The 69,705-nt window shown below is 52.6% G+C and overlaps 8 protein-coding genes and 1 pseudogene across 8 annotated transcripts; 7 read left to right on the top strand and 2 right to left on the bottom strand.

Annotated features, from left to right (window-relative positions):
• The first annotated feature begins 9,285 nt into the window (after positions 1–9,285).
• Positions 9,286–11,096, top strand: LOC112883169 (protein DETOXIFICATION 49-like). The gene has a single exon (XM_025948423.1). It carries the CDS (start codon positions 9,286–9,288, stop codon positions 10,894–10,896), a length of 1,611 nt encoding a protein of 536 aa, XP_025804208.1. The 3' UTR covers positions 10,897–11,096.
• A 13,411-nt stretch (positions 11,097–24,507) lies between these two features.
• Positions 24,508–25,176, bottom strand: LOC112881172 (ethylene-responsive transcription factor ERF055-like). The gene has a single exon (XM_025945863.1). The coding sequence runs from the start codon at positions 25,174–25,176 to the stop codon at positions 24,508–24,510; it is 669 nt and encodes a 222-aa protein (XP_025801648.1).
• A 2,170-nt stretch (positions 25,177–27,346) lies between these two features.
• Positions 27,347–29,194, bottom strand: LOC112881171 (annotated as a pseudogene).
• Positions 29,195–33,595: 4,401 nt separating this feature from the next.
• On the top strand, positions 33,596–34,547 carry LOC112881601 (dehydration-responsive element-binding protein 1A-like). Its single transcript, XM_025946381.1, has one exon. It carries the CDS (start codon positions 33,734–33,736, stop codon positions 34,412–34,414), a length of 681 nt encoding a protein of 226 aa, XP_025802166.1. The 5' UTR covers positions 33,596–33,733; the 3' UTR covers positions 34,415–34,547.
• Positions 34,548–40,459: 5,912 nt separating this feature from the next.
• LOC112879282 (dehydration-responsive element-binding protein 1A-like) lies at positions 40,460–41,583 on the top strand. The gene has a single exon (XM_025943489.1). The coding sequence runs from the start codon at positions 40,581–40,583 to the stop codon at positions 41,280–41,282; it is 702 nt and encodes a 233-aa protein (XP_025799274.1). The 5' UTR covers positions 40,460–40,580; the 3' UTR covers positions 41,283–41,583.
• Positions 41,584–51,890: 10,307 nt separating this feature from the next.
• LOC112881479 (dehydration-responsive element-binding protein 1A-like) lies at positions 51,891–52,849 on the top strand. Its single transcript, XM_025946183.1, has one exon. It carries the CDS (start codon positions 52,000–52,002, stop codon positions 52,684–52,686), a length of 687 nt encoding a protein of 228 aa, XP_025801968.1. The 5' UTR covers positions 51,891–51,999; the 3' UTR covers positions 52,687–52,849.
• A 3,002-nt stretch (positions 52,850–55,851) lies between these two features.
• LOC112882741 (dehydration-responsive element-binding protein 1A-like) lies at positions 55,852–56,999 on the top strand. Its single transcript, XM_025947868.1, has one exon. The coding sequence runs from the start codon at positions 56,122–56,124 to the stop codon at positions 56,827–56,829; it is 708 nt and encodes a 235-aa protein (XP_025803653.1). The 5' UTR covers positions 55,852–56,121; the 3' UTR covers positions 56,830–56,999.
• Positions 57,000–60,703: 3,704 nt separating this feature from the next.
• On the top strand, positions 60,704–61,716 carry LOC112882740 (dehydration-responsive element-binding protein 1H-like). Its single transcript, XM_025947867.1, has one exon. It carries the CDS (start codon positions 60,840–60,842, stop codon positions 61,599–61,601), a length of 762 nt encoding a protein of 253 aa, XP_025803652.1. The 5' UTR covers positions 60,704–60,839; the 3' UTR covers positions 61,602–61,716.
• Positions 61,717–65,190: 3,474 nt separating this feature from the next.
• Positions 65,191–66,188, top strand: LOC112882135 (dehydration-responsive element-binding protein 1B-like). The gene has a single exon (XM_025947123.1). The coding sequence runs from the start codon at positions 65,264–65,266 to the stop codon at positions 65,933–65,935; it is 672 nt and encodes a 223-aa protein (XP_025802908.1). The 5' UTR covers positions 65,191–65,263; the 3' UTR covers positions 65,936–66,188.
• Positions 66,189–69,705: the final 3,517 nt, after the last annotated feature.

The raw sequence follows: 69,705 nt of genomic DNA, 5'->3' as shown, positions 1-69,705 counted from the left end.
AAACATGCAGCAGAACAGCAGATCGATGTTCAGATCAAGACATGCCTCGCGCTTCCTGAAGAATCTTTGCCAGCCAGGAAACCCTTGGTGCCTTGCATGCATGGACCGAGAGACGAGAGCGATGGATGGATGGAAAATCGCCTGTCATATGCACGAAATGGATCGATCTCTTGATGCAAAGTTGCAAACCTCCTTGACACGCACGCTTCGAACAATCCAACGCCGGTACTGTTCGTCTTCGGCCCCCGCCCCCCTCATGTGTGAACAGTGCCAGTGGAGCCCTCGGGTCTGGGCCGTACGAATCGTGTCGCGACGTGTCGCCTTCGCATTGCTCGGCCTGCAAGCCGGCCCGGCCTAGTAGCCAGCACCGTCTAGTGTGTGCTGGAGAAGTTTTGTTTCTTCTTGTTCAGACTCGGAAGCGTTCTAGGCCAGCGTCAGGTCGACGTTTGTTGAGTGCAAGCCAGTGCTACTAGCTGAAGATAGATAGGCTCGTCGTGTGATGATTATGGGACATGGACAGTAAAATCGACCACTCAGTTCTTGCGTCCCGGATTGGGTTGCCATGCGATGTGCTAACCTTGACTTTCTCAATTCAGAAAGTCTACTGAGTTTAGGCCGGAAAGGCATACCTGATCTGACAGCACGGGCTAGCGCAGCACAGTGGAGTTAAAGGTTAGGGAGTAGTAGCTAGCACATTCATCGCACGAAGTGGGAGAAGTCTCTGACAAGTCCATAACAAGTGTGCAAGAGGATGCCAGATTTACCCGACTAACTGCAGAACGATAGGTGCTTATCTATATCGTTCAGAGTAGTACCTGCAGATATACAGTGTCTGGTTCAGATTTGTCCACGGTGCATGCACAGATGTGTAACATCAGATGGATCCATGGAAGGTGCAGAGCAGTAGGCAGCTAGCTAGCTAGCTACTAGCTAGGTCGTAGGCATGCACAAGTATGGCCGATCGTGCTGCTAGGTGACGTACGGAAGATCCATGGCTCCATGCTATTCCCAGCTGTGCGTGGGCGCGTTTGGATATGCGCGCGTGGTGTATCGCTCTGCTCCTCACAGATGCATGGCCAGGAAACCACAACGCCTCACCTATCCTATTCGTAGCTATCGCCGGCAAGCGAAGCATGCATGCATGCAATGCACGCGCCCCGGCCGTGCTGGATGGCACGGCGGCAAGCGTGTGGTACGACAGGCCCCGGGATCGCAGCAGCATGGCAGCATAGGGGCGGCGCCGAAATGCTGATCCGGACCGGATGTTTATCACGTTGCGGCTAGCTAAGCCTTGGCCGGCGAGACCACGCCGAAACGTGGGATTCAATTCGCGGCGGCGGCGGCATGCGCGCCGCCGCAGTTATGGCCCGGGACAAAGATCGTGTCGTGGCGCAGCGGCCTCCAAGTCTCCCGTCAGCGCAGCAACAACCAGAGCCGCCCCGGCGGCCGGCCTTCTGGCATCTGCTGTTGTGCTTGTGCCCTCGCTCGCAGCTGGCGCTCGGCGCTGCCATCCGGCCGCGCGCGGCGCGCCAGTGCGTCCAGGCACGCCCGGCCAAGATCCGAGTGGCACGGTCCATGCACGCAGAGGCCAGAGGGATCGGAATGAATGTAGGAGAGAATAGATGCGCGCGTCACATCCTATCCAATGCTTTAATTCCAAATGGTTTTTTTGTCAGCTTTGGATAATGCGCCGGCGGCGTCGCAGAAAATTCTATCCTGTTTGCAGTGCCCGCGGCGCCCCCAGCATCCAACGTGCCACTGTGGTTGGACTGTGGAGCAGAGCGCCCGAGGAAATGTTATCCCCGGGGACTAGATTTATGCGCCACTTGCCCGACGGCAGCTTCCTTCGTTCCGGCCTTCCCGGGTGCAGCGGCCGGAGGGACACGGGCACGAGCGCGACGTCAGATCAGATAGATCGGACACGCGCACGCACGCCCTCCTACGGCAGCGCGGGTGGGCGCCCCGGCCAACCCTGTGCCGGACCGACCGACCGCCCGGCGACCGGCCGGCGCGCGCGGCCGAGCCGACGGACGCCGGACGCTCGGCGGGAGGGCGACAGCGCCGTGGCGCGCGCGGTGCGCCCATGCGTGACGTTACGTGCTAGGGCGAGCAGGAAGTCTCACGCGACGACGACCGAGCGAGGCCGAGGTGACGCGCGCCCACATGCCTGCACCTGGGCTGGCCTGGCAGCGCGGCCGGGAGCCTATCTCTCCGTGCCAAATCAACACGCTGGCCGGCCGGCCGGCTGGCGTTCTGACCCGATCCGATCTGATCCCGACGTGCACCACCATATGATTGGCTCCATCGCTGCCGCGCGCTAGCTGCTGGTAGTTGCGGGAGAAGCCGGAGCCAGCGGGCGGGTGAGCTAGTTACTGCGGCGGCCGCGCGCGGCAGGCAGGCAGGCGATCGCCGGGCAGGCATGCAACGCGGTGGCCTGGCCTCAGATGTTGGCGTCACGGTGGTTGCGGGCGGTGGACCACCGCTCGCGCGCGCCCAGCGGGCTAGGCGTCGGCTACCGAGCTAGAGCTGCTAGGCTTTCGCTCTCCGCGCTGCCCTGTCCCTTTTGCTCCCCCACGGCGGCCGGGCCGGGTCGACCTCCATGCACGCTTGAGACCAGCTAGCTAGCGTGCGTGCGTGCATGCATGCATGATGGCCGCATCTTGTACTGTCTCACTTCAAGTGGGCTGCTGCGCCCGGGCACGACAGCCGGATCCCTGGTCCTTCCTTCCTGGGATGCGCGCGCACATTTGACATTTCCTCCGATTCCCCCCGGTCTATTCCTGCAGCTCGGTAGTAGCATCGTGGGGAAAGGGGTGATGGCCGGACGCGCAATAACTAGGGGAGCCGCGCCGGTGGATTATTGACGCACGGGCTGTATATCCATCGACCCACCCCACTCTAGTTCATTTGGTCTGTAATCTCTATTATTACTAAAGCAAGAATTCGTCAACCGGAGTTCTAATCGAAATCCGGGTGACCGTATATTTAGTTAAGGGTCCGAAACCGTTTAGAATCAGTGCTTAGCGAGTAAAATAGAAAAGATTGAAATTCTCGACAACATGCACTATGTTATTATAAAATACATATGGTGTATAATATGTATTTTATATACTGATTAATATATTTATATGTATTTCTGTAGCAAGGTATGGGTATATTTGCTAGTAATACATTATACGGATAAAAATATACTGCCAGAAAAAATTGAACAAGGATGCATATTCTTAGCTAAGGTTCTGTTTGGATCCACACGGATTGTGGAATTGAAATTCTACGATCTACTTTGTGGTCCAACCACCTCGAATTATGATCCAATTTCTACAATCTGCCAATCACAGATTGTATAATTTCACTAGCTTGTGAGACGATCACCACTCCTAGCTAGGTGGGTCCAAACAGACTCTTGTTTTTGCAATTCTGCTTTTAAAAGGCTATAATGTGGAAGTTAACTTTTACGGTCCGGGGTGGATCCAAACAGAGCTTAAAATCGGTACTCGCTATTTCTACAATCTACGTGGGGTCTAAATTTCGCTCGACTCAATATGCCCAGAACCCACATGCCAGCCAACTTAAACAAATACTTAGTAACTTTATAGTACAAACTGTTACTAATGCTACCATATTCCTGTTAGCGTAAACAAAAACGCTTGTGGTGCCGTCTTACACTATCACCCGAAGAGATTAGCGCTACAGTGTTGCCATGTTGCGCGGTAGGTTGTCCGGGCCGTCGGGCCAGCAGGAGGCGGTGGGGGGAGCCTACCTTTCTAGGCTAGGCTAGGCTACGCATGAATGTCCTGTACCGCGTCGCCGGTAGGCTGCACGAGCGCCATGATTGCCGGCCGGGTCATCCCCCAGCTTTGCAGAGCGGAGGCCCGAGCCGATGATCGGCGTTAGGTCCAGGTGGATGATGATCGGCCGTCAGTGTAGGGCTGTGCTGAAGTGACAAGACCAAGGAGCGGAAACGATTCCACTACTAGCAATCTCGCGGCATGTAAATCATTGGGGTTAGAGGAGGCGTCGCCGGCTAGATCGGGTCCGGCCCCTGGCTACACGGTAGCCAGGCCTCATCCTACGACGCTTCCAATCCCGGCAGGTGGACACGACCACGGCGAAATTGCGTGCGGCGGCATACAGCCACACAGGAACACGGCACGACGGGGTAGATCTGGGCGTCGCTGTTGAGAGCAACAGTACTGGCTGTGCGCTCCGTCAATGACGTGCCACCCAACCGTTGCCAGCGTTTCCTGCAGATAAGAAAGGGTCGCACGACTGGTGCCACCGTTTCAGAAAAGTTGCCGATCGTTTCGAAGTTCAGAAAACGGGGATAGATAGAGTTTACTGAATAATGCGCAGCGCTAGCTGCATACCGCAGCGTCACGCAGAGATTGCGATGGGATTGCAGGAAGGAGGAGATCGAGAAAGTAACGCGGTGCTTGACGTACACGTACTGCGTCCTGCGAAGTTTACAGGTGTGAAACGCCCGTGTTCCGGCCTTCCAAGCTCCCGGGAGGCCGAGCTGTCTCCTCATCCTGCCATCCATCCTGTGGCGCACCGCGCATGCGCACTTATCCAACTCCCCTGGTCACCAGCCTGATGGAGGCCTGTGCACACACAATCCCTATCCTCTCCGCTTGCGCCAGTAGTGCAGTGCTCGCACTTGCACCTTCCCACACGACAAGCTTCTTCATTCCCCCCCGATAGAGGCCATCCAGAAAGAATTCGGTCCGAATCTCAATCAGAAGCTGGGAAGCAATTCGACGCACGCGACAGCTTGAGACGAGAAACCTCTCTCGATCTGCAGCTATCCTCTTCCTGTACGCACCCACCCGCCCGCTGGCCACTGTAACGCAGCAGGTGCTTTGTCGCCGCGCGCATGGTCACTGGCACTGGCACTGGCACACGCGTGTACTTGGGGGCCTGTAATTCGCAAGCTAGCGGCCGGGGGGATCGGAGGAGAAAAAGGCCAGTGCGAGCGAGCGAGATGATGATGATGATTGCGAGGATCAGAAAGGATCCCCATGTGTGCGGCACGGCACTGCTCGTCTCGCCCGGCCCCCCGGCGGGGGCCTGCCTCCGCCTGGACCTGGGGGAATTCATTGGGTGCCTGCTTGGAAGCATTTGGGGCATTCAATCCGCCCCCATGTTCTGTGGGTGCCAGGCCTCCTGGCCATGACAAGCCCGCTGCTGCTCCACCACCTGCATCTGCATGGCACTGGCACGGCATATATATCCTTATCAACAGCCGCTGCGCCGCTGTCCGGTTAAAAGTGGCAGCCCCGTCCGGCCGGCCGGCCGGTGAACACGGCGGAGGCGATCGAGAGGAAGAACCACCTGCCAAATCTGCATCCGGCCGGGGGGCAGCGGCAGCCACATCTCTTTCACTCGCGATGATGAAGGCCAAGGCCATTCATGCCTCTCTCCTCCCCTTCGCTCCTGGGTGGATGGATCATCATGGCCCTGCACTTTCCGGGGCCGTCTCCGCCTGACTGGCCGCGCTTCTGCAGTTTTTTTTTTCCGACACGAGGCTCATGGAGTTGATCGGCAGATGCAGTCTCGGAACCTGCAATCGCCATGGAACATGTGATGAGCTTACTGTCGGTGGTGGTTGCATCAGGAAGCAAGGGGGGCCATCACCCATCAGCCATGGAGGACGACGCTGACGTGGCGGCCCGCGATTGGCCGCGGCGCATGTACACACAGCGGACGCGAACAGTTCTGCGAAATGTCTGTCCGATGTCAATCGGTCTGATAACCGAATGAGGTCGAACACCACTGCCCCACGCAAACAGTACGTTCGTCTCAAGTTGATCGAGTCCTAGATCGCCGCGCCCTGCATACTCTAAACTTCGCCGCGCCCGGGCGGCCTCCGCATAATTCAGCTCGCGACCTAATCAGCAGGAATAGGAAATGCCAAGGGATCGGTCTTTGCGGACGGGGATAACATATACAAACATGTCAGCTCACAAGTGATGTTCAGTCGACAAGGTGGTCCAGCCAGGTCATCTGGCATGCAGAACAAGCGCTAGTAATCAACCAAATCCTAGTTACTGCGCGGCGGCTAGCTAGCCGGATAGAAGTTGATAGGTTACATTATCAATCCAGCCAAGGTCGTACTGTAAAAAACAAGGCTAAGCTAGACGACTAGGAAGAAGAAGACAAGCATGGCCTAACACTGTCACTCGAGCTAGCCGCTTCACCCACTGAGATCGATCAGAAAACTCGCGACTTTCTCCCGGAGGCACGAGGCTATTGCAAGCAGGCTTTGACCTTCCGGCATCAGATCGCTTTCGGTATCCAAAATTGTCTGTCAACCCTTTTTTTAAGAGAAAAAACGAAATATGTCTGTCAACTGCATCTTTACTACTTGATTTTTCTAAAAAAAGGAGGAAAAAGAAAATGGCGTCGCGGAAACCAAGCAAGCATCGGTGCTAGCAGTACGAGGTCACGGCGGCGTGACTCAAGACCACCTGATCGTCGTATCGCGCTCGCAATCTTCGTTCAGGTAGCATCACATGGCGACCTGGCCACCACCTTGCCGGTTCCATTCTGTTCTTAGATAGCATCGTCGCCGGGGAAACCATTTGACCGGAGAAGTATGATCTTTCGGTGATCCGGGTCGGCGTTGACCCCCGCCGCTGCGTCTAAAACGTGCGCAGAAATGTGGGCGAAGTCAACCGCCCAAACAAAAGAGACGGTGATGTGAAGCTGTACAGGCATGCGGGTTGACTAGGACACTGCTGCCAACGGCCGGTAGGTGCGTACTTGGCACCTCGGAATCACAGCTCGCCGAAGCTCAATGGAGATCCCGTGCGATCTTGCCAGTGTAACAGATCTTCAGATCATCTAGACTAAGAAACGAGGCATAAACAATGGAGGTCAACAACAACCTTAACATGCTATAACGAGTAAACACCTGGAGGTGCACGCTCTTGCATCGAGTGAGCTAGTCCTCGCTGGAGGCCAGTCGATGCCCGCAGGAGGGCACTGGAAGCTGCTGCAGCAGCAGGCAGCCCTTCGCCCGGACGAAAAGATTTCAGAGTTCTGACGCAATCTTGAGGTCCAGAAAGGAGCATTCAGGCGACGATCCTATCTGAATATTCTACCAAGTCTGACTTTCGAGGCTGACTGGTAACAGAATTCCTTGGCAGAATCTCGAGCTATACCATGCTTTCAGGGCATTTTTTTATCGCATTACACCTTGTATTAAATTCGGCGACCTCTCTGTCTCGCGGAAGGCCAAGATGCACCGCGAATTTCATATTCTTCGTTTTTTTACAATAAAAGGGGACACATGGGTTTAATTATTGGCGGGGGAAAAAGATCTGGAATATCTGGCCGTCCAAAAACGCAGCCAGCTTAGCTTCTCCTTCCACTGGGATGGCAGGCAGCAGAGGAGGTTGGGGCAGGCACCCGGGGGAAATTCGCATGTGCGGAAACCGCCCGAGCCGAGAGGCAGCAGGCCACGCAGCGCGGGAAAGCTGTCCGAGGAGCGGCCTCTTCGCGGGGGGGGGGGGGGGGGGGGGGGGGGGTTGAGAAGAAAGCTGTTCGGCATCGGTCCATCGCAATGCCGCGGATGAAGGGGGCTCGTCGGCCGGCCGATCGCCGTCAGTCAGTCACGGCCGCACCCCGGTGACGAGATCGCTCGCGTCGTCACCGTGCTTTCGCTTCCCTTTCGCGCGCTGTCGCCGCGCCATCGATCGCGTCTCTCCGGCCGGCCTCAGCAGCGCGCTCGAAAGAGTTCCCGCCGAACTGCCAATTATACGTGTGTCCGGCAAAAGTTGGAGCCGGATCGCCGTCTTTGGGCTACCCCCGTAGCCACTGGACTCGAGAGGCTATCGACGTCGCTGTGCTTTTTCGCTAGGATCTCGTACGAGGGCGGAGACGGAGATGTGTCGCGCACGCCGCGGGCTAGGCTAGAGGCTACCTAGATTGTCCTGCCGTCCTGGGGTGATGGGCACTCCACCTGTTCGATGTTTTGCACGTGAATTGAATTCAAATGTTACCCGAGCAACGCTAGATCATACTCCTGGAGTGGATGTTTAACCATTTGTACACAACTCGAGTACGACGTAGGATCAGAGGTTCAAACCAGTTGAATGGAAGGAAAGGAACCCATGCGCCATGTACACAACTCTCTTTTAATTTTCCGCTTCCTCTCTGACTCCGGCAACATTTCCCGCAAACGTTAGCCTCCTAGGTTGGGGGCTCAAACACAATGTGACTGGACGGAAGACCACAACGGTGTAGGCTAGCTTAGCAGGGATGTCAGGACGTGGGACTACACCCATTCCTAGAGGACTCATATGAGAAGGAAGCTTCGGTATTGGGATCATTGTAAATCGAATTGGGATGCCAAGAGGCGTGGCGATCGTTGCATCATGGCAATGGTGAGGTATGACCAGGATGAGATCGATGATGGCTATAGCGACGATGGGAAGGATACCAAGAAGGATGCCATCAAGACCTACCGTGCTCATGGTAGGCCTGTGGGGCGGCGGCGCCTACCATGGAGCGGAGAAGGAGAAGACGCAATCAGCTAGAGGAAGGAGAGAGAGGTGACTAAATGTTCAGATGTGGAGAGAAGAAGAAAAATACCTAGGGGTGCCTTAGCCGGATCATAATCCAAGATCAGAAACAGAGAAGTTAAATATGCTTATGGTTGCCACATTAAAAGCTTCAGTATGTACAGGAGAATACTCGGTGCTACTTGAGCGCGTGGCTGCGAGGGTGGGAGCGTGGAGCTTCCCCTTCGCTCGGCTAACTAGTTCACGGGAGCTAAATGTACCAAAATTCTTGAGTTGCGGCTCGTCCCAATGGGCTCAAGGGACTTCGAGAAGTAGGCGCACTGTCAACGAATTTTGTTGCTACCGTCGTCACAAGCCTCTGATTTCCACGTGGTGCATCAAGTCAGCCTGAATCAGTTGAGACTGCGCTTTGGTCGTATTGGAACGCTACGAATAAACCGCTCATTTTCACACGTTACTAGTGGCTACTGGTTTCGGGGTTTGTCGTGCCCTTTGTGCATCCTAGCTGGATCTCTCTGCCTTGTGGGCCAAGTGAGCAATTCCCTTCGTTTTACAATGGAACCATTTTTCCGTTGGGCCCATGGAAAATCCAAAAGATAGAATGTCAGGCCGGCCAAGCATCTATATATACACTGCCAGTGCCAGCTCCCTTCCCTGCCACCACAACAGCACACAGAGCTGGCCCCTCCGCAGCAAACAAACCAGAGGCCGCCGCGGCAGCCACAGGCACTTCACGCAGGCCGCGCACCGCTTCCATTCCATGGCGACGTGCCACTGCCCGGAGCCGGCGCAATGCCACCACAGGCCGCTGCTCCTCCCGACGGCCGCCGGCTACCCTAAGCTGCACGACCGCCCGAGGCCGGCGCCCGGCAGCGTCCTCGCCGAGGTGGCCGCCATCCTCTGCCTCACGGGGCCAATGGTCGGCGCGGGGATCCTGTTCTACATGCGCTCCCTCGTGTCCATGGTGTTCCTCGGCCGCCTCGGCCAGCTGCCCCTCGCCGGCGGCTCCCTCGCGCTCGGCTTCGCCAACATCACCGGGTACTCCGTCCTCTCCGGCCTCGCCGGCGGGATGGACCCCGTCTGCGGCCAGGCCTTCGGGGCCGGGCGCACGGACCTCCTCCGCGCCGCGCTCCGCCGCACCGTCCTGCTGCTCCTCGCCGCGTCCGTGCCCATCGGCATGCTCTGGGTGGCCATGCACCGGGTCCTCGTCTCCACGGGGCAGGACCCCGACATCGCCGCCACGGCGTACGCCTACATCCTCTGCTGCCTCCCGGACCTCGCGGTGCAGTGCTTCCTCCACCCGATCCGCATCTACCTGCGCGCGCAGTCCGTCACGCTGCCGCTCACCTACGGCGCCGCCGCCGCGCTGCTCCTCCACGTGCCCATCAACTTCCTCCTCGTCAACGTCCTCGGCCTCGGCATCCGCGGCGTCGCGCTCGGCGGGGTCTGGACCAACCTCAACTTCCTGCTGTTCCTCGTGGCGTACGTCTACTTCCGCGGAATGTACGGCGCCCATGACGACGGCGGCGGCGGCGCCAAGAAGGGCGCGCCCGAGGCGCCGCCAGCAGAGGAGGAGGGCGCCAAGGAGTGGTGGAGCCTGGTCAGGCTGTGCGTGCACAGCTGCATGTCCGTCTGCTTGGAGTGGTGGTGGTACGAGATCATGGTGCTCCTTTGCGGCGTGCTCATCGACCCCAAGGCGGCGGTGGCGGCAATGGGCGTGCTCATCCAGACCACGTCGCTGATATACATCTTCCCGCATTCGCTCGGCTGCGCCGTGTCCACGCGCGTCGGGCACGAACTGGGCGCCGGGAGGCCGGAGCGCGCGCGCCTCGTCGCGCGCGTCGGGCTCGGCCTGGGCGCCGCGCTCGGCCTCGTCGCCTGCGCATTCGCGGTGTCCGTGCGCGGCGTCTGGGCGCGGATGTTCACGACGGACGAGGCCATCCTCAGGCTGGCGGCCGCGGCGCTGCCACTTCTCGGCTTGGCCGAGCTGGGCAACTGCCCGCAGACCGCCGGGTGCGGCGTGCTGCGCGGCAGCGCGCGGCCCGAGAAGGCGGCGCGGATCAACGTCTCGGCGTTCTACGGCGTGGGAATGCCCGTGGCGCTGGCGCTGGCGTTCTGGCCGGTTGGGCTGGACTTCCGCGGGATGTGGGGCGGCATGCTGGCCGCGCAGCTCGTCTGCGCCGCGCTGATGCTGCGCGCCGTGGTCGGCACCGACTGGACGGAGCAAACGGAGCGCGCCCGCCAGCTCACCGGCGGGCGCGGCGACGGCTTTGACGTCGTCGGCATTGTCGACGAGGACAAAAGAAGCCATGCAAAAGCGGCCAAAGCAGAGGTCGGGAACACATTGTTCATGGTGGCGGATTGCGTCTAGCGAACGACGGAAGCAGGACCCGATTCATGGATGATTGCATCCTCGATTCATTAGCTATAGGTTTTCTCTTTCTTTAGCTTCTTCTTTTTTGGTATTTTTACCCGACCTTTTTTTGGGGGATTTGTAGCAATCCAAAGCTTCAAACTCCCTCCATTGTTAGCTTCTCTTTTCCTCTTTGAAACGAGGGAGTGAAGACTGAAGAGAGATTTTACAGCGATGAAGAGGGAGTGCCCCGCTGTACAAATTAAAGCTAGCCAGCATTTCCCATGAGATTCCAGAACAATGCCAAACGAAATTTTACTGTATTTCCTTGGCTTCAAAGTGATCAATGGGCCTGAATGTTCTAATAATCCCTAATAGTGGAAATCGCGTTTCTTTAATCCTAGGATTTCATTATTAATGCTGCATGATTTAACTGTCATTATCCCTGCCATGTGCAAACAAGAATCTTTTGGCCGTAAGTGGGTGCCCTGCCTTGTCTCAGCTTATTTGTTTCCCTGACGCTCAATGTGTCCCAAACAGATGAAACAAAGCTACGTTACTTCTTTATTAGCACTCTCTTTTCTAAGAACTTCTCTGTTTGTTTTTGGACGATGCCTATTCCTTTTATTTGTTTTTGGGAAAGGTCCCTTTTACGCACACTCTGCTCACAGTGCTCCCTTCTGGAAAACAAAATTCGAGATGTGAATTCTGTCCACGCGCCCACGGATTACAATGAGGGATACAGTAACAGGCAGTGCTTGTTTTCAGTGTGTGGTTTTCAGGAATTCTGGGAATCAGTAGCAGGAATTAATATAATATAATATAATATAATAGTACAGCCAATGGCCCTGCACTGATCTGTAGTGCACTAGCAGGATCCTTGGAACTCAAATGAATCGTTAGATCCCAGGTAATTTCCAGCCGTGCTTAAATTTATATCAAAATCGATTCTAGTTGTGTTTAAAATTTTGACATGTTTCTAAGAATTGTTTAAATTTCGGTTGGAATTTATTATATCTTCAGCCAGCTGGTGGTCAAAATTCTCGAGAATATATAGACTCGTTGGTTACTTAAGATGGCATACCCTTAGGGACCTTTTACTAATGAACATGATTCCTGTTGGCTTTTGCCTATCTCTGTATTACTTAGTCCTCGCTTTCATATATGCTCCTAAAGTATCAGATCCATGCCGTCATTGTTTTTTCTTCATTCTTTAAAAATAACTTAGTATAATGTTGAGCAACTGTGCAACCGCAGGACTAGCTTTACGAAATGAAAACAATAGTTGCATCGGCCTTTAATTATAGATGACAATTATTACAACATCTAAACAAAGAGCACGTATACGAGTAGCTATTTACAAGAAATGACATGCATTCTACTAGTTGAGTTTAACTGTAGTACTAGTAACGGACGTTGTACGTCTTAAAACATAGTGCTAGTAACGGACTTTGTATAATCAGTATACTCATCTCATTAAATACATGAAAGCGGGGATACTAGTAACGGATGATGGTGCTCCTAAGAATCTTAGATCCCCTTTTGGCATAGCTTCTTGAATGGCTTCACAAGGAGGTTCACTCAAAGCTATATCAACTGGTATTTTTGGACCGGCCTCGGGCGTGAAGCCGTCCATGAAACTCATTTCAGCTTCCACTGGCGGGGTAGAGCCATAAAATGTGGCTTTGACCGAGTTTTCATAGGAAGAAGCTATTTCACCGAATACTTTTTAAGATAGTTTCAGCTTCATCAGAGAAGCTGCTTCACCAGACAAACTGTTTCAGGAGCTGTTTTAGAAGAAGGTGAAGCTATGCTAAACGGGGCTGCACCGGCAAAATTGCCCTGAGTTTGTAGGTGCAGATTCTTACTTTAATGTTGCAATATATCATTTTCATAATATTTGGATAAGGTCAATACAATTCACTTGGACTAAGAATAAGGGCCAATATCAACTATAGAAACGATATTTCTATTTTTTGTAAAGGATTTTAGGCTAGTTTTATTTTCAAGCAGGCCATCAGTTCAGTTTTCTCTTGAGCCACATCTTTCCCTTTTAACACATAACAAGATTGGAAGTTTGATAATTTGCACGAATTTACCAAATGAGTTTGGAAGCTATCTAAAATTTCCATTTCTCCAAAATAATTTAAAAATCGCAACATATTGCAGAGGTTAATAGCATTTCAGTTCTGAAAGTTTGTGTCATTAGTTGTTGGTTCTTAATACTATCGACAATTCACAGAGTTAGTGGGATCCCTCCTTATCAATGACATGACACGAGTAAGCATGTACACCCTTCCGATTGCAAAATGCAAAGCTTTGCACGTTCAGCGCTCCGTTGTTCATCCACCTATGGTTTCTCGCTCCACCTTCTGTCCTCCTGGACGAGTCAAAAAGTCAGTGCTTGAAATGGGAAGGTATTTAACCTCTTTTCAATGAGAAATCGAACTGTTTTGTATTGAGTTTCTCGCTGGAACCACACTCCTACAGAAAATTCACCGCTGGGAATTAAATGCCATAAAAAAACGTTTGTCACAAGATGTCTCCAAATTTTCGAACTCTTTCGTTTTTGAGAAAACGACGCGGGTTTACATGGGCGGTGCAGCAGCAGCAGGCGAGTTTACACGAGGCCGGCGGCATCGTACGTTCAAGTGATTTCGTACTGGCTCGGCATCTGCTTCGGCCATGGCCAGCCAGGAGTACTCTGTTTCCATGTACGAGACTGCCGCGTGGGCCAGGCGGCTGACACCGCAGCTCGGCACTCATTGTACCCGTCCGTCTCCTAGCTTTGTCGGTGTCGAGCTCGATCGGTCGATCTCTTCCCTCGCCGAGCCGACGGGCGCCGGCCCACATGCCCCGCACCCGCCGCTGGCCCTGGCCGCTCCGGTGGTGCCGTGGTGGTGGCCTCGCGCGCGCGCGTGTGTCAGCGTCAGCTCAGCCCCGCCCCGCTGCATCGTCATCGCCCGCGCCGGCAAGTACAGACGTGCGGGCAGCGCTGGGGGTGCGCCATTCTCGAGGTGAAAAGTGACATGTCCCCGTGCCGTGCGCGCACTGAAAAGAATTGCCGCGTCGACCAGGGCAGGGCAGGGCAGCACCAGCACGGTGCACGGCTGCATGCTGTACTAGCTCGGTAGCTGGAGTAGTGCAGTGTGTGTGGCTGCCATGCCACTGCCAGGCTTGGCCCAGGATCCACGTGCGCTCCCCTCCCCATCATTGCCGATCCCGCACGTGTTGCCCCCACGTGCGCGCCAGGTCAGCCACCGCGCCGCGCCGCGCTTTCCCCCCGCTCCGGCGACAGCTCGATCGGCGGGGCGCCAGTGCCAGCCACCGCGTCGTGACGCCGTTCTCCCCTCGTCCCCTACGCCGCCTGCCGCCTCCCGCTCGCCGAGAGCGAGCGAGCGTGACGTGATGCGCCAACCGAGCTGTTCCCGGCCCGTTGTTTTCGTGGAACCCCCTTTGGAGCTGGCGGCCGAGAGGTGAGGCATCCTATTCCGTGCCCCGGAGGCATGTCACGTTTCGGCGAGGCACCGAAAGGAACGCGACCCGGCGCCGCAGCTGCCCATGTGGCCTGACGCACGGTACGCCGCGCATGCGACAAGTACAGGTCGCAGCGGCCGGCCAGCAGGTGCCGCGGCGCACGTACTTGGTTTGGTTGGGGGCGCAACGGCTCGGCCCGGGCGGGCGGGCGGGCGAGCGAGCGAATCATCATGCGTGCGTTGAGGGGTTTTCGGAAGGCAATGCGAAGTTGGTTATCGTCAACAGTAGTACGTGCCCCCTGTCAAGTCGGTCATGGGATCGACTGATGGAAGGGCACTACTCACTCCTGTTTCTGAATCACGAAGCAACCGTGAACCCCAAAGATGCTAGTCGATGGCTGACTTGCCACCAAAGATCAAGCATAGGCTGATGAAGCAGCAGCACACTTACTAGATGTTTAAGTTTGAGGACAGCCATCCTAAATATGATAAGATATGATGATGGCCAATCAGGTGTTCTCCAATCAATTTTGGTGGGAGAACACGATTTCTCGTACTCATATATATTGCGCATATGAGTAATAAGACAGTGGCACTTCTTTCATTTCATTCCAAATTATAGGTAATTTTGGTATTTCTAGATGCATAATTTTTGCTATGTATCTGAACAGTCTATAGTTTGGAACGGTGGAGTAGAAAATACTGGACTGGAGCGGATCATCGCTACGAATCAAGTAGAATCCTTTTACGGCTGATCCCAAGAGTGCAATGGCTACAGTGGTGTTTCGATCTGAACAGCTTCACCTTCACTACTGGCCAATGCAAAAGGTCGGTTGTTTGCAACATGAGGCATCTGAGGTCTGAGCACGTAGTACGTCCTAATCAGGTTTTTCTACTGTTAACTACTCCCCACTTGCGTGTACTCCATTCGTGAGGCAACAGTTTTTAAACCCTGGAGCACGTACGGTCCGGTATCTATCTGATGAAGCAGCAGCCTTCCCAGTCCGCGATTAAAGAAAAAACATAGGAGCATCTGATTAACCAGCCGGCGTCCCTAGCTAAGTAGCTAGCCTTTGCAGCAAGCACCACATGAGGCTAGCAGTTGCCATGGACTGCCTGGCCTGGCCTGGCCTTTCGAGTTTTTGACGATCCCAAGGGCCGTTCCACGCAGAAATTCCCTTAGCACTTGTAAAAAAAACCCTGGATTGTACGACGATCCTTGGTCGACGGAGAGGGTCCAGGCGCCCTGGCGCCGCAACCATTGGCTGTAAAGACCAACGGAATAAAGACCGGAGCGGATTGATCTTTTAATATATATATATATATATATAATCGGCCCTAAAGCTCAGGCATGACGGCATGAGCGACCCAGATTGCAGCAGGTTTATTCTAATGCCCTGCCATGTCGGCATCCAACTGGCAGTCAGAAAAAGAATATAAAGGCATTGAAATGCAGGGAGTATATACCCTTCTCCACCACCTTAACCAACCTGTTAATTAATCCTATCTGGAATCAGATCTTAGAGCGAGCGTTTCCGACAATAGGGTTGCGTACATGTTACTCTCTCCGTTTCAAATTATCTATCGTTTTACTTTTTTTAGATACATACATTTTGCTATACATCTAGATACGTAACCTAGATACCATATAGACAACTCCGGCCTGCAGTTGACTAGTTCACTAGCTAATGCATACACTCGAAATTTAATAAAGCCATATTTGCAATAGGATGTATTAAAGTGTGCATGCATCTTGGGAAAACATTAGACTAGCTATCCTCGAGTACGTAGCTTCTATCCCATCACGGAAGTGAAAAATCTGATGTGACGACCCTTATAGCTAGTTGACGTGCATGGATCGTTGTGTTGGTGGAAGCACTTACAATAAGGTCATGTTTGCTTGGACTAGATACAGTCCCACTCCACTTATATGTGGCTACTGTAGAGAAACCATTTCCATAAAAATCTGGATAGTAAAAGTCTACCAGGTAGCAACAATCTAGGAGTTTTTTTGGCACGTTCGATGTTGCGAAACTCACATTAAATACTGTCGACATTGTTGTCTGGTGTGGCAACACGTGGCCTGAAAAAAATTCGTTAAATCAATACTAGCAATTACGGCGTTGTCTAAATTCTTAAATCAATTGCCGTTTCGCGTTAAGGGCCGGCGCTCGCTGATCAGCCACGCACAGCACAGGTCGGTGCTCCGGCTGGCCAGCCTAGCTCGTGGTCGCGTGGAAATGATTGGTCGGGATCGGAGAGCATGCAGGTGCTGGCCGCTCCCGCGCCGCACTGCTGCTCTGCTCCTAGGTTGGCTGGTTAGTTAGTCGGTTAGTTAGTTGTGGCCGCTGCTGCTCCGTGCTGGATCCGCCATGATTAAGCAGCCCACGTCCAGCGCACCTGATTTATATTTCGTTGGCGCGCGCTCAGCTGGAACCCAACCCGATACCCAACTCGCGCGGCCGGTTCGCTGCACCGTCCCTGTCGTACGTGATCCCCCCCGCCGTTCCGTCCCCGACCGCGGGCGGTGCACGAGCACGATGCCTTGCCGCCGAACACCCGAACGATCGAGTCATCGCCCATTTCCCGCAGCATGCACGGTGGACCAGCCGCGCGCCCGTGCGCGGGAGCGGCCGGCGCCGAAAGCATCCGCAGGCGCGCGCGCGGGGAGCCCGTGCCCTCCCGCCGCGCGACCGCACACCGCACGCGTGCGGCCGAGGGCCGCGGCCGGGAGCGGACGTGCGGCTCGCCGCGCTCGCTGCCTGGCTTGGTTTGGTCCGGCCTTGGACCTTGGTGTGGTGGGGGTGGTGCCCGTGGGGGCGAGGCGCGACCAGCTCAGCGGGACCATCCATTCCCCATGGCGTCGTGCACCCATCCATGCACGAGCTGATGAGCAAGAGAGAGCGCGCGTGCGGGCGCGGGTGTTCTGGGCCAATGGCGCGTCGACAGCCGTGGGCGTACTGACCGCCCTGGCCTGTCGAGATTCGGCGAGCCAGGCAGGGGGCCAGGGCGCGGGGCGATCCGCACATGCGACCCGAGTGATTTCGTTCGTGCTGCCAGTGTAGGAGGGGGCTCACTGCCCGCTCGCTCCGCCCCAGGGCACGATCGACGCAGGCCGGGGGGCTTCCCCAGCCTAGCTAGCTACTCATCACTCCGTCCGACGCGCGCGAGAGCGACGCGGCATCCAACACATGCGCGCGCGGCCCCCTTGCGTTGCGCTATGGTGTGGTCTGCCGCCTGCGGTCTCTCGACACCCTGGAATGGTGGTACGTGCGCTCGAGTCCAGTTCGCGTTGGACTTGGACCGACCGACTCCACACCCTCCAGGCTCCAGCATTATTGGCTTCGGTACTGCCCAAACATCGGCCACCGATCGCCAGTTCGCGGCACAATGCAAAGAGGGGGGTAGAGCAGTAAGCGAGCGCGCGAGTATCAGCTAGCCCAAGATCGATCAGGCCGCGCGACGACGCCGGCAGATTGACCGCACGGGCGGCCGGGGTTCCCCTTCCCCACCGTTTTCGTCGCACCCGCCACCGGAACAACCAGCAGCGGTAGGGCGGGGACGAGGGCGAGCGAGCGGCCTTAAACTTCCGCTCGGGCTCGGCTCCTCCAGCAGCGCAGGCATGTACTCGGTACTCATAGGGACCGGACTGTGGCGGTGGTTGATTAAGGGGGCCGATTTGGAGTTAGTTAATGGCGGGTTAAGTGGGATGGCAACTGCTCGCTAGAGGCAGGCTAGCCGTGTCTCACCGGCGAGGAGCAGGGGCTGGTTTTGACCGAGAGCTAAGCCGTGTCACCTGCCGCCCCGGCGGCATCAATGATGCCGGCCCGGCCCGTGCTAAATTTGCAAAGGCAACCGTCACATTTATAACAGTACTGCTAGCTACTCTATCTCCACTCGCCAGTAGATGTACTGCTACTAGTATTGTGGTGTTTTGCCTCTTCCTTCTAGTATGTGAAGTTGTGAACTGAACAAGCTAGGTCAGGTAATAATCCTGAAACTCCTGCCGGTCGTCAACTTTAGGGGGACGCTACACCCTCGTTGCAACGTAAACGGAAATTGAACAGTGGGAATGCGCCGTGTTTTAAACCTTCTTCTATTACATGGTTTCTACCTTTAGCCCCCCACCCCAAAAAAAATTGGATATGCATATATAGTTCACCACTGTGATCCTAAACAGTTGAGCTATGCTCAGTTCTCTGACTTGAAGAAAGAACTACTCCATACTACTTCATTAGCCCATCTAAAAATAACTTAAGTCCTACTACGTAGTAGTACTAGTTTATTAACCCATGTGCCTCCACGGGCAAGTAATATGCTAAGAAAAATACATAGATTATTTTGACTTCGTGAACTGCCTATGTATGATATAGGATTCAGATGTGACTAATGTAGTAATGTACATATTTTGACTATATTCTCATGGTTTTTCTCATGTTCTGGATATTCATCATGTATATAATATGTGTATATGTCAATGATGGGGACGTGAGGGTGCCCGATCTTCCGTCAGTAAGATAACTATTGATTTGTCGACAACCTGACATAGGCTATCCGGCTTCCGATCAACAAGATCCGAGCCCACAATCAAAGCACCACGTCGTCTTTTGGTTATCAACCATACACTGCCCGGTTGATCTTGCCACGAAGCCTAATCCTTGCCTACGAATCGAAGAACACAAGCAAGAACGAGAAAAAACGCAATCAAATTGCAGATGAATGATTAATCTCACGAAGTTGGGGTCTCACAAACAAATGACAGCGAAATTGTTCTGGATTGAATAATCTAAACAAAACTCAAACCCTAACTTGGACGACTCTATTGACTATAAAGTGTTTAGGGACGTGCAAAACCCCTAGACGCACCTCTAATGGGCTCCAATATGATACACGGGGCAACGGCCCAAAAGATGGTGGCGCAGCACCCTGACAGATTCTGGACGTGCACTTGTTTCGACGATTTCCGTTGACTCGGACCTGATAATGATGTGGAACCGGTGGCATTGGAAAGCTTATCTCCTTAGCTTTCTATATTTGAACTCCATATGCGATTTGGGTGTGGGTTTTAGTGCACACTGCTTCTGAACTCTGAGGCAGATTCAAACTCAGGGTGTTGTGGGCCTTCGGCTTGACTTGGACGCCCCGTTTGATCTTCTCCTCCTTCAGGTCTTTCTCCAAATACTTCCTGGTCCTCTCCTTTATTTCTAAGTATAATAACATCATTAGGTAGCATACTATTGTCATAATTACTAAATGTGCATAGGAGCAAGCTCACCTCTTGATTTATGCGATGTGCACGAGCTCTGGTGATTGGTCCTTGCATATCCACGTGAGATGTGCTGTTTGTATCTAAAGGAGTGATGTCCTTCTCATTCTTCCCTTCTTGAAGCGAAGTCGTCCTCGATGCTAGTTTATTTTTTTCTTCCAAATATGGTTTCAAATCTACAATGTTAAAGATGGGACTAACTTCAAATTCGGGAGGCAACTCAAGTTTATATGCATTGTCATTTATTTTCTCAATTATCTTGAAAGGACCGGCAGCTCTTGGTATTAACTTAGATTTTCTTAGCTCTGGAAATCTATCTTTTCTCAAGTGCAACCACACCAAATCATCTACATCAAGATTAACTTTCTTTCTACCTTTACTACCAGCAATTTATACTTTTCATTCATCTTCTCAATGTTATCTTTTGTTTCATTAAGTTTCAGAATAAAATCAGCACGTTCCTTAGCATTTACATGTATCCGTTCAGCAGTAGATAGAGGTAAAAGATTAATAGAAGCTCGTGGGTTAAAACCATACACTACCTGAAAGGACTTACCTTGTTGTGAGTGCTCTGCCCTATTGTAAGCAAATTCCACATGAGGCAAATACTCTTTCCACATCTTCAAATTTTTCTCCAAAACCGCTCTCAACATAGTAGATAATGTTCTATTAACTACCTCGGTTTGTCCATCCGTTTGGGGGTGACATGTCGTTGAAAACAGCAGTTTTGCCCCCAACTTGTTCCCCAATGTGCACCAAAAGTTACTCAAGAATTTAGCATCGCGTCTGAAACAATAGTAGAAGATATACCATGCAAACGAATAATCTCTTTGAACAAGAGGTCAGCAATATGAACATCATCATCACTTTTATGACATGGTATAAAGTGTGCTATCTTAGAAAAATAATCCACCACAACAAAGATGCTATCCCTCCCCCTCTTAATCAAAGGCAATGACAAAACAAAATCCATAGAAATATCTGCTCAAGGAATAGAAGGAAAAAAAGAGGCATGTATAAATTATGTGGATTCAAACGAGATTTAGCTTTTTGACATGTTGTGCACCATCCCAAAATAAAATCCATAGAAATATCTGAGCAAGGAATAGAAGGAACAAGAAGAGGCATGTATAAACCATGTGGATTCAAACAAGACTTAGCTTTTTGACATGTTATGCAGCGAGTCATGAATCGCTCTACGTCTCACCTCACCTTTGGCCAAAAGAAGTGTGTGGCCAAAACTTCCTCCGTCTTATTGACACCAAAGTATCCCATCAAACCGCCTCTATGTACCTCCTATAACAACAAAAGACGAACGAAATCTACTGAAATGCACACGCGGTTAGCTCTAAAAAATACCCATCATTTATCATAAATTTATAAGACCAATATCTTTGCTAGTGCTTCATGTGAGGTTTAACGTGGAGGCTCAATTAGCAATTGCAAGCTTCCGATCCTCTGGAGCTAGATTATGGCCGCCTACTTTCCAAATGCTTAACATTTTGGAACTAAATGTGCGGTGTCACAAAACATAAGCATCGTCAACATCGTGTCAAGCTCAACAAACGCCTACAATACATAATTTTTTTTTACCATCATTACTAGGGCACCGAGATTTGGCCCTTCGAGTGCTCTAAATCCACACTTACCCTAATCGTAATATAGTCCTTTGAGAGCACTCGAGTAACACTCATGTCAACATCTTGACTCCTAGGAATATACTATGCTACTCACGTCGTAGACCAGCTTGCCCTTTCTAGTCCTTGATAAGTTGCACGCATTTGAAGCAACGCATCATTTATGGGGCGCTAGTTGACCTAGGCACGAACACACTTTACCCCGCTGCACATATCTCGCGCGAATCGAAGTCGCTGATCTCCTGCAATTTAGCATCTCAACTTGACCTCTCCCTCCGGATTTGAGTTCCGATGATGATCTCATGGCATGCATCCCAGATACTCTCCAGCTCCTGCCAATGAGCGCCTCGCCTCGCGGCCATGATTGATCCCACGATCTCGTACCACGATCTTGCTGTAAACAAGTGCCCTCGCGAGGGAAAACTGGGCCGGTCGCGCGGAACCGGACGCTCTGAATTCAGGGCGATGCTGGGTGGCGATGACGACCCCACGGCGCCGGCGCCGGCAACGACCGTGACGCCGAATCGGGTGGCGACGCTTGCTGACGAGACAAAGGCTTGGGCGACTTGCGTAGCAGTTTTGTAATACGACAATCTGTAGGCTGCTGCAGGGCCGGTCTCCTGTCATTGTTAATCGGCAGGGTCAGAGGCAGAGCCCATTCTTAACGACGAGCGAGGAGGCAGCCAGGCAGGGCTCCCCAGCGAAGTGGATTTTGTCCTTGGCACGGTCCGCATCTCGATCGGTTGAGTGTGCTCTTGGCTCCTTGCAGAAGAGGCTAACTCTTTTCTCTTTCCAATGGTCGCCTACGGTTCTTCTTCGACCCTCGTGGTGGATGTTTTTGCGTAAAGCTGGTAGCTGTCTTGGCACCGCAGGCTGGCATCTCGCCCTGCCGGATACGCTCGGATCTCTCGCAGGTCCGGCGTGATCCTGTAGGCCGGTCTAGGGACACGGTGGTCACAGGCGACGGCGACCGCGCGCCGTGGTATCGGTGTGGTTGCCGTGTCCTTGGAGCCGTGCCCTGAAACTGAAACGACGAGTCGGGTGCGCTAGTACCCTGTTGCGGTTTCGTGAAACTTTTGGTCCAATAATGCCGATGTTTTCGTGGCGCTCATGGTTTGAAACGTAGGTGCTGTGTGTGTTCAATTTCAGGGAGTTCACCGCATGATCCATTTGTCTCTCTGGCAGATGCCAATTCAGTAGTGGGATGAGACGCTGTTTCCGTTCATGGAGAAAAATAGAAGACGAGAAAACTAGCGGGGGTCTAACTTCTATGGGCTGATACTCTAAGGCCCTTTTAGGGCCAGCAGGGCCCTAAAGCAAATAGAACTAGTAGGCCCAGATAAGCAAATTCAATCAATCTCAAATTCAGGAACGAGGGAGAAGCCTGCTGCCTGCACCTCGCCCGTCAGCGGGTGGCCCAGATAAGCAGCCATTCAATCTCCAAAAGGAAACTGTGAAGCAGGCCGTCCCTGCAAATGTTAGCAGTCGCGCGCGTGACTGAGTTTCAACCAATCACAGAAGATCCGTTAACGGCCTACCGCCTCCGCTGCTGCTCGCCGCGCCACCAAGGTAGGAGAGGGAGGAGGGGTGGAGCAGCAGGGCCATCCCGGCAAAATCCGAAACCCTATGCCAAACTCTAAAAGGAGGCTTAGCAAAACGGAACTATAATAACTATAATAACATATGGATTTTAAGGTAGTATTATATAGAATGGTTATAAATGCCAATAATTATATCTATATTCAACTTATAGTTGCATATATAATCTTTATTTGAATAGTATTGTGTCTAGACTCCTATATAATACACCTACTCATGGATCCTTTATGAGATTGATATAGATCCTTTATTTTTTTTCTTTTGGCTAATTATATTTTCTCTTGGATCTTGGAACGTCTAATCCAATTCATGCATATGGACATTAAAGATAAAAGTAACATTAACTAAGGGATACACATCAAACAAAACAAATATATGCTTGTTCACTATTTCATTAATCGCTAGTAGTTCATCTGGATCCTAAAGAATTTGGAATCGGAAATAATTAAAGGAAACTAGCTCACGTTGGGAATTGGGATTGAGCAGTTGGTGGTGGAGGATGGACTTGGTACCTCGCTGCCTCGAGAACTTGGTCTGCCGTAACCAGGGAGTCGTGGCTGCGGGCAAGGGTAAAAGACCGGGGAACCGGAGGCACACGCGCATACTGGCCCCGCGTCCGGCCATCGAGGTCGAGGATAAAGGTGCCGCATGGAGGCGGCTTTGCCGAGCGAGGCCTGAAATGCCGGCAGCCGGCAGGGGGAGACGGGAACACGCGAGGAAATGAAACATCGATGGAAGGAACTGCTTTCCCACTTGCGTGCTGGTTGGGCTAGAGAATTTGGATCCTGGAATAGTGGTATAATAGGTTGAAATGCTAGAAAGTGGGCCCCCTACAGATTGGTCCCTGTGCGATCGCACCGGCCGCACCCCTAGGGACGGGCCTGTGGAGGAGCAGCTAGGGGTGGGAGGTGGGGGAGCGGCAGGCCGGGGTGGTGGTCGAGGTGGTGGGGTTAGAGTTTCGAGTTGCCGGGTTTCCAGTGGCCAACGGCCATAGAGGAGAGGTCGGCCGCGGCGGCGGCCCGGTGGTGGTGGCAGTTCAGCTGGCGGCGGAGGCGAGGCGGTGCGGAAGCGGCGGCGGCTGGATGGGGCTGGACCCTCGGTAGGCGATGGCTGGCGGGGGCGAGAAGAAGGCCGGATCGAAGGCCGGCGGCACAGCGGTGGGTGGGCGGCCGGCGCGGGGGTGGCAGCCGCTGTTCGGGGCTGTAGATGAGGGAGCGGAGGAGACGGGAGGAAGAATAGGCGGAGGGAAGACGGGAGGAAGAAGAGGCGGTGGAGGCAGGGGAGCAGCGCTTCTGCGATGAATCCCGTCTCTGTAACGCGCGTGGCTCCTAATCGGACCCGGCCGTCCCTGTTTTGGAATGAAAGTTCTGATTGATCCAAGCGTCAGTGAGACTTCGGGGGAAAAAACGTCAGTGAGACGACGATGTGATCTGATCCAGGAAACAATCGCGCTTCGTTCGACCGAGTCCGAAACGGTTGACACCGCGACACCCCAGCACGTTCCCAACCACAAAAGCAAAGCTTTGGCGGCGCCTCTTCCTTGGGAAGGACAGACAGCAGGGGCGGCACGTCGCTTGCGCAATATCTACACTGTTCGAGCAAGCTAGCGCGCCGCCGCAAACATGGACGAGGACGGAGAGGAGTCGCGCCATCAACTAGTAGCTAGAAAATCCTCGAGGCCAAAGGACTCCGACTCCGACTCCGACGACGTCGACGCGCTGAACGAGGGCGGCACGATCACAGACGAGGACACCTTGAACGACCTCTCCTCCGCGCACATCAGCTCGGCGGCGTCGCCCCATGGATCTCCGGCTCCGAGCGCTGGTGACAGCGGCGCCTCGGTCCGCCTCGGCACGACGAAGCTCGGCTGCACCGCGTGTTTGGCGGCACCCGCGGCCTCGGCCTGCTGCGGCGCGGCGGGCTGCTGCCAGTCCCGGAACACCGCGGCGAGCGCGAACTGCTCACCCACCCCGCGGGCGCACGCGGTGGCCCTGCCCGCTGCGGCCCCGCGCGCCATCACGTGCTGCAGGTTCCTGCTCAGCCTGGCCCTGGCCGCGCCGCCGCACCGCCGGGCGCGGTCCGCGAAGTTGGTGCGCGTGCCCTCGCCGCGCAGCGCGCGGGCCGCCTCGTCGTAGGCGCGCGCCGCCTCCTCGGCCGTGTCGAACGTGCCGAGCCACAGGCGCACGCGCTGCGCCGAGTCCTTGATCTCCGCGACCCACCGCCCCGACGGCCGCTGCCGGACGCCGACGAAGCGGCGCCCGCGGCACGCCGCCGCGGGGGTGGCAGCAGCAGCCGTACTGACGCCCTCCTGCGCCGCCATGACCTCGCGTACGTCCTCGTCGAATATATACCGAGCTGGATTGGATCGGAGCTAGCCCGAGTGGATAACCTGATCGAGTTCACACTCGCCGCTAGCCTTTTCCCGTCTCGCCCCCGTATATATACACCTGCGGAAGAACACGCGCCGGAGTCCACTGAACTGAAGAGTGGGAAGGCATCTGCGGCGGAGCTAAATCTCCCTGGAACCCTTCGTCGTTTCCGCTGCTCCTAGCGGACGACGCCTTGCGGTTAGCAACTAGCTCCTGGTCGGACTGGGGTGACATGGACATCGATTAACTAGTTAGCAGAACGCAATTATTGGCCATTTGGATGCGAACAGGATGTTGCCTAGCGCTCGCAAATCCCATTGTTTATCGCCCGAATGATTGCCCGCTCGTGCTCTGCGGTTTGTTTAAGCTAGCACCGAACTTGCTGTTCGAGCTTGACGAAGGCGAAGCCTTGTCGTCTCGCAGGGTTAGATGCTCCGGCGGGAACTGAAAATCTTTTGGCCGTGTTGTGCCAGCTCGTCCTTATTAAGAGTGATCCATCCATCCGCTGGGGAGCTCGATCGATCGCTCGTCATCCTCAGAATTCCTACGTGGTTGTCGCCATCCGATGCTTGCTGCCCAGCTGCCAAGTGTGCGGCGAGGCCGCTGGCATGGCACCGGTCGACATGGCAGGCACCGTCGACATCGTTATCGGAGCGCCGATCGAAGAATATCATACCGGTTGTGGTGAGATCACGGAGAGTGTAGTTGTGATTGGTGCTGATCACTCGATGGATTGTCTACTGCGTATTGCCGGAGCTGAAACGATATAGTACGATCCCATTTGCCCTGTTTTCGCCATTAAACATTCCCCCGGCGAGAAAGATGCCGTTTGGCGTCTTCCTTGAGGTCTCGATCATGGCTGCTAACTTAGGAAGATCTGGCACGTTCTTCGACGGATTACAAGCGAGGACAAGCGGGTTTGGGAGGTCATGGCCGCATACGAGATGCTGGAACTTGCGAGGTACTTTGTTTAGCTTTGATTTCTGGATGTGCAGAATTTTGGTAGGTTGACAGCACATATGCATACGAGTCCTCTCGCAGCTGAGTTCTGGCCCAAACTGTTGATCCATCGCTCGGTGTAATGCGCAGTGGCGGAGCTTGGGTCATGGTACTATGTACATACGTACTCTGCAGTGTTTTTCAGGTGTTTGATTTCATTGATGAATTCATCCTGCACTTTGTCAATGTATATTGTAAGCAGTAAATGGTCAATAAGCAATGTACTATATTCTGTGCAAATGGAAAAGCATTGTTCTTGCGGGCAAAACCTTTAACCCATGGCACAATCCATCGGCCTGCAGTACCAATGGGCAGCACTGCATATTACTAACAGACAAGCATAGGTAGCAACATTGGACTGGTTTGTTTGTTTTTTTTCACTGGGCGACGACGACCTTTTGAGATCCATGCAACTGCTGTAAAAGCAAATAAGATAGAATATACTTTGAATTGATAATCATGGCAGCAATAGGAATTCAGTATGGTACAATTAAAATTCAGAGTTCCTAAAGTTTTCAAGCTGAACTGAAAATATGGCAAAAAAAAAACAGGAAACCTGAACTGGGAGTGGATAAAGATTGCGAGTTAAGCAGTTGGCGAGGGGAGAATGAACTCGTCTGCTAGATACAGACAAACGGTTCAATTCTCCCGTGTGCGGAGGATGGTTGATTTAACCACAAACCCCTACAATTCCACAAACGCACAAGCAACGCATAATGGAGAGGCAAGCCAGAATGATAGAAACATAATCCATGTTTACAATTCTAGTAAAACAACCATTATATAAATATTCAGTGAGCAAAAGGAAAAATATGGGCACATCTACTTGCATGCACACCGCTCTGCTAACTCGTACCCTTTTGTGCATGATGTCCATGTTGGCCATATCTTCTTCTACCGCCTATTCCTTCCATTGCACACCCTCCCATGGAACATCTGCCTTGTCCTGGAATTCCATCTCTACTTACTTGTTTCAGCAACATTCTCTCCAGACCTGTCTCGGTGGAAAAACAACCTTGATTAATTAGTTATTATTCAATGCAGGTGCAATATTCACCATCCAAAAACAAATAGTTATGTGGAAAACAAAAATCAGATACAGAGTACTCTATCTAAATAATACTAGTCGCACAACTTTGAACAAATACCATTTGATGAAAACCTGAATCACAATAAACATTGTAACACATTAGATCGTGGTATTGATATATACTTAGGATAACATAATCAAAACATAGGTGACTCGGTCAGGTAAAAAATCTACATCGGCTTCAGCAAAAGCACCTAAACTAGTTTTAGTTTGTTTAGTAACTTAACCGCCTCAACACATCCGACCAATTTAAAGGAGGCTAGGAAAACTCAATCAAAATTACCTAGACGTGGACCAAATGCCGAGATGTTTGGAGATCCCACTTTGAATGTAGGTGAAACCGTAGCCCAGAGGCCTTCCAGAGCCGAAATCAGCGACGCCTTTTAGTCTTGCCCCTCATATCAACAGCAATCACTGACGCCTTGTCCACACCATGATCAGGCATGTGCATGATGTGAACAACATCACCGTCGTGCAAGCTCAGAGCAGGATAACCTGCGTGGACTCTCTTCAGTGTTAGCTCTGCATCCTGACCTTGTTGCAGATCAGGCAGCATTTCGGCATACGCTGGGCCGTCCACTGGGACCTCATGAAATTTGACACTGCAGTCCCCCTCCCAGCTGCTCCCAGTACCAACGTTTGAAGCTTCCATTTTCCTTGTTGCAGCTACCCAACCTTCTGCGACCGTGCCGGTGCATTCAGCGTCCGAGCACGGCCTGAAGTGCTCGTGCATCTCGAAGTACCTGATGTAACCTTGGAGGACGATGATGTTCCGAAAGTACATGGGGACTGGGGTAACCCCTGAGCGGCTCGGGCACCAGCGGCGACGCCAGAGGGATGAAGCGGAGGCTGTGGTGGTTGTCCAGGAGAAGGTCGCAGATGAGGATGCCCCGCCGGAGGTCGACCCAGCCCACCGAGTCGTGCTCCCCGCCGATGGCGATCACCTTGTTCGGAGATTGAAGTACTTGTTCATCAACCTGGTGCTCCACCCCCCCTGTCCTGGAGCTGTACAGGTGGAGATTGAACTGCTTCTTGGCGTACTTCCCATAGATGAACGCGCTACGGAGCGCGGCGAGGAAGGACGTGTCGCGGTCGCGGCAGCGCAGCAGGACAGCCTCGTTGCCGTAGAGCTCGAGGCCGGGGGGCGTGCGGACCCGCTTAAGCGACGGCGGCCTGTTCTCGGCGCCGGCCTGGTAGACGAAATAGCGGTTGTTCTGAGCGTACAGGTGCTCGCCCTCGGGGCAGATGGCGACGCGGAGCAGGGCGAGATCGTCCTCGGCGCAGAGGACCTTGGGGAGTCGCCGAACGCGGAGGGCTCCAGGCCCGGGCAGCGGACGGTGAAGCAGGAGACGCGCGGAGGGGTGGCCGCCCAGAAGGTGACCAGGATGCGCCTGCCGCTCCTCCTGCTCCTGCGGCCGTCGGCGGTGGTGGCGTTGGTGCGGTCGCTGAGGTAGCCGTACGGGTCGAGGAGGATCGACTCCGGGGGAGGAGGCTCCGGATCCTCGACGTGGACAGGCGGAGGAATCAGGAGCAGCCGAAGCGACGGGTCTTCTCCCATCTGCAGTTTGATTTCGGGGCCGGTGGACGGCGGATCGTGCAGACTCCCGCCGTCTTCCATGGATGCGCGCAGGAGATCAACGGGAGGGCCCCGCCCAGAAGGTCACCCTGATGCGCCTTGACCGCCCGCCCTCGTGAAACCCTCGCTTGCCGAGGGCCTAGATCGGCGGCGGCGTGGATCGGGGAAACTGCGGCCTGTGCAGCCCTGCTACAGATTGACGATGCGCTCAAATCAGACGCTCCCGATGAGAAGGTGTTGTGGCCTGCGGCTCCGTGGCGTTTGACTGGTTCGGCTCCATGGGCCAGGCATCCCGGCTCCGATGCGCTGGCTCTCGCAGAGGAAGGAGTGCCGCGATCCCTGGCGGTCCAAGCTCCCGGATGAGGCATGCAAAGCCTTCGCCGGAAGCCGTCACTGAAAAAGCCCACCGCCGTCACACGGTGTTGCTGAGTTGATCACTACAATAATTTCCAGCTGCAATGGCATTCACTTGTGAAGTTCGTTGCTTGATGATTTCTTTCGTGCTTTTAGCCTGTCGATCTGTTGCTGGTTCAACCAGCCTGCATGCGTTCGTGTGTAGGAGTAGTATGGATTGAACACTTGCCGATCAGTGGAAATTCGTCGCGCTGATTACCTCCGCGCTTTCAGGGATTCCCGTCCATCGGCGCGGCCGCGGGCACCGACAGCGGCGGCACGCACGGCGCAGTGAAGACGATGACGGCGCGCGAGTGCAGCCGATGGAGACGAGAGCGGCCCGGCCCAGCTAATTTATTGCTTCAGTAGGTAGTAGGCTTGGAGGCCGGTCGATCGATCCAGCGGGTTCCAGCCCGGCCCAGCATGCACTCCTCTCTTGCGTGCTTTCTCCATCGCAAGAATTCGAGCAGACAGCAGCTCCATTGAGCAAACAAGCAAGAAAATCAGCTCACGCCATCTCTCTCCACGTAACTGCGGGCTGTTTATTTTTATGGGAAAATGGAAATTGAGACCTGCAGTGAGTGGCACTTTGGTTAGTTACTGGTGGGCAATTGGGCGAAAACTGGCCACTTGGCCCTAGAACCGGACGGATTGTGCTGTCTTAAATTGTAGATTTCATAAGGAATGTTCTCAGCCATCTGACTTCCACTCAAATTGAGAACTACCGAAAACACCGGCTCATCCGCTAATATCAGTCTCGGTGCATATTTTCATGGCACAGTTACCAAGACTGGGAACTAGGTAACTGTGGCAAATGAGTTTCATATTGATGAAACTTCTCTCACATCCTATGAAACTTCATTTTTCTCTCTTCTCACCATAGGTTGTGACATGGCATAGAATTTAATACCATAAAATCTCCATTGAGACTGGTCTAACCGAGTAATTTCAGCGCACATTGGATCAACCTTGAAACCGGGCGGGGAATCAAACAAAGGACGGGGACGAGGGGCGGAGGGTGGGAGGGATCTACTAGTCAGCATCTGCGAGGGAAATAGAAGATCACTTGGCGTAAGACCTGATGCATATGCTCTCTGCCTGTCCGAAGCCATCGCCGTTGACATCTAAAAAAGTCACCGCCGCTGACAAGCAAGTCTGACCGAGAAAATTTTGACTTTTGGAGATATTGATAATTTAGGCGTTGAATCGCAACTTGCGAGTCTGAGGTCAGCAAGAGGCGTGCGTTTAGAGCAAGGCCACAAGTGAGAGTCTTCTTTTCAGAAAACAAGTGAGAGTCAACCGACCGGAAGCCGCATGCCCGTTCAGTCTGGACCCTGGCTATCTCGTCATGACGCTCCGTGGAAACGGAAGCGGCAGGTCCGCTGTCGACCGAGTAAACCTGAAAGAAACAGTGGTATATAGTGTATGAAAACGTGCCATGTTGACCGGCAGAGTCAGCCCACTCGGTGATTTTTTTTCCTTTCTTTTTTTCGTATAATAAAAACCCCACTTGGTGATGCACAATGATTTTTGAAATAAAGGTGATGTCCAATGATTAGGTGGTGCGATGATGCGATCATGAACATGCAGACCGGCTGCCGAGCAAGCAGGTGTGGATTGCAGTTAGTTCCCCTGGCGGTTGCTGATTTCTTGTACCAGGCTTTGCCTCTGCACGCTAGATTACCTTGTCATAATGTCATCAGAGCAGTCTGCGGTAAACTCTTCATCCGCGCTCAAAACTGATTTTTTTTTCAAATAGAAAAAAGGAGAGGAGAATTCGAGAATCTGTCACGTCTGCAAATGGTTCATCTTTTGTGCAGGTGCGCAGTGTGGCAAACTGACAATGACACCAAGGTTCGCGTAGCCATCAGGGAAGTGCAGTGCGCCAGCCAGAGGGAAATCGGTGCGCTTTAGCAGACAAGATCGCTCCAGGCGAAACCCCCTTGTGATGATTAAACGAAACAGAACCAGCCCCGACCGAAAGCGCATCTGGGATCGTTCGTTCAAAGAACCCGGCAAAGAACAATACTCTACTCTACTTTAGCAGGAAAAGAAATGCGGGTTGGTACTAAGATACCTCCCCCCTTCGTACATCCTTCCCACTTGCAGCTGGTTTCCACGAGTTGAGGGCTAGCCGTTAGCGCATCCCTTCTTTTTAAAAACTTCAGTCGTGGTTGTTTAGTAGTGGATGCTACGCATCCGTCCCCATCTTCCAGGACCGTCAGCATCAGCTGCACTGCACCTGACCAGAAACGGAGGAGCCATTGTTTTTTTCTTAAAAAAAAAGGAGGAACCCAGCGGCGGCCGGCTTCACCCCTTGCCGATATTTTTAATCGAGCGTCGAGGTAGAGTGAAGAGGGAGGATTGGCACGAGCCGTCCAGGTCCTCCCCCTCCAGGCGGTGCCAAAGGCGCGTGTAAACGGAGGGGACGGATGAGCCCGCTGCGCTTGTGCCGGCGAGTGGAGTGGTGCGCTCGCCGCCCCACCACCAGCCGCGGGACCGGACTGGCGGGAGCAAGCAGCAGAGGGCAGGGCACAGCTGGGTTCGGTTGGCCTTGGCCGATGGATCGGTCCTCGCGTGCTCGTCGGGGTCCCCGATCGGTCCTTGCACGAGCACGACGGCCACCGCGGGGCGGGAGCGGGCGGACGCGCACGGGACGACGAGAGAGAGCCATCGCCTTTTCGTATTAAACGCCGCCGCGACCTTCCGGGGCGCGAGCGAGCGCGACGGCGGCGGATGGCGTGGGTGATTGGCGGTGACGAGCGCGACGGCCCGCCCCTACCGGCCGGGAAGGGAGGGAGGCGGGGGGAAGCACCTCCGGCAACTTGGGCAGGGGGGACCGATTGAGCAGGGCGCCCCCAAAAAGTTGTTTCTTGTCCGGTTGCCAGCAAGTGGGACGAGAGTGGTGGGAACGGTCCCGCCGTCGTCCGCTGCGACTCGGCTCCCCGCTTTTCTGATACCGGGGGTTTGCCTCGCCTTGCCTGGGATGGTGGGTGGATTCAGGAGTGGAGACGCGGTCCTGGTTTTGCGGCTCAGTCATGTCACCGTCGCCTGGATGGGTCGAGGCGTCTCGTGAAATTTTGAGTTTTTTTTTTCTTTTGAGGGCTGGAATTTTGAGGGTTATTAGTGGCGTCAAAGACTTCCTTACGTGACTGGATCAACCAAGTGACTTGCTAGCTCGACTGTATGCAGAAGGCTGCCGTTCTTTGGCGACAAGGGAGGCTGATCCTTCTACATCACCACTCGAGTAACTTCGTATCATCCCCCAATATAAGTGCTTTTATTTTTCACTACACTATCTCTTCCACGTTTTCCTCAACTCTCCAATGGAACGGGGAGTTCATACTGTCTCTGCACAACCACCAAAGCTATGCACTAGGTTCTGAACACTTCCAATCCTGTTTCTAGGATCTTGTTTTATTAGTGGGGGAGGGGGCTTAGTTATATGCCTATGCCCAAATTCTCCTGATTTCTCCAGGCATATGCACAATGGCAAGACAAATATTCTTTGTTTCCACCGCCTTGCGATCACAAAGTGTTCGCAATGAGCCTTTCAAGAGGAAAAAGGGAGGGAAAAAACTCTTCAGACTGAACTAGAAGATAAATATAGATGTATAAGATGAAAGGTTCAAAAATTGAAATCTAAAGTTACACTTCCAAATTGTAAGCTCGATTTTGATGAGATCATTGTTGGTTCGCTTAATTTGTGGTGGCATCATTTCCCAAAGCAAAAGGAAGGAAAAAAGAGGGAGCAGAGGTACAATTGTACGGAGATGCTGAATGTCACTAGCACCGTAATCCCAATTCTATTTCCGAGAAATATATAGTCGACCTTTTTCTCCGCCAGAAGATTAAATCTCTTGTAACTGAGAGTTCGAGACCATCATTTTGATGGGCTGACCACTGGGCGTGCGGATAACACCCTGACTCCCTGAGCCGAGTTCCTACCGTGACTGCACCAAGCACAAAAATTGCAAACTGCAACAATTTCTTTACCCTCGAAAAAACACATTTGTTTAGCTTATCAGGAACCTAGTTCTTTATCTAAAAAAATCAGGAACCTAGTTACCCGCAAATGACACTTGACAAGGCCAAAAACAGCTGCTGGTAACCAGAGACGGAGACCGGCACCGGAGAAGCAAAAGCAGTCTTGAGGTTGCAAGTTGCCATTAGGAAAAAAAATCAGGTCGCTCTCAAGGCCACCCTGTTGCCTGGTTGCCAGTTGCATCCCCCGGCCCGGGGCCTTAGCCAGATGCATCGCCCTTTGCTCTGTTTCCCCGGCTCTCCCTTCCCGCGCTTTGCACTCTGCCTCCAGCCAGCCGCCACCTATAAATATGCGCCCGCAAATCCGCCATTCGCATCCCAAAACCACTCGAGACACGATTCAAGCAGCAGCAAGGCAGATCAACACCTCCAGGCGAAGCAATCGGGACCTGATAACGAGAAGAAGATGTGCCTGATCAAGAAGGAGATGAGCGCCGAGTCTGGCTCGCCGTGCAGCTGGGCTTCGCCCTCAACCTCGTCGTCGGAGCACCACCAGACGGTGTGGACGTCGCCGCCGAAGCGGCCGGCGGGGCGGACCAAGTTCCGGGAGACGCGGCACCCCGTTTTCCGCGGCGTGCGGCGCCGGGGCAACGCCGGGCGGTGGGTGTGCGAGGTGCGCGTGCCGGGGAGGCGCGGCTGCAGGCTCTGGCTCGGCACCTTCGACACCGCCGAGGCCGCGGCGCGCGCGCACGACGCCGCCATGCTCGCCATCGCCGGCGCGGGCGCCTGCCTCAACTTCGCCGACTCCGCGCGGCTGCTCGCGGTCCCGGCCTCGTACGCCAGCCTCGCCGACGTCCGCCACGCGGTCGCCGAGGCCGTGGAGGTGTTCCAGCGGCGCGAGGCGCAGGCGGAGGATGACGCGCGCTCGGCCACGTCCTCCACGCCGTCCTCTCCCGCCAACGACGACGACGGCGAGGAGTCATCTCCGGCCACCGAGGACTCGCCGTTCGAAATGGACGTGCTCGGTGACATGAGCTGGGACTTGTACTACGCGAGCTTGGCGCAGGCGATGCTCATGGAGCCACCGTCCACAGTCACCGCGTTCTGCGACGACGCCGTCGCAGAAGTGCCACTCTGGAGCTACTAGGACAAAGACTCTGCTACTACAATTTTTTGCCGTTTGCTTCTCTTGTTGTCCGATGCCAAATTTTTGTATTGTAAAGGATACTACTTTTGGTAATGAGACGAGCCCTAATGAGACAGAGCAAATCGGGAAAACAGAGCATGCCCAACGATTTTCTGAATCTAGGAAAAAAGTAACATTCGAATTTAGAGCTTATGATGACAGCGGTCGACTCTCAGCTTCGCTACGCCTTTCACACAGTCTGAAATCCTAAATGGGTGTTTAGTCTGGAGGAGCTTATTAGTCTCACCAATAAATATTTTTTTATCCAAACATGAAGGCTTATAGGTGAGATTTATGCCCATAAGCCCTATAAGCACATAAACCCTTCCAAGAGATGCTTACGGGGCTTATTTTCTATTGGCCTCGTCAAAACATCCCCTCTTTTCTTCCATTATCTTTGTCTCCCTCACCTACAACGATAATAATAAGGAGTAGAAATATTATTACCAACTACAGAAACTTTTTATAAGCCACTACAATGAACACCACTTTGAGCTCATAATAAACACCTCCACGTGAGGGATTTATGTGCTTATAATAAGCCCCTTATAATCAAACACTCCCTAAAATCATCAATTAGCCCTTGAAAATTAAAATAGTGGTTGACCCTGTAGTTGCAAAGGTAACCGCTAACGGTATGCATGACAATTCATCCTCCTTGTTCAAGCCTCTGCAGTCATCAAACCAGCAAGTGCGAGGGCGTCAGGGCGAGGCAGGCGGATCATTCGATGCAAGGTGTAACGCATGTAGTAGTGAGTAGTCTATGGCCGATCATCCTACGGTGCACCTCTCCAGCACCAGCGAGGAGCGCCATGGGGCTTAGAAGTCTGACCTTGAAAATTTTGACCTTGCTTTTATTTTGAAGAAAATGGAGAACATCCTGACTTCAGGAGGCAAGGAGCTAGTCAGCGCCAGTAGTATCTGTCTGAATATCTAGTACTTGTAGAATCGCAAGGCTCTGTTTGGTCAAAGGGCCAAGGGCGTGCGTTCTCCGAAGGCCACAAGCTCAAGTGAGAATCCGGCTGCCTGTTCAACTGATACAGGGGGCAAGGGCAAACCTCAGCCTCGGCTTTGCCTGACCAGGATTCTTTGACGCTTGACAGTCAGTCTGAACACTCATATGTCAGCACCGATGCCAGATACAAACGGCACCGGCGTGTCAACTGTTGACAAGATATGCTTGAACACCGTAGCAGTACTACTGCTACCTTGTAGCTTTAGCTTTCAACGCACGTTGTACACCAGTGGGTTCTTGCAGTGATAACCGTGAACACTTCTGTTGAAGGCCGTTCACCAATATGGCCTCGAACTCTTCAGCACCCTACTGAATTTCCTCAGAATTCTTATCAAAAAAAAAAATCCTCGGGATTGCGATGGGAAAGGGGATCAATCATACAAGTATATGTCCATTTCCTGAAATGACCTGTTGTTCATTTTTTTTTGTGCGCGGTCGATGTATAGCGTGGCAACTGAAAATGACATCGAGTTCGCTCAACTGCCAGCACAGAAACAACAAAGTCGATCGAACACAGCTGCACATCTCTTATCACAGCTCATGCTCGCGGTGATTGTTTCTGTCGCAGTTCCCAACGCTAAACTGCACGTTTTTGCAGTGATGCTCCTCCAGCCTCCAGGCCACCAGAGCGTGTTATCTGTTTATAAAATAGTACCTAGGATAAATGGAAAAAAATGTGTTTGGAGCTCGTGGTTCCCACATAGGACGCAAGACGAAGCAGAGAGAGAGGGAGAGATCAAATCTTGTGTTTACCAGTCACATGACCAACTGGAAAAAAAAAGTATTAAGATCTTGTACTATGCAATACTATTGGAGTGTAAAAAAAACACACTCCATAGTACTATCTATTAGTAATACGTGATTAAACTAAATATAACCAACTTGGGACGGAAAAGTGCATTCGATGGTTAGTTCAAAGAACCGAATAAAGAAAAGCCATCTTTCCTTAAAGAAATGCAGATTACTACTGCTAGGAGTAGGATGCCTCCCCCTTGTACCTTCCACTTGCAGCAGCAGGCTCCCACCAGAGACTATCACCGGCAGCATAGAAAATCAGGGTTCAGATCACATCCAAAGTATATCCTTCCTTCCCGTCACCCAGCACCGTCAGCAGCAGCAACTGGACCTGACCGTGATTCCACAGCTCTGAACGGCTCCCGTTCCGTATTCTAATCAAGCGATCAGACATTAGATTACCACGGCCCAATGGCCGATCCCAAAAAGCGCGTGTAAACGGAGGCGGACGGATAAGCTCAGGCCGGCCGGCCGCGTCGCGCCGCAGCTGCGGCGGGCGCGAACTCTCGCCGTCTCGCGACGTCGCTTGACCGCCCCCCAACGGCAACGGCTCCCCAACGCGAACCGCACGTCGCCTTTTCGCTTTGAAACCCTCGCCTTTTCGCATTGATGCCTTCAGCCTTGCCCCGCGACTTGTTGGCCCGGGTGCGCGCATGGGTGACGAGCGCGACCCCCCGGACGGAGGGGACAAGCACGAGCACCTCCCACAAGTTGGGCAAGCGGGATGGACCGATCGATCCAGGACGCGTAAGGCATAGGTTTGGTTAAGGGTTTTGTTACTGTAGAGTTTATTATAAATTTTATCGCATCGGATGTTTGAATTCTAGTATTAAATATAAATTAATGATAAAATAAATTTTATAACCCTTAGGCTTTTTTCAAGACGAATCTATTAAATCTAATTAGTCATGATTAGTCCATGTGATGCTACAGCAAACATGTGCTAATTATAGATTAAGTAGGCTTAATAGATTCGTCTGGTGAATAAGTCTTAGGTTTATGCAGTTAGTTTTATAATTAGCTTATGTTTACTCTTCTTTTTAATTAGTATCAAAATATTCGATGTGATGGGGTTTATTATAAGCATCTGGAATCCAACCAGCCTCTAAGATATAGAGCTTTGTCCGAGAACTCGAGGCAAGTGGACGCGGGGATTGGATTGGATAGGGGGGCGACGCATTCGCCCCACGCGCTTCAAGCGCGGTGGCCTCCCGGCTGCTGCTGCCCAGCTTTGGCATAGGGTTGGGTTGGTTGCCTGGGATGCTGGGTTTGTGGCCAAATCTTTGATAGTAGCAGACAAGTATTTGGTATTATAATGGTTACTACTTCTAGTAATTAGACAGAGCAAGTTGGTAAACAGAGCGTGCTTCCTGACCTTCTGAAAGTAGCAAGAAGGGATTCGAGAATCTCCAGCGCTTATGATAATGGTTGGTCTCAACTTGTATGCGCTCGCGTACAGATAAATTCTTCAATGTTCAATATTAGAGCCTTTTTTAGTTCAAAAAAAATATTTAGAGCTCTCGATAGTAGTTGACTCTGAACTCTTCTTCACCAAAATGTCTATAATTTTAGAGCTAATTATTATAGTGGTTGACCCTGGACATGCCTTCATTTAAAATTCCTTAATTTGAAAGCTTATGATACTAGTTGACCATGAGCTGGTCTTCACTTAAAGATCTTGAATTTAGAGCTTGTAATAGCAGTTGACATTGGAGTTGTACCTACGCCTCACGCACAGCACTACAGGCTGAGACCTCAACTAGAAAATTATCAGTTGGCACTTGGCAAGTTAACCACTACAATACATATTCAGGTATCGGTACCACGGCTTCAAGGTGTGACGGTAAAAGTGTATCGAGTGTATGTCTCTTTTTTTTTGTCAGCACTGATGTCTGATGGCACATACAAGCAGCACCGGCACGTCTGATGGCGTGTAGATTATACAGTGACGCAACCGCTTGCATGTCGCGGGCAAGGAAGAACGGACCTCTTTTTGGGCGAGAACGGCGATTTCTACGAACGACCATTCACCAATCTGACCGCAACGTCGTTTTCCTGAGGCGACATGCTGTTCATCTTTTGTGCGCAGTTCATGTCAGGTGTGACATCCGCGCTAGCTGCAGGTTTTTTGGTGGCGAGATTCCTGGCCGTCAGAACGCGTTGTCCGTGAAAGAGCATTTCTACAAGGGGGAAATGGAAATGCGATTGGAGCTGTCGGAGGAGGTGACCACAGAGGATGCAATCAGACGAGGACAAGATATTTGGTGATTCTGATAACTATCAGGCGCATGAGCACATCATCTAAAAGAAAATCAGGCGCATGAGCACATCATCTAAAAGGAAATCAGGCGCACGAGCAATTGGGTGCTATTCTAATCCTGTGCTTGCCAGTAGTATTGGAGGTCTAATACAAAACGTAGCGTGTACAAAAAAGGATAAGCACTAAAGTGCATTAGATGGTTCAAGAAAGGCCAACTTTTGTTAAAAGAAACACTACAAAACAGTGGGGTACTAGGATAGATACCTCCCCCTTGGTATGGTACCTCCCACTTGCAGCTGGTTCCCACCAGATTAGCAGCGCATCCGAGCATAAAAAAATCATGGCGCCGATTTGATGCCAAAGTAATCTTCCTCCCGGTCAGCAAGGACAGAGACCGTCAACACTCATCAGCTGGACCTGACCTGAATCCCAACCCTGAACGGCTCCCGTTTTCTAATCACGCAAGCAGTCCCGGACCCACAAGTCCCCCGAAGAGATGAGATTACCACGGCCAATCCCCAAAAGCGCGTGTTTCGAAACGGAGCGGGCGGATAAGCTCAGACCGCGCGCGTTCACCGTCCCGACGTCGCCATCGCCGCTGCCGCTACCCCGCGCCCCCTCGGCCGCCCCGAGCGGCAGAGCGGGAGCAGGCGGGCAGCAGACACCATCGGCCGGCGCCGCAAGACGTCGCCTTTTCGAATTGATGACGGCCGCCACCGGATGGGACGGTGAGCGAGTGGTTGGGGTCACCGACGCCGCGGAGGGCGGAGGAGAGGCCGAGGGGGGAGCATCTCCCTCCCACAAGTTGGGACGCCCAGAAAAGTAGAATTTTGTCCGCATCCCCCTGGAGCGCGGCGCAAGCGGCCGTCTCCACTCCAGCAGGGTCCAGACAGGAGTGGCAAGTGGTATCCGGAGATTCCGGACCGGCGCGACGCATTCGCCGCACGCGGTCCATGTGCGGGAGCTTCCCGGCTGCTGCCGCGCCGGTTTTTCTGATACCGGGGGTGGCCTGGGTGGCTGGCTGGGTGCTGGATTTGGCGGATGGTGCTCACGTCGCCATCGGGTGGATGGGCCGCGGGGCGTGCGGTGGAATTTTGGGTGGCTAGCGTCAAGGTAGACTCTTCTTTCACGCTGTGAGTTGATCGAGTCATTCAGGTGGCCTTTTTGCCGATCTGTGCGGTAAATAAAATTACAGGCAGCATAATAAGTAAATTTGTGTACAGGTATGCTTGACCCACGACTGAGCGCGTGTTTTTTCTTTTCTGTCTCCACTACCAAATTTGTTGCCCCCTCCATCACGGCTTCAAATCTCATATAAAGGCTTGAAATATGAAGTTCAAAGCTCCATTTCCCAATTTCGTAGGGATCTTTTTGGGGGCCATGATTTTCGGACATCATGCTCTTGCAGCATGATTCCAATTCCTTTCTGAGAGATACAGGTTCCATCATTTTCTTTCTAGGAGATTCAGTCTCAAATAATCGACACAAGCACCGGCTTTTCTTCGATTGCTGAGCACTGACATCAGTTCCCAGCCACACTGCACAAAGAATCGAAATTGCAAACTGTGGCCATTTCTTTTCCTTATCATAAAACAAGTGTGTCGTCGTTGTTTTTTCAGAAGAAAGAACTGCAGTATTTGATAAGACCAAAAACAGCTGCGCGAAACAGAGACAGAAACCGATAACGGGAGCAAACGCGGTCCAGTGGCCGTACTGCAGCAATAATAAAGAAGAGAAGTATCAGGTCATTCTCGAAGTCGCCCTGTTGCCTACTTGCGAGCTGCAAGTTGGATCCCCGACCTGGCGACCTTACCCAGATGCAGCTCCCCTTGCTTTCTTCTCCAGCTGGGCGTGCCGAGCCCACTGCTTCCCCTCACGCGCGTTCTACTCTGCTGTCTGCTCCAGCCTCCAGCCACCAACTATAAATATGCGCCCGCAAACCCGCCACTCCCACAGCAAAAACCACTCCAACACCATCCAAGCAGGACCAAAGGCAGCAACAGCATCCCGGCCTCAAGCAATCTTCAAGTGATCGGACTTGAAGTGATCAGAACAAGATGTGCCCAATCAAGAAGGAGATGAGCGCCGAGTCGGGCTCCCCGTGCAGCTCAGCCACGCCCTCGACCTCGTCGGAGCACCACCAGACGGTGTGGACGTCGCCGCCGAAGCGGCCGGCGGGGCGGACCAAGTTCCGGGAGACGCGGCACCCCGTGTTCCGCGGCGTCCGGCGCCGGGGCAACGCCGGGCGGTGGGTGTGCGAGGTGCGCGTGCCGGGCCGGCGCGGCTGCAGGCTCTGGCTCGGAACCTTCGACACCGCCGAGGGGGCCGCGCGCGCGCACGACGCCGCCATGCTCGCCATCGCGGGCCCGGGCGCGTGCCTCAACTTCGCGGACTCGGCGTGGCTGCTCGCGGTACCCGCCTCCTACGCCAGCCTCGCCGAGGTGCGCCGCGCGGTCGCCGAGACCGTGGAGGAGTTCCAGCGCCGGGAGGCGCTCCCGGAGGAGGAGGACGCCCGCTCGGCCACGTCCTCGACGCCGTCGTCCCCTGCCAGCGACGACGGCAGCGCCACCGACGGCGAGGAGTCCTCTGACTCCTCCCCGGCCACCGGGGCCTCGCCGTTCGAACTGGACGTGTTCAACGACATGAGCTGGGACTTGTACTACGCGAGCTTGGCGCAGGGAATGCTCGTGGAGCCGCCGTCCGCGGTCATGGAGTTCGGCGACGCCAACATCGTCGATGTGCCACTCTGGAGCTACTAGAACCGATGCCGCTGCGCTTAGCTTTTCCTTTTATTTCACTTCGCTACGGCCCACGGACGCCATTTCTTTTGCCTGTGAGGTTACTTCTTTTGGCAACGAGACAGAGGATGTCGGCAAAACAGAGCCCCAAACAGAGCATGCCCATTTGAATTTCTAAGACTAGCAAAAACATTCAAATCTAATGCTTAAGTTACTGGTTGACCCTGAATTTGTCAACGCCCCACATACCATGGTGTGCACTTGGTGAATCTCAAGGCTTTGTTAACTCAAATCCAAAAAAAAGAATAATGCATTATTTGTATGCCACAGCCCACAGGCGAAGGTGACGTGAGAATCCGCCTGAATACACAATGGAAAACAGGGGCAGGCTTGCCCATACAGCCAGACTTCGTTGACGGTCAGTCAGAGCATTGGTCTGTCAGCCCTGATGCTACCTACTCCCTACAGTTTGCAACCTGCATATGCGGGTTTTCTTTTTTGGTGCCCGCTTTGTTCTGTTCTCTGTCACAAAGGTTTCCTGAAACTGCCTGCTGTTCATTTTCATGCGCCGCCGATGCCCCGTGTGACAGTGATATGGTGGTTTTCCCAAATTCACAGCATAACAGTCAGTCAATCAGAGAGTCAGTCCATCGGCACAGCTGTAACACCTCTAATCACAGCTTATGTTCCTGGTGATTGTTTTTGTCGCGTTCCAGGACACCGTTCCGGTACCGCACGTTTCTCGTGCAGTGTGGTACGGTCGCAATCAGCAAAGCCCTGGTTAAAGAAAAAAAAAGAATCATCAATCGCACCCCACCGAAAGTTCAACCGGTCATTCAAAGAACCCAGTAAAAAAAAGAACCTAGTAAAAAAACGTAATCTTTCTGAAAAGAAATACTTATCGTACAGTTCGGCTAGGATCTCCAGTTCGGAACCCGCAGATTAATAAAACCATGGGCGAGATTAGATGATAAGAGTTTCTTGCAGCCGTCCAGGACCGTCACCGTCAGCAGCTGGGGACTGACCCGAAAAATTCCACCGTGATCCACAATCCGACGCGGGAAGCGCGTGTGCGCGGATAAGCGCAGCCCGCCCGCGTCGCTAACCGCTCAGCACGCAGCCTCCTCCCCGCGACGTCGCCGTCGCTGCGCCCCCCGGCCGCCCCAAGCGGCAACTTGACTAAAATAATCCGCTCCCCTTTTAACCACGAGCGGGACCGAGCAAGCAACAGAGGAGGGCACAGCTGGGTTCGGCTGGCCGCGACTTCTCCGGCCCGCCCGTGACGCGAGCGACGACGGCACCGAGAGAGCGAGTGATGGATTGGGGGTCGCCACCATGGTCGCGACGGCGCGGGGTGAGAGGAGGAGCCGAGCCGGGGAGGCCACCACCTCCCACAATTTGGGCACGGCCGCAGGGGGTACTCATACTCTGTTCGTCGCGCGAGCTGGACGCGCAAAAAAGTGGCGTTTTGTCCGCTTGCCCGGGAACCCGAAGAGCCGCGAGCCCCGCGACCGTTTGGGCAGGATCGGGACGGCAGCGACGCAGCCTCGCCGCACGCGGTTCAGGCGCGGGACCTTCCCGGGGGCTGCTGCTAGTGCCAGCTTCGAGATTCCGGGTGAGGGTGATGGTGGATTCATGGGCGGTTTCGGTATCAACTTGATGGTCGCCGTCGCCGTCGGCTTGATGGTCGCGAGGCCTCTGGTCAGTTGGTCTGGGGTTGGGGTCAAGAAGAAAGACTTTTATCCTGAGTTTACGAAGCCAAGTTTTTTAGAGTTACACGGCAACGGACCGCAAACAATTTACACTGGAGGTAGCAATAAGCATCATGAATCACTAAAACGACAATCTAACATACTCTTTATTCAGAGCAAATCTCCATTTTTGACAATTTTGTGCTCAATTACACCACCGGCTAAGTTGTCTGTCTTTTTATATATTTTCCCAGCGCTAAAGATTATCTCCCTCAAGTTGTAGGCATCATGGCGCATTAGGACGGTTCAAATCACGCCAAAGCTCCATCCAAAGGCCCCAATTTAGGGATGACGAGGAAGGGTAGATTTCTGTTGTCGTAAAAATTGGACGGTGAATCTTGCGAAGCACGACACGCTAAGATTTGGGACCTCTGTTTATCTCCAGTGCAAGTCCTGCAAATCGGGTTCAGCACGTGGTAGTCAATTTGATCTACAAATTGATAAGGAAAAAATTTAATCAATAAAACAATGAGTAACATATCGGCTGGAATTTCGAATAGTTCCAATAAACGCATCGGCTAGGATGTTCAAAGCATAATACCAAACATCGGCTACAAAGACGATTTTGTGGTGAAATAGGATTAACAATAAAAACCTCATAGCTAAACACATGCATTTAATTAGGCTAAATTTATTATCATCATTAGTCCGATCAGACCAAATCGAAACAGCGCTATCCAGCCAATAAGATTTGACTTAGCATTATTACTGAAGGATCGGACTAACCAAGACAGCCTGAGATACCGACGACAAGGCAAGCGAATCGTCTGGTCAGCCTACACGCAGTGAAGGATAAGATCGTAGATAATCTGGTAGTAGAAGCGATAATCACAGAATGAATCGGCTGTAAAATAACTACATGAAAAGATTAGATAAAACCGATGATCCGATGATTACCACTTGATAAATTATGATAAATTGTAAGATGTATTAAGAACTAGCAAGAGATCAAACGATGCAGCCTTACAAGAATTTGATAGAATTCGATAATTTGTAGATTGAACTAGACGAAACTACAGCGATGCGCCGATAGCTAAAGTCTAGAAAATCTGATAAACACGAACTTACCAACAAGCCGGAGATCGATTCGATGCAGCCCTACTTGCTGAAAAATTCGTTGATAAAGTACTCTACTCCTGCTCCTAGGGTTTTGACGAACTATCGAGAAAAATTATATTAGTTAATGCACGTCCCCAAAACCCTAAGATCTTACAAAACCCTAAGGTCTACTATTTACAGCCTGAGACTATGACTCATAGCTTATCACGACTCCAACAAACTTGAGCGGAAAAGAAATAACTTAAACTATCATATTTACAAGATATTCAAAACAAAACCGGACTCAAGATCTTCTGTTGACGTCATCTTCTAGTCCGTTTCGAACTCCTTATTCCTTATGACTGCTTACTTGACCGAGTTTATGTCATCTGTCACCAGAGTTATGCCTGACAACTTTGACTCAGATAATTTCTCCCGAACCTCATCAGCTTCTTCTCCTTTCATAAATATTTCTGCAATTTTGTTCATTAGAGATTACCATATAAGTAATACAATTTTATACACTAATCATGTATGCAATTTGACTATTTTTTAGATAAATATACAAAGTTTGACCCTCTTTAAAATCCTAATTGATCTTATATTTTTTTGCAATGGATTAGGGGGTGCTGTAGCTAGAAACACAATGCAACTAACAGCACAACTCCAATTCATTGTTGAAAAATGTAGATGTTCCTCCGAGAATTCTCAGTCAGGATTGGTTGATGCCAAATATCAAGCTTTTCTTACATGTACTTGCCACCGACTATCTAGAAGAGCCTGGCACAACAAAGTTCTCAGCGCCACCGCACAACAAATCGAAGGCCTTGTTTAGATGCAGGCCAAATTCCAAGTTTGTGTAACATTTTGAAGTTGCAATCTAAACGGGCTGGTTGCAAAAAATTTGGCCTGCGGGTGGAATGTATTTGGCCCAGCCCAATCATTGGGAGCACCGCGCGGTGGACGGCCATACCCCTCACACCCGCGCCCCTCAACCCCCTTCCGTATCCATTCGCAGGACTCGCAAACCCTAGCGGCGCTCCCCCCAGCTCGCTCTCCCCCGGCCGCCGCTGTGTTCCTCCGCCGCCGCTGTGTTCCTCCGCCGCCGCCGTCCTCTCCGCCGCCGCCTCCTCCGTGTTCCAAGTTAGATCCACACGGTCCTCAGCCCTTAGCACCTAACCTGCGTCCAGATCTGCCGTCCTTGACCCCGTCGGCGGCGATGGAAGGGTACCCCCATGACGTCACCCAACATGATGACTTCGACGCCGCCGGTTTCGGCAACTACTCCGGCTACCCCAACGACGACAGCTTCGTCAACCTCTCCTCCGATGGCGAGACAAGAGACTTCTTGTCGCAGCCGGCGGTGTACTCGCCGATGCTCGGCGTTCCCTCATCCAGCAACCCCTCTGCTAGCCAGCTGAGGCTGGATTCGCTCGACCTCAACGCCAGCCAGTCCTGGGCAGGCATGGAGGCTTACCATGGCATCTTGCAGTCCGGAGCTGAAGAATGCGACAGTGGCAGTATCGACCCCCATCCACCGCGCGTGCCCTCACGCAGCGGCAGGGGTTCCCTGGGCCTGCGTCCGCCTCGCTCCGGTGGAGTTGGAGGGGCCAGACCCCCTCCTCGCGGGGACTCCGGGACCGGTGGTGCCGGCCGCGTCCCTCCTCGTCAACGTGGCTCCACATCCGGCGACGCTGGCTCTTCCAGGGGCCGTGGTGCACGTCGCCGCCTCAAACAGGCCGCCCCCGACGACAGCATGCCTCCTCCCCAAGTCCCGCTATGGATCGATTTCCCTCTTTACAGTCTGTCATCCGAACTGGGAAAATTCTTTGTTAGCAGATTTGTTGCCATGTCTTCACTTAGAAACCATTTCGTAGCATTACATTTGCTTTAACGTTTGAGAATTGCAACCGATTCAAATAGTACACTGCGCTGTTAGCATCCAGTAGGTAGTAATACATGTAATGCATCTTTGTTCCGTTCTGATGTTCACTTCACATACATTGTGATGTTTTGTTCGTATTTGCTTACAACTGTAACTTCTGTTTCTGTGGCACTGTGGTTGTGCAATATTTCAGAACAAGCTTGACAGGGCTCAATGGAGTCAGATGTCTTCTATCAGTTGTATTGGGACCAGATTGACATGGGGTACTACAACAGGGGTCAGATGTCTAAGTGGGGTTGGCAAAATATCACAGAGGAATACTTGAAACGGACAAGCCTGGTTCATGACAACGTAATCTTTGGCAATAAGGTCCGAGCACTGAAGAAGGAATGGAGAGTGTCGGAGGAATTCTCCAGCCGGGTGGCGGAAAGCACCCGTCTAATCCTAGTTAAGGATGGGTTTGGAGGGGACTTAGGAGCGCTCGATCGGTGGACAGATGAACACAGGAGGGACACGAAGATTTTAGAGTGGTTCGGGCCGCCGGAGCGTAATACCTACGTCCACTATGGTTTTGTATTGACTGTGAGAGCCTTGGGTAGAACTTAACCTGGGCTTAAGTTCGTGTGTGTGTGTAACCTATGTACACTCTCCCTTTTATAGTACAAGGGGAGCGCTTACACTGTGCGGGGCCCCGACAGGTGGGCCCAGCCGACAGGAGCCTGTTCTATGAGAGGTATGGAGGTCATCTCCTCGAGCTCCTCTCCGTAGTCTTCTCGATCGAGAAGTTGATGTGCGTATCTTTAGCCGGATATGGCCGTGTACAGCCTTATCTTGTATAGTGTCCGGCGTCAGCGTTGCATAACAGTGAAGCCGTGCTGTCATTGTTAGGATGGGACCTTCCGTCAGGCGGTGAAGCAGCGCTGACCCGTTGTGTACGCACTGTCGCAGCGCACGTCTTGGCTCGCCCATTACAGGCCATCATCACGCACGCGGCGCCGTGACGGGACTATACACAGTCCGCGCACTGTGCACGGTGATACGACGCGCCGCCTTGGAAACAGGCGGTCTTATACCGTGGTGTCAGCCTACCTGCCCCGTGTGTCAGTGGCAGGCCGCTCTTTTTGACTTGGGCGCGCCCAGCCCAGCTACCGCATTAAATGCTGGTAGGTGGAGAGGTGATCCGCAAGGAGCCTCCAGCACGCGGCAGGGCCAGCCCCGATCCCTCCGCAGGACGGCACCTGGCAGCGCCGGACCCCTTCCCGGGGGAGGAGGGTCCGGGCCCCCATGGCCGGTCGGAGCGGGCTGGCCTGCGATGGGCGGACCATCACACGTGGCACCCCCGGACCTCCCTGAGGAGGCCGGGTCCACGGAAGCTACCCGAGGGCTCTTCCAACCTTCCTAGGGACGCGGAGACCCCTGACCCGAGGCAGCACGGGGAGGGTCCGGAGACCACGGTCCCGGCTGTCAGGCCCTGGTCGTATGCCACGCCCCCCAGAAGCCGAGGGGGAGATTACGTATTTGTGAGTTCTTAAGGGCCTGGACACCCTAGCAGGAGGTACCCCTGCCTGTATGTACCGACAGAGAGCCATACGTGATCTCCAGATCAAGAAAACCGGATTGGGTCCGTTCCTCTGATGGTTCTGTCAATGCTTCTGAACAATGGTGGGAAGAGAACAGCAAGGTGCACCATATTTGTATGTGTACACAACTATTAAATTAGCTTTGTATATTTTCTGACAAACTCTATTCATTTGCGTTTGTTGCAGGACCAGCAGAAGGAGCTCAAGCATGGCCTTCCTGACTACCTCGCAGAAATGGACAAGATGTTTCAAGGCGTGTATGTCACAGGGGAAACTTCATATGTTCCTGGCCACCGCAAAGGGCCACAGACCATTAGCAGTGACGAAGATGAAGATGGCGGCGACACCACTCCACAAAGCACTCGGCACAGCAGTGGCAGCATGAGGAGCTTCAGCAGCCTTACCACTCGCAGCACCGGCAGCAGCGAAAGTATGCCTAGAGGGGGGGTGAATAGGCGATCGTTGCTTAAAACCTGCACACAAGAATTCAGTCCGAGGCTGCCTGGCGGACCGTCCGCTGGGACTGTCCGCTGGGCACTTCCAATGTCCGCTGGGACATCTCGGGTAAGAAATGTAACCGATTGAAAACTAAAACTTGTATACAAAATCTATTTGAATAGAAATGCTCTAATACAAGTTAGGAATACTAAATGCGGAAGCAATCTAGCACAAGATAGGTATACAAGTTGATCGGGCAAAAATACTACACGGAGGTACAAAAAGCAAGAATAACAAATGTGCAAGAGATGAAATGAAGTAATCAAACACAAGAGACACAAGATTTTTCACCCGAGATTCGAATCCACTCAAGGATTCTACGTCCCCGTTGAGGAGTCCACAAAGGACCAGGTTCCTCTCAACCCTTTCCTCTCTCAAGCAACCACAAAGGTCAAACTTAAAATTTTCACTAGCAATAAGGGTAATACAAACTTCTCAATCCAACCACACTACAAACTTCTCAATCCAACCACACCACGAGTTGGTTGTTCTTGAGCACCTCTAACCGTCTAGGAGCCAAGCTCCAAGAGTAATAGATGTGGAAAGCGATGGAGAGAGCCAAGAGATGCCCAAGAGAGGTGAATTTCTTGGGGAAAGCTTGAATCTTGCTTGGATCTTGCTCAAACCCAACCCTAGACCAAGGATTTGGAGTGGAGAAGCTAGGGTCTCACTTTGGGGAGCTTTGGAGTGCTTAGAATGTGCTTGAGGCTCAGCTTATACAGTTTGACCGGTTATTTTTCATTGGGGGTCGAAAGGGTATATATATAGAGCCTCACTAAAAACTAGCCGTTAGGCTGTTTTTAGTGTCCTGGCGGACTGTCCGCCAGGACCACTCGGGTTTGCAATTTTTTGTTCAAAGTATGGGTTCCGGATTTGGTTTATTTGTGTTCTACCACACACTTTCCACATCCCCCTTGATAGTACGGTATACCTAGACTCAAGAAAATATAAAACAAAGAATTATCTTCGCTTGAACCACATTTTTTGAACCGGTACCGTTCTCCAATTTTAACGAATCGTCGGAATTGGTTCTTCTTCTTTTCTCCTTTTTGGTTTCTTTGACCCCTGCTCATTATTCTCAATTGAAACATTAGATACACATTTAGGTTGTTATAAATCACCAAAATAGGTCATTAGGCCTAGATGCACTTTCAAGCAACCCAAGCAAGAAGTCCAGGAGCCCAGCAGTGCGTGCAATGCAGTCCAACATGAGGGAGCTCAACGTCATTCTGGAGAACAGGACTGCAGCACAGAACCAGATTTGGGCGGATAGGCAGAAAAGAGAGGAAAAACTTGAGGAACAGAAGAGAGCCAGGAGGAAGCGAGTGGGGGAGATGGCTAGGCAGCTGGGGATAGCTGGAGATAGCCGCCTTTGGGTTGGAGTTCTCAAGTTACTCCGTTCTGAGGAGGACATGGAGTCTTTTGAGGAAGCAGATGAAGAAAGAAGAAAATGCATCCTTGCACACCTATCTTGTGTGCAAGGATGCATTTATTGTGTACGCTTGTGTTGTGCTAATTTGTTGTGTTGTGCAACTTTATTGTGGTGTTGCTTGTTGATGAATATTTAAGTTATGTGGGTCACTGTATGTGCATGTGACAGTAGGTTACATAAGGCAAGGTTCTGCTGCATCATTCCTTTTCTATATGTGATTATGTGCTGATTAGAGCTTTTTTCTCTTTGTTTCATGTGTGCAAGAAGCTGACGAACCTTCAGCAGTGGTGGAGGCTGATGCTGGTAGGAAGCAGCTGTGGGAGCAGGATTTTTTTGACATGCTGGCAGAGGAGGATCATGAAGGCATTGCATTGATATATGGTATGTACTCTCAGTATGCCCTCCATTTGGACAAGTTCTACAATAGGGCAGAATACAGAGTGCCCAAGATGACTGGGTTGGAATGGGTAGAAGACAAACTAGCCAATGAAACCTTCTGCTACAATATGTTTAGAATGACCGTAGAGATGTTCTATAGTTTGCATACTCTGTTAGGAAATGAATATGGCCTGAAGGACACTGGAAAATCGACCCATATTGAGGCTTTAGGGATGTTCCTCTGGATTGTAGGTGCTCCACAATCAGCTAGGCAAGCCGAGGACAGATTTGAGAGGTCACTAGGCACAGTACACGCAATGTTCTATAGAGTGTTGGAGTGTGTGGTTAAGCTTGCGGATGATATCATTAGATCTCGGGATCCAGAGTTCAGCACTACGCATCCTAGGGTGCTTAACCCTCGGTTCAACCCTGAATTCAAGGACTGCATAGAAGCTATAGATGGCAGCCACATGCCTTGTGTAGTGCCTGCTGATAAATTTGTACAGCACTTATGTCGCAAGGGCGTGACGACACAAAATGTCATGGCTGCTTGTGACTTTGACATGTTCTTTACATTTATCCTTGCGGGATGGCCGGGATCTGTTCATGATATGAGAGTGTTTGATGATGCCATGACTACATACAAGGATGAATTTCCTCACCCACCTGAAGGTAGAGTTTTAGGTGCTACTACATTTGGCATTTCTAATTCAAGTACTTAACACTTACAGGTAGTTGCTGCTGTAGGGAAGTTCTATCTGGTGGACTCCGGGTACCCCAACCGTCCAGGTTACCTGGCTCCGTACAAGGGAACCATGTACCATATTCAAGACTTCCAAAACGTCGCAGAACCACGAGGTAAAAAGGAGACTTTCAATTATGCCCATTCATCTCTTAGAAATGTCATTGAAAGGGCATTTGGTGTACTGAAAATGAAGTGGCGCATATTGATGCTAATCCCTTGCTATCCTCCCGGAACGCAAACGAAGATTATTGTTGCTTGTATGGCTTTACATAATTTTATAAGATTGAGTGGGCTGGACGATAATGACTTTGGGCTGGTAGATCAACATGTACATTATATGCCGCCAGAGGCCTCTATTGATCAGCCTGAAACTGTTGATGCCCCAGATTTTGAAGATGTTGCACAGATGAATGCATTTCGTGATTATATTGCTGACCACCTGTACAATAGAGCCTGAGGAATTGTATTTGCATTAGTTTACTGAGAACTTGTAATAATCTTGCTTGCGGCGGACCCGAGGACTTGTACTTTAGATTTAAATCTGTTCACAAACTGTAATAAATGCTAGTTCTTTCGGATATTTGTTGATTGTAACAAATGTTTGCTCAGAAGTTGCATGCGGTTTGTAATATGGTCCAGTTTTCAAAACTTGTAATATTGTCTATTCAGAGGATTTGAAAAAAATCTAAGCTTGTGAGTAGTGTTGCATTTGATATAAACATGCAAGCAATGTGTGATGCTGTAACTGGCGTTTTTTGGCATAGAGGGGCATTCTAGTCTTTCAGCAACCTTATTTAAAGCAATTCAAAGAGTTGGAATTTTGTGTTGCAAAGTTGGGATTCAAAAGTTTCCAATCCATAGCTGTACTTGCAATTTGGGTTAGAAAAATTTGGAATCTAAACAAGGCCGAAGCTGAAAACTGCAGCAATTTTCTTTTCCTTAATCGGCAAACAAGCCTAGCATTTTTTCTTTCAAAAGGAAGAACAAGATGGAGAAGTAGAGTGGCAATTAACCAGTCTTCCAGAAGTAGCCGCGTGACGAGAGACTCAGAGACGGGAACCGTTAGCGGAAGCAAAAGCAGTCTTGTGGTCGTACTATACCCACCAATAAACAAATAAGAAATATCGAAAATATCAGGCCACTCTGGAAGCCCCCCACTGTTTTACTGCTGCTGCAGCAAGTTCCGTCCTCGGCCTTACCCAGATGCGTCCCCCTTTCTGAGCTCCCTTTCTCCAGCTGTGTGCTCGCCCACTGGGTTTCCCTTCCCGCGTTTTATCCCCTGCACCGGCGGCCGGCCGCCACCTATAAATATGCGGCCGCAAATCCGCCATTCCCATCGCAAGACCACTCCAGCGCAACTCAAGCAGCAGCAAGCAACCAGCAGAGGCGCTCCAGAGCTAAGCAACCGCTCGACCGCCGATCAAGAACAAGATGTGTCCGATCAAGAGGGAGATGAGCGCCGAGCCATCGGGCTCCCCCCGCAGCTGGGCTTCGGCCTCGACCTCGGCCTCGTCGGAGCACCACCAGACGGTGTGGACGTCGCCGCCGAAGCGGCCGTCGGGGCGGACCAAGTTCCGGGAGACGCGGCACCCCGTGTTCCGCGGCGTGCGGCGCCGGGGCAACGCCGGGCGGTGGGTGTGCGAGGTGCGCGTGCCGGGCCGGCGCGGCTGCAGGCTGTGGCTCGGCACCTTCGACACCGCCGAGGGCGCGGCGCGCGCGCACGACGCCGCCATGCTCGCCATCGCGGGCCCGGGCGCCTGCCTCAACTTCGCGGACTCGGCCTGGCTCCTCGCGGTACCCGCCTCCTACGCCAGCCTCGCCGAGGTGCGCCGCGCGGTCGCCGAGGCCGTGGAGGAGTTCCAGCGCCGGGAGGCGCTCCCGGAGGAGGAGGACGCGCGCTCGGCCACGTCGTCGACGCCGTCCTCCCCGGCCAGCGTCGAAGACGAGGCTTCCACCGACGGGGAAGAGTCCTCGCCGTTCGAGCTGGACGCGTTCGGTGACATGAGCTGGGACTTGTACTACGCGAGCTTGGCGCAGGCGATGCTCATGGAGTCACCGTCCACAGCCGCGGCGTTCTGCGACGAGGGCGTGGCCGATGTGCCGCTCTGGAGCTATTAGGACTGAGGCCGCTGTGCTTCAATTTTTCTCCTTTTCTTTCTCTATAAGACTCCGAAGCCAAATTTTGGTACTGTAACGGTTACTACTTTGGGCAATGAGACGGAGCAGCTTGGGAAAGTAGAAGAATTTCTAAAATTAGCAAGAAGTGGAAATTTGAGCTTAACCTTGTGGTTGACCTCTCCATACACCTCGCAAAACAAACCCTCACCTAAAAAGAAACAAAAATCATCAGTCGGCGGGCTAAACGGCAACGATGACCCCCCAATACTCTGCTCGCCGCACTGACGGGGCCTCCTGACCTGTCCTGCCTCGCAAAGTTGCAGTTTTCGCGATGCCGTGCCGCCGCAATGCTCGAACCGTGACCGCGCTCGTGACGGCATGTGCGAGCGTGAGGTAGGCGAACGAGGAAACGACCGCTCGATGCAGCGGTTGCAAGGCGTGAGCGTGACGAATGCTCCCGATCATCCTGTGCGCGTCACCTTTGACATCTGCATTCGCTGAAGTGCAACTCTCTCACACAGCCGAGGGGGCACACAAGTCTGACCGAGAAAATTTGACTGTGGCTGCGGGAGGAGGCCGGGGCGGGTCAGCCGCTGATGCTTTGTTCTCATGAGCGAGAGTCAAGTGAGAACCCGCAGCTTGTAAAAAAGAAAAAGAAAGTGAGAAGCCGCCTGGCCTGTCTGCTCAACCGAAACAGGGGCAGACCCCCCGGTCTTGACATGCTTCGTCGACAACCAATCTGAGTATTGTTACGTCAGCAATGGTGCTGCTCACAAAGCATATGGACGAAGGAATAGGTAGCAACACGAATCGTGCGTGCGAGCCTGCGGGTTCAATGCGCTTGGGTTCGTGAAGGCCAACAGATTCCACCGCTGGTCGCCGGCTGGCTTGGACGCAGTTTAGAACTCCAGTTCAGCAGACAGTAGCCCGATGCAACACACTTGTGCTGAAAGCAACACGGATTAGTACTGCTAAAGTATACCTCCTCCGCTCCTTTGCGCCTTCCACTTCTAGCTGGCGGCTGGCGCACACAAGATCACCGTCCACCGATTAAAAAAATCATGCCAAGCAAGAGTATTCCCCGTTCCCGTCATCCAGGCGTGCGCGTCTCCGTCACTCTGTGAAGAGATGAGCTCGGACCGCCTGCGCGGGGTAAATTAAGCGGCGGTCACACGATGTCGCATCGCCGCCCCCAAACGGCAACTAGAATATCGAGCGAAATCAAGCGAGCAGCAGAGGACACAGCTGGCCGTCGCGCGTGCGGGTGTGCGCCCCAGAGCGGCCGTGAGCGGGCGCGCAGTACCGGACGACGGCGCCGGCGCGAGCGATCGCCCCCTGCCTTTTCGTATCAAAAACTACTCGTGACCTTTTCGCATCGAAGCTCGCGACTCTTTTGGCCACGGCTTGAGCAGAAGGACGGACGGGTGTGATTGGGGCCATGAGCAGCGGAGGTGACCGTATTTGTAGGGTAATTTTGCTCCTGGACATTCTACAATGTCGTTTTTTTGCTACAGGACATTACTCAATCTTAACTTTGCTGCTGGATACCTTTTAAGTGTGCATCTTTGCCAATGGGCACCGCAGCGATTATAATATCAATTTTCTGGTTGGAAGGATAGAGAAAATAGGTGATCTGACCAAAATAGCCTTGCAACGTGCAACGGTAGGGCGTAAGTAACTTTGCTCCTAGACACCCTTTCAAGCATGCGGCGTCACGGCGCTGCGCCATGTCGCCGAGCGCCCGGGGGGGGGGGGGGAGGGGGGGTCTAGCCCCTGCTTCCGGAGCTCCTCCGCCGCGCGCTCCTTCTCCTCCTGCCGCTGGTGCAGCGCCGCCACGCCGCGCTTGAGCACCCCGTTGTCGCGCTCCAGCTCCTCCTGCCGCCTGTGCTGCGCCGCCACGCCGCGCCTCGGCATGCCGTTGTCGCGCGCCAGCTCGTCCGCACGCGCCTTGAGCGCCGCGTTCTCCTCCCGCAGCGCCGCGGCCTGCACCTCCGCCGACGCCGCCGCGCGGGTGGCCACGGCCCCTGCTTTGCCTCGCCGGGGGGGGGGGGGGGCGGGGGCACCCCTGCCTTGCTTCGCCGGGGGGGGGGCCCTGCTTCGCGCGCGCCGGGGGGGCGGCGCTTGCTTGGGGGGGGGGCTGCTCGCCGGGGGGTGGGGGGGCGGCGGCGCTTCACGCGGGGCGGGGGTGGCCGGTGGCGGGTGGAAAGCGCCGGGGGGAGGGCACAGGGTGTAATTTGGGTATTTACAAACTTTTCTCCCTCTATTTTTCTCAAAATGAATATTATACTCACTGCGGTGTTCATTAGCAAATATGCATACTTAAAAGGTGTCCAGCAGCAAAGGCAAGATTGAGTAGTGTGCTGTGGCAAAAAACGACATTGTAGAGTGTCCTGTGGCAAAATTGCCCGTGTTTTTACCGGCAGAAAGACAAGTAACAAAAGAAACTTTCCCTTTCAAAAACAAAAAAGAAACTTCCCGCTCGAACAATGAAGGGATCCCAGTAACGAACCATGCAAGATTTATTCATCTTGCTTGAATCACTTCTCTTTCTTCCTTAAAAGAAAATTAAATAGCTTCTCCATTCCCCCTCCTCCATGATATGCCCATCACCGCGTCACCCAACTATTAACGTCAGGAGGAGATCACTCGCACTTATATCGTAGAACACAATACATTGTTGTTGTGCTCCCCCCTTCCATCCACTCTCACACGGCGTATCATTGGAGATGCTCCAGGTAGAGAAGCTTTTGCAAGGAGCGGCTGATGGAGTATGGGTCTATCGGAAGGGCCATGTGGCTGATACTTCAGTTTATCGTCGTGACAATCCCTTTTGGCATCAAGTTCTCGTGCCTTGATTCATAGCGTGCCAGAGAACTGTGAGATGTTTGCTTGGAAATAGGAGAGAGGAAGAAAAGTTTGCAGTAAAAGGATCGCCCCCGAGGAAGATGGCCATACGAGAGAGGAAAGGCAGTATAAGAGAGGGGGACGAGTCTTCCCTGGACACTGATGTGTGGGACCGGGCATGCGTCGGTGACCCAATGTCAGAAAGACGGACGTTAGAGGAACGTTTCCCGACCGGGGGAGGCCAAACTGCCAGAGGAGCCGTGGTGGCACACTGGTCCCACCCAATAATAAAGAAAGAAAATATCAGGTCACTCTCGAAGCCTCCCACTGTTGCCTTGCAAGTTGCATTCCCAGCCTTACCCAGATGCTTCCCACCTTCCTCTGCTTTCATTCTCCAGCTGTGTGCTCGTCCACTGGAGGACTGGCTCCCTTCCCGCGCTCTGTACTCTGATCCATCCAGCCACCGCTTATAAATATGCGTTCGCAAATCCACCATTCGCATCCAAAATCCACCGGAGACACCGCTCACTCAGAACACAGGTCACCAAAGATCTTCGAGCTAAGCAACCGAGAGGTGATAAGACGAAGAAGATGTGTCCGATCAAGAAGGAGATGAGCGCCGAGTCGAGCTCGCCGTGCAGCTGGGCGTCGCCCTCAACCTCGTCGCCAGAGCAGGAGCACCACCGGACCGTGTGGACGGCGCCGCCCAAGAAGCCAGCGGGGCGGACCAAGTTCAGGGAGACGCGGCACCCCGTGTTCCGCGGCGTCCGGCGCCGGGGCAACGCCGGGCGGTGGGTGTGCGAGGTGCGCGTGCCGGGCCGGCGCGGCTGCAGGCTCTGGCTCGGCACCTTCGACACCGCCGAGGCCGCGGCGCGCGCGCACGACGCCGCCATGCTCGCCATCGCCGGCGCGGGCGCCTGCCTCAACTTCGCCGACTCCGCGCGGCTGCTCGCGGTCCCGGCCTCGTACGCCAGCCTCGCCGAGGTGCGCCACGCCGTCGCCGAGGCGGTCGAGGGCTTCCAGCGCCGCGAGGCGCTCTCGGTCTCGGAGGACGACGCCGCGTCGTCGTCGGCGCCCTCCTCCCCCTCCAGCGTCGAACTCGACGGGGCTTCCACCGACGGGGAGGAGTCCTCGCCGGCCGCCGAGGACTCGGCGTTCGATCTGGACGTGTTCAACGACATGAGCTGGGATGTGTACTACGCGAGCATGGCGCAGGCGATGCTAATGGAGCCACCGTCCGCGGTTCCGGCGTTCGGAGACGACGCCGTCGTCGGCGATGTGCCACTGTGGAGCTACTAGTAGAACTGAACTAAGCCGTTGCACTTCGAATTTCAATTTTGTTTCTCTTGGCTGCCGATGCCAAATTTTGAGACCGTAGTGGTTAGTGGTTGCTAATTCTGGTAATGAAAGAGAGCAAGTTGGGAATAGGAAAACAGAGCACTCGGTTGACGCTTGACTTTTCGATACAACTATACAAGAGCTTAAACTTTTTACAGTCTTTACATAAAACTATCGGTTCGCATTCTAACGGTATGGGATGGCAATCTGTCCCCAAATGTTGGAAATCAACTTTTTTTTATTATACGGTACAGATACAGACGTTCGTAAATATGCATACACACTCACCCCTGTAAATATACGCACGCAACCCTACTTCTACGAGTACTTCCGAAAGATTGAGCCGGATGATTCTCAAGATTGACGAAGTCACTGCAAGTGCTACATTGTCGACGAACCCATCGTCTGCCACAAGAAATCTTTACAGTTAAACTACTCTCACCTCGCTGAAAATGCCTGCATGGGCTTTGGATTATCCTGTAACGGTGTACAAGGAACCGTGCCCTGTTTCAGCTTACCAAATGATGTTCGCCTCAACCTCCTATGGCGCTCCATCCCGAAGTACCAAGTGACATCGAATTTCCCTTCAAGAGAACCCATGGCGTCAAGACAAAAGGCTCACGCTGACATGTAGTCTTGTTTTATTTGACCTGTTGCTTTTGCTCGACTAACAAAGACCAAACCCACATTTCGTCTGGCCAAACGCTCCCCAGCCCCTGGGGTTTTCAGATACGGCAAACGTGAAATCCTACTTGAAATTATGTAAAAGAAAAAGGGCGCTCGCGCAAACGAACAGCTTTCAAATTCCAATGCCCCCCTCGGTCACGCAACCGCCGCGCAGCAGCAGAGCTCTTGTTCCTTCACCACAACAGCGCCAATGCATCGTATCCACCCGCTTCCGAGCAGGGCTCTCCATCTCCGGGATGCACCCGGCAAATCTATTTAGGGACCGTTTTGGATTTCCATCGTATCAGATATATACGGACACAAATTAAAAATATTAAATATAGATTAATTATAAAATTAATTGTATAGGCGGAGGATAATGCATGAGACGAATTCATTAAATTTGAAAGCTACGTAAATATGCGTTAATGATGGATTAATTAGTTCATGATTTGATAATGTTGTGCTACGTAAATATGCGTTAATGATGGATTAATTAGGTTTAATAAATTCATCTCATGAATTAATCTCCATTTACGCTAGTAGATTTATAGTCAATAATTGGCATCCAAACATTCCATGGATCCGGACTAAAAAAAATTAGCCTCTGAATTCAAATAGTCCTTTACTAGCGTGCGTTGCTGTTCGTCTTCCTGTTTGAGTCGGCAACGGCCGGAATTCAGGCCTTCGAGGTGGGGGTTACTAGGGTCCGATGACCACCGGCGGCGTTGAAAGAGGGGGTGGAGCTGGATCGGCGGTCGTGACGGTTTGCACGACAGCGGAGGATGGTGGCGGGGATGCCGTAGACCGGAGGCGGGTGCGAGCGGCGGGGATCTTTCTACAGTTGAATCTCCCTAATTTGCGTAAAGCGACGAATAGATGCCTCAATACACGGACGAATCAGGAGCCACCAATTTACCACGGAACAGAAATACATTTCTTTTAGAACATGTCGCCATCGGGACGTCAACAGCACAACAGCTACCCTCCGTGTCTATCCGATCCTTCACGGAGCAAGTTGAGCCAGCACCCCGGCGGTTAGCTGGAGCACGCTAGCCACCGCGCCCCAACAACAGCCAGCGGCCAAAGCACCCCTGCGCGGAAGCTGCCTCCCCACGCCCACAAAAAGAAAAAAAATCGGCCCGTGCAAGCCGCAGGGGGCGGAAGGCAACGCGAGAACGGCGGCCGCGAGCAATAAAAAAACAAGCGCGGGCGGGGCGGCGGGGACAAAATCAGGCCGTCCCGTCGCAGCTCAGGCTGATATTTCCGCGGCTGGGGGCGCCTGGGCGGGCCCAGCCCGGCTCACTCGGGGCGCCGTCCCCGCGTCAGCGGACGGGGCGACGGGATCCCGCCCGCACCCGCATCCAAGGAATCGATTGAAAATCACCGACCCGGCCGTCGCGTGATGGCGTCGTGCGGAGCAGCTGGTCCCCCGGAGGCAGCAGGGAGGGGGAGGAAGGCGTGCGGAAATCGGAGACGGCGGCCGCTCGCGGTCTGGATACGGCTGTCGCTGTTTTTTTTTTATCCTTTCGTTTTCCTCCTAGCCGGGAATCCGGGGGCAGGGAGGAGAGACGGCTCCCCCGGTATGGAGAGCAGGGATGAAAACAGCAGAAAACGATCGGCGAAAGGTTTTATCACTTTTTACTTTCATATTTTTTTATCGAAAAGGATATGATATTATTAGAAACGAAAACGGCATTGGTATTACGGTAGTTTTGGAAATAAAAATATATAGCACATCGATAATGATTGAAATCTCGGAAACATATTTTCAAAAACGATAAATATGTCAGACGATAGAGCACAACTCTAACCATATGACTTGACACATTTCATGCACAAGCACTAGCACTGATGGTTAAGATATTACTCCAAGTATCCATCCATCCATGACATGTATTCATTTCATAGTACTAAAAATTGATAGTTAATCCCACCATCCAAGAAACTATTCATAATTCTATGAATTCAGATCGCTTGGTTGTGATTTAGAGTTAGGACAAATAAGTCATGACTCTCTAAAAATATAAATATGATATTCTAAAAATAGATAGCAGGGGTGCTGGCAATGTACATGAATATGATATTTCTATCGGTTAAAAAACAACAGAATACCCTGAAAATACGATAGTTCTTGAAAACATCAAATTATTTTACCATTTCATTTTTTGTTTTTTGATAATAATTTTTATTTTCGTTTAGCCTTGAAAGTTGAAAAAATCTCGAAAATGATTCTCAAAAATTGAAAATTACCATTTTTATTTTCATCCCTAATGGACAGTGATTCGGCATGTGCGTTAACCTAAAAGCTCGATGGATCCAGTATGTTTGGAACTGATTCGATTATCAGTTTATTTTACTTCAGAGAAGATCATCTTTACTGGACCTCACAAGTTCAGACTTGCATGCGCTCAATTTCCGCATCCTCTTTCACGTCACGATGACGCGAAGCTGGTGCTCGAAGAGCGGGTTGATGATCGTTTCGACTTCAAATCCGAAAGGTTTGCAAATGTTGAGATCAGCTGAAATGCTACAGTTGCGCTTTCGGATTCATGGTGAAAGACATGTTCAGGTAAACCAGAGTTAATTGTGAGTTCTACGATAAGATGATGTTGTGTGATGGCACATTCATATTTTCGTCTATTTGACGCCGTATCAATTTTGATTACGCGTCTTTTTTCTGCACAAACTCTTATATACATGAAAATTCACATCACATGATTTGCTGGGAAACATACTTCGTAACCGTGACATATTTCGAAATTCATGAAAAACATTTTCTAGAGAAAAAGGACAGATGATCGGAATTGCTACAGAAATTTATTCAGCAAAAATAAAAAAGAAGACGAGAAAGAGAACCATGGCTCTGCAGTCCCCATCCCATCAGCCCCTGTCCATCAGTGTCTCTGTGTCCGCCTCTGCTTCGAGAGTGCGCCCAGGTGCGGGCGGGCCATGCCCTCCACGGCAACACCACTGTCAAGCAGCGAGCGGCTTTCCCCGTCCCCCCACACGCCCCGCGCCCCCATCAGCTGAAACATATTTTTATTTTAGTCCCCAGCATGATCTATTGGCACCAGCTGTTTCCGTCGCCGCGGCCAGCCGGGGTTCGTCACCATGGATTCTCCGCGTGTGAACACGCCCACATCGCAGGGGCATACCTATAAATACACCTCTCACAAATCCACGCACACCACTCAGCTCAAGCAGTCAAGCTCAACGCAAGCAAGCAGAAGCAGTCACTCGACTCCCCAGACCAAGCTCAAGCATCCACCTGAAGAAAACAGCAGCCGCAGCAGGAAGCAGCCATGGACATGGGCCGCCTCGAGCACTCGACCTCCTCCACCTCCTCCACCTCGGCGTCCTCGTCCTCGTCGGGCCAGAACAAGGCGTCGCCGTCGTCCTCGCCCTCCCTGCAGGCGCCCAAGAAGCGCCCCGCGGGGCGCACCAAGTTCCGCGAGACGCGGCACCCGGTGTTCCGCGGCGTGCGCCGCCGGGGCGCCGCGGGCCGGTGGGTGTGCGAGGTGCGCGTCCCGGGGAACCGCGGCGCGCGCCTGTGGCTCGGCACCTACGTCGCCGCCGAGGCCGCGGCGCGGGCGCACGACGCCGCGATGCTCGCCCTGGGCCGCGGCCGCTCGGGGGCCGGCCTCAACTTCCCGGACTCCGCGTGGCGGCTCGCGCTGCCGCCGCCGTCCGCGCTCCCGAGCCTGGACGACGCCCGCCGCGCGGCACTCGAGGCCGTCGCGGACTTCCAGCGCCGCTCCGGTGCCGCCGGCAGCGCCGCCGCGGTCGACGAGGTGACGTCGCGCTCGGCGTCGGCTCCGCCGCCGTTGCAAGACATTTCCGGCTCGCCGGCGACGTCGCTTGAGCACGTACCCGCGAAGGCTGATGAGACGGCTGCGTTGGACGGCGGCGCGTTCGAGCCCGACTGGTTCGGCGGCATGGACCTGGACACGTACTACGCCAGCCTCGCGGAGGGGCTGCTCATGGAGCCGCCGCCGCCCCCGGCCGCCTGGGAACATGGCGACTTCGGCGACGGCGGAGCGGACGTCGCGCTATGGAGCTACTAGGGAGTTTACAATAAAGCTTGACGATCCCCCAACTCATCGTACTGTACTTCTGTAACAAAATTCAAATTGATTCCCGGCCAATTAACTTCAACGGTTCACAGAATTTTGTCTCAAACTCTCGACCCCTGTTCTTGTCTTCCGAGCGCCCGACAACTCGAGGTACTTCCAAGCAGCAGTTTTTAGCCATAAACTGACCGAGAAAAAAAAAGAACAGGAAAGCAACACATTCCTCAAAAAGAGTCCTTGCATGAAAGGGCATCCCATCGTCCGTTCGTTCGTTTGCGAATTGCGACTGTAACCTGTGTGTTTTTCTTTTTTTTTGAAAAGGAACTTGTGAGTTTGTGATGGTCCAAGAGACCAAGACGCGAGCAACCAGAGGAGGTAACTTTCACGCGCTGGTGATCCGGTCCCAGGTGACTGATCCAGATTCCAGAAGATGTGGCCATTCCGCATCAGACCGAGTCCGGTCATGGGCCCTGCTGGCTGAAGCCACTGGTTGAATCTTCTTTCCCTTTCTTCTGCCGTCAAATTCCTTCCAGTTACGCGAGCTGTCGCTTCACTGGGGCGGAAGCGAAGCAGCCGCGCTCTTCTCACAACGCGGTGAGGTGACAAAGGAGCACTTCCCTTGTCTCATCGCCTCTTTCCTGAATCCCTATGGCCAACACCCAAGACGCAAGCTGTGAGGTGGAGCTCACCTCACCCAGAAAAGAATGAAAGAAAGAAGGATGGAAGTTCGATCGGGCTCCTAAATATTTTCCACCTGATAGAGTTTTTATTTTAATCTTTTGAACACAGGGAGTTCGATCAGGTGGAAAATTTTGCGTCGACTGCCTGTTCGCCGCATACACATACATGCATACAGCTCGTTAAGCGCGGCGCGGGCTAACTGATGAGCAGGAGAACTAGACACAATCGATCCTTCCTCGGGTCTCATGCTCCTGGACCAAAGTCAGTGCCCCTAAAAAAAATAAGGATCTAATTAGAAGTATTAAATATAATTTAATTAAAAAATTAATTGCATAAATGAAGACTAATTAGCTAGACGAATCCATTAAATCTAATTAGTTCATAATTTGATCATGTTGTGCTACAGTAAACATATGCTAATGATGAATTAATTAGATTTGCTACTGATTCACGTGGATCGTCTGCTGAAATAGCAAAATATGAATCGGCATAGTTCCCAGCAGCCTCCCTGCGAATGGGGCGCTTTCCTATGTTGCAATGAAAAAAGGATAAAGGAGAAGATGCTCTTCGACTTTCTTTCTTCCTCCCACGCCCGCCTAGGCCCGGCTCGGCCCGTGTTAGAGGGGAAGATTAGCAAAGCGGAAAAAGAGGGAGTTTTAGCTTTTTCGTACCTTGCCCCGGTGTCACTGGCAAGGGAAGCGCAAGGTTGATTTATCTGTTTTCGACTCGAGGTTCCAGATCTTCATAGAAAGATCCTGGCATCAGACTAGGAACTGGTAAAGCTTTCACCGTCTCTTTGGAAATACAAGACAAATAAAAGAAAAAGTAAATGCAAGACAACCAGATAATGAGAAAGGGCGCCCCTTGGCATTTTCTTGAGGGAGTCTGATTGATCCAATCACAACGAATGATGTCAACCCCCTCTTTTGCGCCTCAGTTTCGTGGTCAGAAGATCAACATTCTAAGTAGAATTTTTTGTCTTGAATATATGCCCTTTTTGGTTCCTTCCTTCCTTCCTCCTCCCCCTGATCCTCGACCTCTTCAATAACGGCTTGAACGTTGTTCAGATCGACCGAAACAGCGTCACTAGGTTCGGGGGAGGAGACCCTGGCGCCTCATCCCGGGGAGACAGTGGCACAGTCGCTGCTTTGTTGATCCTAACTCCTTGCTTCGTAATGCGATTACCTACTTTCCGCCTCACCTATCGATTAAAGAATTCAACCAAGCCCAAAACTCTTCCTTCTAGCTTACTCCCCTTCTTGAGTAGACTAGAAAGCGATTCCTGTTGATGGAAGATAGGCTCGATCATGTCAGCTTTGGCTTCCTTGATCAGCTCTCAATCTCCAGTTCCTCAATAGTTGGTTTAGAAAGCATCTCTTCCCTTGTTGGCTTGGATTCCTACTTCCCCCATTGATTCTTGATAGCGTGAGATGGTTAAATTGTTCTGGCTTATGTGGAGAGACTGGTCTTGGGCTGGGGTCGCTCTGCCCTTACAGTTCAAAGCCCTAACCAAGTTCATTTAGAGTTGTAGGATCTATTGCCGTCTAGTACTATACGAGAATTTCAATCATTTCTATTGAAATAGCCGAGAAAGCAACAACTACTACTATTGGCTTATCAAAACCTTTGTCCCGGGACCCCGGCTAGTCACCCTACCGGTAGTGCCTGGGACTACTGCTAATTAATAGGCTTTTCCTTGAGCAGGCCAACTATCAGGCCAACTATTCAGCCGTTTTCCCGAGTGGCAAGTAGCCATTCCTATTAGTAGCAGCTGGACTCTAAGGGTAGTAAGACAGCCCGCTAGGGTGCCACTCCGAAATATCATCCATCCCTCCGGAATGCCTCTCTCCATCCCTCTGGGATGCCTCGCCCGAAGGGGAAGCAGCTCCGGAACCGGAACCCTCCAGAACGATAGCGGAGGCAAGCCCGGAAAAGCAAAACTATCCGGATCTTGAACGCGAAGAGAATAAGATGCTGCTCCCCCTGCCTCTATCTTTTTCCACTTTGCTAATCTTCCCCGGCTTTCGAGTAATAAAGAACCTACTTTTCCAACCTTGAGAAGGGAATGACCCTAGAGCCCAAGCAAACCATCTACGCAAGGCCGAAATTGGATCGGATTGAGCTTTTAAGTCAAAGTAGAAAGAGTTTATTATTCGTCGATAAAAAGCTCTTATGCAATTAGTTTTATAGCTAGCTCATATTTAATTCCTCCATCCAAATATCTAATATGACCCGGACTAAAAATTAGTCCCTCGATCCAAACACGCTCCAAGTAACTGTATTCAGCTTCACCAAACACATGTATCGAGCCTATCAAGCAATTGGAATTTTATTTTATCTTTTGCTGTGCGAGCATTGCTCATGGTGACTGGCCTACGGATGGCCACAGAACGACACTACTGCTGAAGCATCGTAGACGTATTCTTTTGCCAATCTAGAACACCAGCTTTGGGCGTTGACATCTAGATGGCCAGGGCAGCTTTAGACCTTCAAGATCTTCTCTAGTCAAACTCAGCAGAGGTATTGAACCGGAACGTTGTCAACGGGCCTTACCGCCCAAGCACCAGCCACCGCGAACAACGTACCCAGGAGATCAGCTTTGAACAGTAAACGGAGACCAGAGCAAGCGCCGTGGAGCTGATAGTGGCCAGTGGGAGAGTGACGCCCCACGCCAAGCTGGCGGCCGCTGACCGCCGGACCCCGCCACCGCGCCGCTGCAGTGGCTGACTTGGACCGCCACGCACGCCGCTCTCCCACGCCACGCTGTCCATTTCCATTTCCAGCTAATCGCTTCTCACTCCCCGCGGCACTGACGACCAGTCACCAACCTGCACCGAGTTGACCAGTTACCTATATATACTTTCCGGCCTCCTTCCGCTCCCTCCATCCAAGTCCAAGCTCCACTGCTCCATCGGTCCCAGCTCGACCAGAGCCACCACGCTACTGCCAAGCTGCTGATCCTCAGCGAGACTGCAATGGACACGCCCTCGCCGCCGCCGCCGTCGTCCGCGGAGCACGAGAAGTACATGACGGTGTGGTCGGCGCCGCCCAAGAAGCCGGCGGGGCGGACCAAGTTCCGGGAGACGCGGCACCCGGTGTTCCGCGGCGTGCGGCGACGCGGCCAGGCGGGGCGGTGGGTGTGCGAGCTACGCGTCCCGGGCCGGCGCGGCTCGAGGCTCTGGCTCGGCACCTTCGCCACGCCCGAGCTGGCGGCGCGCGCGCACGACGCCGCCGCCATCGCGCTCTCCGGCCGCGCCGCCTGCCTCAACTTCGCCGACTCCGCGTGGCTGCTCCCGCCGCTGATGCCCGCGGCGCTGGGAAGCGAGCGCGAGGTCAAGGACGCGGTCGCCGAGGCCGTCGAGGCGTTCCGGCGGCGCTCGGTGTCGGCGTCGGCACCGTCGGCGCCAGCGGTGCAGACGGCCGACGAGGACGAGGGTGACAGTGGCTCTCCTGGCGCAGCGCCGTCGCCCGACGTCTTGTTCGAGCTCGACGACGTGTTCGGGTTGGGCGGCATGGTTGATGCCGGATCGTACTACGCGAGCTTGGCGCAGGGGCTGCTCGTGGACGCGCCGGACGCCGTTGGAGCGGGAGCGTGGTGGGAGGACGTCGAGCATGGCACCGCTGATATGGCACTATGGAGCTACTAGCGTAATACTACCTCCAATCAAAGAAAGGATGAAGTTCACTAGCACACAAAAAACAATATCCTGATTGTCTGAAACGTCAAGAGTAGTAGTAGCTTGCTTCTGACAAAATTTTGGATGGTTCATAATTGAGAGAAACAGAGCATCGGATAGTGAGGGGGGTTTGCGATTTAGAATCAGCATTGTAGTAGTTCTCTTGTTCCTTAAGCCCTCTTCCTAATTTAGGCACGCTAAGTTGTCATTTTTTTTGCTTTTAGAAACAAAGAAGAATGTTCAGTACTATTTCAAAGATCCGACATTCGTCGGCTACTCTCTTCGTCCCAAATTATTAGTCGTTTTGACTTTTCTAGGTACATAGATTTTACCGCTAGCGGACCCAACAAATTAGCGGAGCCTGGGCAAAAGTTATGGCAACTCTCCCTTCCATGTTCATTAGAAAAGCTTATAGCCCACATGCTGCTTTTGTGCAATTCCATTGGAGCTGCTTTTGTGCAATTCCCTTAGAGCTCGGGCCGGTGCCCAGGGTCGCCAGACCCTGGGTCCGCCCATGGTTTTTGCTAGACATAATATTATATATTTAGATGCACAGTAAAAATTATGCATCCAGAAAAGTAAAAAAGACTAATAATTTGAAACGGAGGAAGTATCTGTTTGAAACCTGTACATAGGTGTGTGGTTTGGGTGTTTGGCGCCTACCGTTGAGTTCCTTTTTAAGAAAGATAAAATTAAATTCATATTTTCTTTCTTTTTCTTAATGTCAAGTTGATTCCAACTCTTACATCATCGGTGTAGATATTGGTGGGTTGTTTGGTTCCCCCTCCGTTCCAATATCCAATATGTATCTACAATATGTATCTAAATAGGATGTTGATCCAACCTCTTAACGCACGCCTTCAGGTAAATATTTGAAGCAAGCAGCACCATCTGAAGCTTACTTGGATGGCTTGATCAGGTCCAAGCTTTCAGCCAATTCCGTTCAGACATGCTCCAGCAAGTCAGCAGGTAGCCGAAGCCAAGCCTATCAAAATCCCAGCGCCAATACATCCGTCGTTCCCGTCTCTTTGACTCTCACCTGTCATGACCGAAATCCTGGAGAAAGGAGATACCTGTGTATGATTTCACATCTCAGTACCTCCTCTGTTCACTTCAGAAGACGACGGTGATCGATGGCGCATGGCGGCGTCGAGGAGATTGAGATGTCCGTCCACCCTGGTGCTACGCCCAAGCGGCCGCGAGCCCTTGACCCCATCGCGGCGAGCACTCACACCGTGGCCGCGCTCGGCAAGTTGCACCGGCCATCGGCCCCGACGCGGCGAGGCCAACTCGCTGCCTGCCTGCCTAGCTGCGCAACAGCGACCAGATGGCCTCCGCCGGAAAAGCTAGTTCTTGTCGCGCTCTGTCCCATAGCTGCCTTCCCGGCGCCGGGTTGACCGGTTGAGGCAACTTTTCCGATTTATTGTAGGACGGGGACAGACCAACTACACCTATCGAGTCCGGTACTATACAGCGCGTGTGGAAAGGCTGGCTCAACTTGGCCATGGCCAGTCCACTCCAAAGTTTCTGGCATCCACAGCCGCTTGCGATTGCGAGCTAGAGGCACAAGCTAGTTGCGAGAGGACGAATGGGCCGTGAAACCGGTTTGTTTTCCGTTGAAATCTTCAGGGACTGTTCTGAATGTAGCCGTCGTTCGTCCTGGGCAGCTGCCGTGCTCATCAGTCCAGTGTCAGGTCACAGCGAATGACCAGGAGATGGACCCAACTGACCGCTGAAAAGGTGATATTTGTCGCCTTTTGCAGCCCGAACTGAAAACCTGTAGTCCACTGTACTTCTTCCAAATTGACATATCAGGCTTGAGGGTGAGGTCAGAACGTCCCCGGCCAGCCGGCCTAGCCGCCTAGGCAGTACGGGCACCCGGACTTTTCCCATTTGCTATCGGAGCCTCGGAGGGGGTATTGATCAGTGGTCAGCTAAGTAGGTAATCGACATGTACCGTAGCACAGCGCCACTTGCAAGACAACGGCCAAGACTACTTGCAGTTAGAAGACAGCAGTTGCAATTGTCAGGGGGAACATGAAGAGAAACATACAGATTACAGAGGACCGGGATGTGACCTGAACTGACCAGATGTCTTCTGAAAAGGTGATATCTGTCGATCAAGGCCTACTGTGCGTCTGTGCCTGGCAGTTGGCTAGTGGAAACCGTCAGGTCAGGCAGGCATCGGAGCCATGGAGTCAAGGACAATGGAGAGGGCACAATAAGATTGACAAAACTGGGTTTCAAAAGGTGATTTTTGTCCACGTTCTTTTTGAAGTCTGGAAATAAAAGTTCAACCACACTCCCAACGGTTTGATGTTCGATAGCAGGATCCGGTCGGCTCAGGAGTCGCATACACTCTAGCGCCCAGAGGCGGATCTAGCAGCTCAACTTAGGAGGGCTTATTTTTTTCCCCTTCTTCCTCTCCTCCTCCTTTTCTTCTTCCTCTTCTTCATCCATAGTTGGAAATTGTTGGGGGTCTTTGCCCCCCCCACCTCCCCCCACACCCAACACCCCCACCCCACGTTGGATCCGCCCCTGCTGGCGCCAAGACGAGTGAAGAAAGTCAAGTGGTAAAGAGCAGGACGCGCTAGGAAAATCTAGACAGAGTCGTTCAGGTTGCACTCCTGTACCGGAGGGTGAGATACTGTAACCAAGACAACCGCAAATACACATGACACATAGGTCAAATTAATTACCGGTGTAGGGCCCTCACTTACTTACATTAAGACTAGATTTTTATCCATGCTCTAATCATTAGCAGTACACTTGTCTTTTCAAGTAATTAATCTCTACGGCGAACCGAATTACAGAAACTACAGCTAGAATGTTTCAATGTAAGGTGCCTTTCTCCATCAGTATCTTGACAGCTTCCATAGCGTGGTTGTATCCTCCCCCCCTTTTGCCGTCGATCTTCCCCGTCTTCACATTCTTGAACTCTCGGCTCAAACCGTTCCACCGCCACCTACATTCTTCGGCAGACCGCTGAAATCCTACTTGAGCCATCTTGCTGGAAACGATTGGCCAAATTTCGATCTATGGCTGCCGATAGCAGCCCCGAGCGGCGACTGCTGCTGCACACCAGCCGCCGCCCCGAGCAGTGCCTCCACCTCCTGCTGCCCGCCAACCGCCAGCAATTCGGCCTAGCGACAGGTTTTCCCCGCGCTAGTCTTGCATGATGATATCTAAGGACAGCGTAGTACCTGTCAGTGCGATGGGGTCGTACCGCCGTACCATTCCGAACTTACCTTTAATTCATCGAGACGCCTGTGATATTAAAGAAAGGAAAAAAAGGTCAAAACGAAAAAGTCAACTTCCATGAGCCAAGATCACCCAGGTTGCATCTCTCTACCAACCCTGCAACCTTCCAAAGAGATCCTCCTCGCTCACGAGACGCTGCTGGAAGTGTGGATCAAGGTCTCACTTGATCCGAAGCGTTGCAGTTGTCTCGTCCTGAATCCATCGATATCAGCGCGACATTGATCGACGAATCGGCCATTTGCTTGCGACTGAAAATCATGGACTTGGTGGGCACGGGGATGAGCTGGTGAGCTGAGGGGACAGGAGCGGTGAATCCTATTTATACAAGTACAACCTGTTGCTTCATGGTACCAATTAACTAAACATTTTTTTCTTCTTTCCAACGGATTTTTTTTCTTCATATGAACACATTCAGCCCGACTTTGTTCAAATTTTAGAACACAACATCCCCATTTCTATCTCCATGCAGAATACTTGCG

This window comes from Panicum hallii, chromosome 2 (genome assembly GCF_002211085.1).
Source record: "Panicum hallii strain FIL2 chromosome 2, PHallii_v3.1, whole genome shotgun sequence".
NCBI classification, from domain to species: Eukaryota; Viridiplantae; Streptophyta; class Magnoliopsida; order Poales; family Poaceae; genus Panicum; species Panicum hallii.
Note: the sequence above shows the minus strand (reverse complement) of the source record. Positions and strands in the feature narration are given on the sequence as shown.

Bases quoted from the DNA above. Each gene is read 5' to 3' on its own strand.
- LOC112881601 (XM_025946381.1), top strand. From the start codon at position 33,734: ATGTGCCTGATCAAGAAGGAGATGAGCGCCGAGTCTGGCTCGCCGTGC.
- LOC112879282 (XM_025943489.1), top strand. From the start codon at position 40,581: ATGTGCCCAATCAAGAAGGAGATGAGCGCCGAGTCGGGCTCCCCGTGC.
- LOC112883169 (XM_025948423.1), top strand. From the start codon at position 9,286: ATGGCGACGTGCCACTGCCCGGAGCCGGCGCAATGCCACCACAGGCCG.
- LOC112882135 (XM_025947123.1), top strand. From the start codon at position 65,264: ATGGACACGCCCTCGCCGCCGCCGCCGTCGTCCGCGGAGCACGAGAAG.
- LOC112881172 (XM_025945863.1), bottom strand. From the start codon at position 25,176: ATGGCGGCGCAGGAGGGCGTCAGTACGGCTGCTGCTGCCACCCCCGCG.
- LOC112882741 (XM_025947868.1), top strand. From the start codon at position 56,122: ATGTGTCCGATCAAGAAGGAGATGAGCGCCGAGTCGAGCTCGCCGTGC.
- LOC112882740 (XM_025947867.1), top strand. From the start codon at position 60,840: ATGGACATGGGCCGCCTCGAGCACTCGACCTCCTCCACCTCCTCCACC.
- LOC112881479 (XM_025946183.1), top strand. From the start codon at position 52,000: ATGTGTCCGATCAAGAGGGAGATGAGCGCCGAGCCATCGGGCTCCCCC.